The 72,089-nt window shown below is 32.2% G+C and overlaps 4 protein-coding genes and 2 long non-coding RNA genes across 9 annotated transcripts in view; 4 read left to right on the top strand and 2 right to left on the bottom strand.

Moving 5' to 3' along the window:
* Window positions 1–12,231: 12,231 nt before the first annotated feature.
* On the bottom strand, window positions 12,232–19,700 carry LOC143044540 (uncharacterized). The gene is made up of 8 exons (XM_076216598.1): window positions 19,575–19,700; window positions 18,178–18,946; window positions 16,324–16,401; window positions 15,555–15,849; window positions 15,095–15,196; window positions 14,128–14,223; window positions 13,502–13,589; window positions 12,232–12,465 (listed from the first exon to the last, which is right to left on the bottom strand). Exons 2-8 carry the CDS (start codon window positions 18,828–18,830, stop codon window positions 12,380–12,382), a joined length of 1,398 nt encoding a protein of 465 aa, XP_076072713.1. The 5' UTR covers window positions 18,831–18,946; window positions 19,575–19,700; the 3' UTR covers window positions 12,232–12,379.
* Window positions 19,701–19,801: 101 nt separating this feature from the next.
* LOC143044539 (uncharacterized) lies at window positions 19,802–22,736 on the bottom strand. The gene is made up of 3 exons (XR_012968705.1): window positions 22,636–22,736; window positions 21,422–21,505; window positions 19,802–20,102 (listed from the first exon to the last, which is right to left on the bottom strand). It is a non-coding gene; the product is annotated as an uncharacterized LOC143044539 (long non-coding RNA).
* A 984-nt stretch (window positions 22,737–23,720) lies between these two features.
* Window positions 23,721–28,881, top strand: LOC143044538 (uncharacterized). The gene is made up of 3 exons (XR_012968704.1): window positions 23,721–23,903; window positions 26,402–27,284; window positions 28,551–28,881. It is a non-coding gene; the product is annotated as an uncharacterized LOC143044538 (long non-coding RNA).
* Window positions 28,882–28,903: 22 nt separating this feature from the next.
* LOC143044537 (uncharacterized) lies at window positions 28,904–36,204 on the top strand. The gene is made up of 8 exons (XM_076216597.1): window positions 28,904–29,139; window positions 29,672–29,793; window positions 30,178–30,269; window positions 30,720–30,760; window positions 31,384–31,545; window positions 32,783–32,899; window positions 34,889–35,545; window positions 36,118–36,204. The coding sequence occupies exons 1-8, from the start codon at window positions 28,978–28,980 to the stop codon at window positions 36,187–36,189; spliced, it is 1,425 nt and encodes a 474-aa protein (XP_076072712.1). The 5' UTR covers window positions 28,904–28,977; the 3' UTR covers window positions 36,190–36,204.
* A 3,095-nt stretch (window positions 36,205–39,299) lies between these two features.
* LOC143044536 (uncharacterized) lies at window positions 39,300–64,954 on the top strand. Of its 3 annotated transcripts, none has more exons than XM_076216594.1 (7): window positions 39,300–39,441; window positions 51,634–51,719; window positions 56,289–56,336; window positions 60,039–60,095; window positions 61,536–61,589; window positions 61,997–62,072; window positions 62,429–64,954. In XM_076216594.1, exons 2-7 carry the CDS (start codon window positions 51,716–51,718, stop codon window positions 63,258–63,260), a joined length of 1,071 nt encoding a protein of 356 aa, XP_076072709.1. In that variant the 5' UTR covers window positions 39,300–39,441; window positions 51,634–51,715; the 3' UTR covers window positions 63,261–64,954. The 3 variants fall into 3 exon arrangements, with proteins under 3 accessions (XP_076072709.1, XP_076072708.1, XP_076072710.1); XM_076216595.1 differs by lacking the exon at window positions 39,300–39,441 and adding an exon at window positions 39,534–40,532; XM_076216593.1 differs by lacking the exon at window positions 51,634–51,719 and having other exon boundaries at window positions 39,318–39,441.
* A 5,175-nt stretch (window positions 64,955–70,129) lies between these two features.
* Window positions 70,130–72,089, top strand: part of LOC143044534 (microfibril-associated glycoprotein 4-like) — a 23,021-nt gene continuing 21,061 nt past the window's right edge. Inside the window, exons 1-2 of one of the 2 annotated variants that reach the window (XM_076216591.1) lie at window positions 70,130–70,625; window positions 71,832–71,906. In XM_076216591.1, the coding sequence (XP_076072706.1) occupies window positions 70,313–70,625; window positions 71,832–71,906 (388 nt within the window). In that variant the 5' untranslated portion in view covers window positions 70,130–70,312. The remainder of the gene's footprint in view (window positions 70,626–71,831; window positions 71,907–72,089) is intronic. The other variant, XM_076216592.1, reaches the window with a different exon arrangement.

Below are 72,089 nucleotides of genomic sequence, written 5' to 3'. Positions count from 1 at the left end.
AAAATGTCATTTCTCTATAGGTTACAAGAGCGCAATTATTCGTAATGCATTTTCCATAGGGTACCACTAGTGTTCCGTATTTTTTTCTCGAAGACTACACAAACTAGCGAAAAACGGGTGGCAGTTCCTGTTACTAGAAATGCCAGTGTTGCATTACAACCAAAAAAAAATATAGGGTCATGCGGCTCAAATTGCCTTAAAATGCAGTTGAAAAAAATCGTCTACTTTTTTCGCTTAATGAAAAAGGCATATTTTTAATGGCTCCGACGTGCAGAAATTGAAGATATTTTCTATACTTCGTAAAATGTGAATATGATTTTCGGCAATTTTTAAACCTAATTGGATAAGCTTTCGATTAAATGTAATTCCAATCCTGTATCAACCAATCAGAAGCCGTATCGGATTCTATTCTGAGTACCATCTTGGGGTAAAAAACTTGCCGGTTAAATGTAAACAAATAATTGCGCTCTTGTAACCTATACGGTAATGAAAAAAATTTCCGAAAAATAAGCGCCTGCGCCAAAAGTCGCGCTGGCGTCTATCTAGATGATATCACATCTTCAAAACATTATCTGATCTCTCTCTGAATTTGTAGAATTATTTTTTGCCCGCCGATCAGGCCAAAAATTGGAACTGATTTTTTCGCCAAATACGGTACTGGTCAAAGACACATGAAGATAATGTTAATTTATTGGCCTAATTTTTCGAAGGTCATCCAGCACTGATCATATTGTCAACTAAACCGTTCTGATATGGAAAAGCTACATCGAATTTTGAAGAATGGCTATATATGAAACCATTTCTTGAAAAAACACGTTTTTGAAACAGACTATAGTTTTTCAAAATGTTGAAAATATGATAATATTACTACTTTGGCAAGAGAAACTATTCTTGTACTACGATATTCAATGCCAAGATTAATTTTTCTACTTTGCAATTTAACTAAATGGTTGGTATTTGCTTAAGGACCCTTTTGGCCAATTTTCACGAAATTAGCTTTTTGCTAGAACAGCAACTGAGACACGGTCATTATGGTTAAAACCCTAAATTTACCTTCAAATTCAAGATAAATACATGCTTTTTCCGATAAAAACAGTAGATATCACAAAAACGTTGCATTCTCTTCATACTTTGTCGACATTCGAGCCCACCCTAGATTTAGATATAGAAATGAATACAAATAGGAAACAGACTATAGCACGAACTCACGTTGATGAAAAGTCCATTTGACCCTGTTTCTCACTGTTTCACATTTTTCCCGAGCAAAATGTCTATTTTTGATATTTTTCAAAGCCTTATTAAAAAAAAATGTCATTTCTCTATAGGTTACAAGAGCGCAATTATTCGTAATGCATTTTCCATAGGGTACCACTAGTGTTCCGTATTTTTTTCTCGAAGACTACACAAACTAGCGAAAAACGGGTGGCAGTTCCTGTTACTAGAAATGCCAGTGTTGCATTACAACCAAAAAAAAATATAGGGTCATGCGGCTCAAATTGCCTTAAAATGCAGTTGAAAAAAATCGTCTACTTTTTTCGCTTAATGAAAAAGGCATATTTTTAATGGCTCCGACGTGCAGAAATTGAAGATATTTTCTATACTTCGTAAAATGTGAATATGATTTTCGGCAATTTTTAAACCTAATTGGATAAGCTTTCGATTAAATGTAATTCCAATCCTGTATCAACCAATCAGAAGCCGTATCGGATTCTATTCTGAGTACCATCTTGGGGTAAAAAACTTGCCGGTTAAATGTAAACAAATAATTGCGCTCTTGTAACCTATACGGTAGTGAAAAAAATTTCCGAAAAATAAGCGCCTGCGCCAAAAGTCGCGCTGGCGTCTATCTAGATGATATCACATCTTCAAAACATTATCTGATCTCTCTCTGAATTTGTAGAATTATTTTTTGCCCGCCGATCAGGCCAAAAATTGGAACTGATTTTTTCGCCAAATACGGTACTGGTCAAAGACACATGAAGATAATGTTAATTTATTGGCCTAATTTTTCGAAGGTCATCCAGCACTGATCATATTGTCAACTAAACCGTTCTGATATGGAAAAGCTACATCGAATTTTGAAGAATGGCTATATATGAAACCATTTCTTGAAAAAACACGTTTTTGAAACAGACTATAGTTTTTCAAAATGTTGAAAATATGATAATATTACTACTTTGGCAAGAGAAACTATTCTTGTACTACGATATTCAATGCCAAGATTAATTTTTCTACTTTGCAATTTAACTAAATGGTTGGTATTTGCTTAAGGACCCTTTTGGCCAATTTTCACGAAATTAGCTTTTTGCTAGAACAGCAACTGAGACACGGTCATTATGGTTAAAACCCTAAATTTACCTTCAAATTCAAGATAAATACATGCTTTTTCCGATAAAAACAGTAGATATCACAAAAACGTTGCATTCTCTTCATACTTTGTCGACATTCGAGCCCACCCTAGATTTAGATATAGAAATGAATACAAATAGGAAACAGACTATAGCACGAACTCACGTTGATGAAAAGTCCATTTGACCCTGTTTCTCACTGTTTCACATTTTTCCCGAGCAAAATGTCTATTTTTGATATTTTTCAAAGCCTTATTAAAAAAAAATGTCATTTCTCTATAGGTTACAAGAGCGCAATTATTCGTAATGCATTTTCCATAGGGTACCACTAGTGTTCCGTATTTTTTTCTCGAAGACTACACAAACTAGCGAAAAACGGGTGGCAGTTCCTGTTACTAGAAATGCCAGTGTTGCATTACAACCAAAAAAAAATATAGGGTCATGCGGCTCAAATTGCCTTAAAATGCAGTTGAAAAAAATCGTCTACTTTTTTCGCTTAATGAAAAAGGCATATTTTTAATGGCTCCGACGTGCAGAAATTGAAGATATTTTCTATACTTCGTAAAATGTGAATATGATTTTCGGCAATTTTTAAACCTAATTGGATAAGCTTTCGATTAAATGTAATTCCAATCCTGTATCAACCAATCAGAAGCCGTATCGGATTCTATTCTGAGTACCATCTTGGGGTAAAAAACTTGCCGGTTAAATGTAAACAAATAATTGCGCTCTTGTAACCTATACGGTAGTGAAAAAAATTTCCGAAAAATAAGCGCCTGCGCCAAAAGTCGCGCTGGCGTCTATCTAGATGATATCACATCTTCAAAACATTATCTGATCTCTCTCTGAATTTGTAGAATTATTTTTTGCCCGCCGATCAGGCCAAAAATTGGAACTGATTTTTTCGCCAAATACGGTACTGGTCAAAGACACATGAAGATAATGTTAATTTATTGGCCTAATTTTTCGAAGGTCATCCAGCACTGATCATATTGTCAACTAAACCGTTCTGATATGGAAAAGCTACATCGAATTTTGAAGAATGGCTATATATGAAACCATTTCTTGAAAAAACACGTTTTTGAAACAGACTATAGTTTTTCAAAATGTTGAAAATATGATAATATTACTACTTTGGCAAGAGAAACTATTCTTGTACTACGATATTCAATGCCAAGATTAATTTTTCTACTTTGCAATTTAACTAAATGGTTGGTATTTGCTTAAGGACCCTTTTGGCCAATTTTCACGAAATTAGCTTTTTGCTAGAACAGCAACTGAGACACGGTCATTATGGTTAAAACCCTAAATTTACCTTCAAATTCAAGATAAATACATGCTTTTTCCGATAAAAACAGTAGATATCACAAAAACGTTGCATTCTCTTCATACTTTGTCGACATTCGAGCCCACCCTAGATTTAGATATAGAAATGAATACAAATAGGAAACAGACTATAGCACGAACTCACGTTGATGAAAAGTCCATTTGACCCTGTTTCTCACTGTTTCACATTTTTCCCGAGCAAAATGTCTATTTTTGATATTTTTCAAAGCCTTATTAAAAAAAAATGTCATTTCTCTATAGGTTACAAGAGCGCAATTATTCGTAATGCATTTTCCATAGGGTACCACTAGTGTTCCGTATTTTTTTCTCGAAGACTACACAAACTAGCGAAAAACGGGTGGCAGTTCCTGTTACTAGAAATGCCAGTGTTGCATTACAACCAAAAAAAAATATAGGGTCATGCGGCTCAAATTGCCTTAAAATGCAGTTGAAAAAAATCGTCTACTTTTTTCGCTTAATGAAAAAGGCATATTTTTAATGGCTCCGACGTGCAGAAATTGAAGATATTTTCTATACTTCGTAAAATGTGAATATGATTTTCGGCAATTTTTAAACCTAATTGGATAAGCTTTCGATTAAATGTAATTCCAATCCTGTATCAACCAATCAGAAGCCGTATCGGATTCTATTCTGAGTACCATCTTGGGGTAAAAAACTTGCCGGTTAAATGTAAACAAATAATTGCGCTCTTGTAACCTATACGGTAGTGAAAAAAATTTCCGAAAAATAAGCGCCTGCGCCAAAAGTCGCGCTGGCGTCTATCTAGATGATATCACATCTTCAAAACATTATCTGATCTCTCTCTGAATTTGTAGAATTATTTTTTGCCCGCCGATCAGGCCAAAAATTGGAACTGATTTTTTCGCCAAATACGGTACTGGTCAAAGACACATGAAGATAATGTTAATTTATTGGCCTAATTTTTCGAAGGTCATCCAGCACTGATCATATTGTCAACTAAACCGTTCTGATATGGAAAAGCTACATCGAATTTTGAAGAATGGCTATATATGAAACCATTTCTTGAAAAAACACGTTTTTGAAACAGACTATAGTTTTTCAAAATGTTGAAAATATGATAATATTACTACTTTGGCAAGAGAAACTATTCTTGTACTACGATATTCAATGCCAAGATTAATTTTTCTACTTTGCAATTTAACTAAATGGTTGGTATTTGCTTAAGGACCCTTTTGGCCAATTTTCACGAAATTAGCTTTTTGCTAGAACAGCAACTGAGACACGGTCATTATGGTTAAAACCCTAAATTTACCTTCAAATTCAAGATAAATACATGCTTTTTCCGATAAAAACAGTAGATATCACAAAAACGTTGCATTCTCTTCATACTTTGTCGACATTCGAGCCCACCCTAGATTTAGATATAGAAATGAATACAAATAGGAAACAGACTATAGCACGAACTCACGTTGATGAAAAGTCCATTTGACCCTGTTTCTCACTGTTTCACATTTTTCCCGAGCAAAATGTCTATTTTTGATATTTTTCAAAGCCTTATTAAAAAAAAATGTCATTTCTCTATAGGTTACAAGAGCGCAATTATTCGTAATGCATTTTCCATAGGGTACCACTAGTGTTCCGTATTTTTTTCTCGAAGACTACACAAACTAGCGAAAAACGGGTGGCAGTTCCTGTTACTAGAAATGCCAGTGTTGCATTACAACCAAAAAAAAATATAGGGTCATGCGGCTCAAATTGCCTTAAAATGCAGTTGAAAAAAATCGTCTACTTTTTTCGCTTAATGAAAAAGGCATATTTTTAATGGCTCCGACGTGCAGAAATTGAAGATATTTTCTATACTTCGTAAAATGTGAATATGATTTTCGGCAATTTTTAAACCTAATTGGATAAGCTTTCGATTAAATGTAATTCCAATCCTGTATCAACCAATCAGAAGCCGTATCGGATTCTATTCTGAGTACCATCTTGGGGTAAAAAACTTGCCGGTTAAATGTAAACAAATAATTGCGCTCTTGTAACCTATACGGTAGTGAAAAAAATTTCCGAAAAATAAGCGCCTGCGCCAAAAGTCGCGCTGGCGTCTATCTAGATGATATCACATCTTCAAAACATTATCTGATCTCTCTCTGAATTTGTAGAATTATTTTTTGCCCGCCGATCAGGCCAAAAATTGGAACTGATTTTTTCGCCAAATACGGTACTGGTCAAAGACACATGAAGATAATGTTAATTTATTGGCCTAATTTTTCGAAGGTCATCCAGCACTGATCATATTGTCAACTAAACCGTTCTGATATGGAAAAGCTACATCGAATTTTGAAGAATGGCTATATATGAAACCATTTCTTGAAAAAACACGTTTTTGAAACAGACTATAGTTTTTCAAAATGTTGAAAATATGATAATATTACTACTTTGGCAAGAGAAACTATTCTTGTACTACGATATTCAATGCCAAGATTAATTTTTCTACTTTGCAATTTAACTAAATGGTTGGTATTTGCTTAAGGACCCTTTTGGCCAATTTTCACGAAATTAGCTTTTTGCTAGAACAGCAACTGAGACACGGTCATTATGGTTAAAACCCTAAATTTACCTTCAAATTCAAGATAAATACATGCTTTTTCCGATAAAAACAGTAGATATCACAAAAACGTTGCATTCTCTTCATACTTTGTCGACATTCGAGCCCACCCTAGATTTAGATATAGAAATGAATACAAATAGGAAACAGACTATAGCACGAACTCACGTTGATGAAAAGTCCATTTGACCCTGTTTCTCACTGTTTCACATTTTTCCCGAGCAAAATGTCTATTTTTGATATTTTTCAAAGCCTTATTAAAAAAAAATGTCATTTCTCTATAGGTTACAAGAGCGCAATTATTCGTAATGCATTTTCCATAGGGTACCACTAGTGTTCCGTATTTTTTTCTCGAAGACTACACAAACTAGCGAAAAACGGGTGGCAGTTCCTGTTACTAGAAATGCCAGTGTTGCATTACAACCAAAAAAAAATATAGGGTCATGCGGCTCAAATTGCCTTAAAATGCAGTTGAAAAAAATCGTCTACTTTTTTCGCTTAATGAAAAAGGCATATTTTTAATGGCTCCGACGTGCAGAAATTGAAGATATTTTCTATACTTCGTAAAATGTGAATATGATTTTCGGCAATTTTTAAACCTAATTGGATAAGCTTTCGATTAAATGTAATTCCAATCCTGTATCAACCAATCAGAAGCCGTATCGGATTCTATTCTGAGTACCATCTTGGGGTAAAAAACTTGCCGGTTAAATGTAAACAAATAATTGCGCTCTTGTAACCTATACGGTAGTGAAAAAAATTTCCGAAAAATAAGCGCCTGCGCCAAAAGTCGCGCTGGCGTCTATCTAGATGATATCACATCTTCAAAACATTATCTGATCTCTCTCTGAATTTGTAGAATTATTTTTTGCCCGCCGATCAGGCCAAAAATTGGAACTGATTTTTTCGCCAAATACGGTACTGGTCAAAGACACATGAAGATAATGTTAATTTATTGGCCTAATTTTTCGAAGGTCATCCAGCACTGATCATATTGTCAACTAAACCGTTCTGATATGGAAAAGCTACATCGAATTTTGAAGAATGGCTATATATGAAACCATTTCTTGAAAAAACACGTTTTTGAAACAGACTATAGTTTTTCAAAATGTTGAAAATATGATAATATTACTACTTTGGCAAGAGAAACTATTCTTGTACTACGATATTCAATGCCAAGATTAATTTTTCTACTTTGCAATTTAACTAAATGGTTGGTATTTGCTTAAGGACCCTTTTGGCCAATTTTCACGAAATTAGCTTTTTGCTAGAACAGCAACTGAGACACGGTCATTATGGTTAAAACCCTAAATTTACCTTCAAATTCAAGATAAATACATGCTTTTTCCGATAAAAACAGTAGATATCACAAAAACGTTGCATTCTCTTCATACTTTGTCGACATTCGAGCCCACCCTAGATTTAGATATAGAAATGAATACAAATAGGAAACAGACTATAGCACGAACTCACGTTGATGAAAAGTCCATTTGACCCTGTTTCTCACTGTTTCACATTTTTCCCGAGCAAAATGTCTATTTTTGATATTTTTCAAAGCCTTATTAAAAAAAAATGTCATTTCTCTATAGGTTACAAGAGCGCAATTATTCGTAATGCATTTTCCATAGGGTACCACTAGTGTTCCGTATTTTTTTCTCGAAGACTACACAAACTAGCGAAAAACGGGTGGCAGTTCCTGTTACTAGAAATGCCAGTGTTGCATTACAACCAAAAAAAAATATAGGGTCATGCGGCTCAAATTGCCTTAAAATGCAGTTGAAAAAAATCGTCTACTTTTTTCGCTTAATGAAAAAGGCATATTTTTAATGGCTCCGACGTGCAGAAATTGAAGATATTTTCTATACTTCGTAAAATGTGAATATGATTTTCGGCAATTTTTAAACCTAATTGGATAAGCTTTCGATTAAATGTAATTCCAATCCTGTATCAACCAATCAGAAGCCGTATCGGATTCTATTCTGAGTACCATCTTGGGGTAAAAAACTTGCCGGTTAAATGTAAACAAATAATTGCGCTCTTGTAACCTTATATGCGACGTCATCAGGCATGGTCGCCTTTTTTCATGACGTCACAATAGGAAAATTTAGAAGAAAACAAAACATTTAGACGTCATAATCAAATTTCGACTAATCATTTGCCGCGAACAGATTTTTCACTAGTGAGGAGAAATATTTTTCTCACACCGGTCAGGAAATGTGAAAATAGCACAAAAATTAGAGAAAATTGGTTACATAATTGTTGCATTATACTAACATTGCTTTTATTTGAAAGAGTAATCTGTTAGCTATCCAAAACTACCACTTTTATAATTTTTCAAGCATTATTTAGAAAGTTACAGCATTTTAAAACTTGGGAGTTGGAGTTATACAATCTTTGTATTGTGCTACCTGAATCCCTTGTTTTGGGCTTGGCTGATAAGTGTAGTTCCATGTAAAAAAAAAGTGCTATGGATTTTACCTTTTCTATTTTTAACTTAGGACTGTTTTTTTTTTCAGATTATAAAACAGAAGTTGTGTCACCTTATTTGGTTAACAACACATACTACTTGTTATATGTATGTAATCAAGGATGTGCGGAATTTTCGACGGCAGTGGAAATTGAAGATTAGTTATTGATGAAGTGTTCAAATACTATTTTGAGTTCAGTCGTATATAAATTTACTTTATACAAGTGGCGATAGTTACATATTACATGCTATGCACTATGATTGACTGGGAAATACAAATCTGATATTTGAGGTCAGTGTAAGTCTGAAATTTAAGATACTTACATAGTGTACAACATATCCAATTTAGAAACGGTTTAACCATTTGCATGCAAATGTCTTCATCAAATACATATATTCGACTATATTAATTTGTTGTTTGTTTCTAAACAATTGAACTTAAAAAAAAATCTTTTCTAACTCATGCTTTGATTTATAGTTAAAATCCTAACATGGTTTTATGAAAAATCCTAACATCTGTCACAAGATATATATCAGGAGATGTCCACCCAGTGCATGAGACATACCGTGGACAAATGGACACGTGGGCGGGCGTGGACCGAAATGTCCACCCAATGCACACGCCCACCGTGGGCGCGTGGAAATGACAAAGTCCACGTGGGCTGTAGTGTAACAGATTATAAAATATTACTTACATATTATGTTCATTTCTTTATATATCATAAATATGAATAAGACAAAATGGTTTGAGGGTTATCAAATTACAAGCGAAGGAATGACCATCCTAAGACATGACTCAGCCAAGTCCTTATAAAGGGGACATGTGGTATGGTGCCCATTGACAAATATATCCACCGAAGTTCAAATGAAATAAATGTAAGCAATTATAGGTAATGTACGGCCTTCAACAATGAGACAAACCCATGCCGTATAGTCGAATATTATAGGTCCCGACATGAAAAATATTAAACAATTTAATTGAGAAAACGTAAAAGCCTGATTTATAGCAAAGCAATTTACGAAAAATAAATATGACAGACACAAACCAACGACAACTACTAATCTTCATGCAGGCACATACAGAATGTTGCGGGGTGAAAACAAGTTTGCTTCCCATAACCTGTGACGGTAGCATAAGATGTATGTTGGGACAATTTCATATCGTAAGATACTTTCATCATTGACATTACTCCTGATTGTCATGTTTTAAATATCAAAAGGAAGCATTTGATAGTTTATGTCTCATACATGTTCGAAGCATAGATGTATGAAGAGAAAGTTATTTTCGTCATTGTTTTCTGTCAGACTAAAATCAAATAAAACTTAAGAACTTTTTATCTTAAAGTTTTTAAGGGCCTTTTTCAAAAAATGTGGATTTTCTTGTACAATCAATATTTCTAAAAAAGTGTAAATATTTTTATCCAATTTTTAGATACACCATTTAGTTTTTGGTGTGTGTAACAAGTTCCAGCAAATTCAATATGAAATTTAGCTACAGAAATTGCTTCCAGTGGGTTTCAAAGGGTCCAAAAACCCCAAAATTGCTTGTACGAAATTGAAAAACTAGTCTTTTTTAAATGCTGGTTTTAATACACAGCGGAAATTATTATTTTTCTTTTGTTATTATAAATATATAGGTATCACTGCAGGTATGTATACACAAATACAGGGAATTATTAGATTTTATTAGCATTTTTTTTTACTTTTCATTTTGTACTTAAAAAAATGTCAACTACATAACACAAATGAAATAATGTTGCCAATAAACAACTGATTATATCCCTTGTAACTAAGGAAGTGTTCTCTACTTACTCTTCATCCTCTGATGACGTGCTTAAAGTTACAGGATGACATCATTGATTCATTTCATTATAGATTAGTTTTGGTGAGTACAAATTACTCCGTAATTTTATTCTATGTCAACTTTGTAACGGCAAAAACATTGAACTGAATCCATTTCTAAAAGGGAAAATGCATTCTTTTCCTCTTTGAAACATGTCAACCATTATACATTCATGTACTAGTTACAATACCAATGCAGATCGACATATTTAACTGACTTCATTGCAAAGTTTGAATTATTTTGAAAATTCTAACACCCATACCATTGATATATCACTAGCAGTGACATTGAAATTTCCCCAAATTGTTTTTTGATAAATTATAACAGTTTTGTCTAACAGAATTGGAATCATTTTTAGATCGGTGTATACATATTTTGGTCATTGGACCAGAATATAAAAAAACGGGTAAGTTCTCACATTAAATATATAAAAGGTATGACTGAATCCCTGCATGAACCCATCATTTGAAAACAACACAACAAACTGTTATTTGTATTTACTTGCATAAAACTGTTTATGCTTGAAAAAGTCTGGTCTCGAGACCAAAAACAGAAACACTTTGGACATTAGTCAGCGCTAAGTTGTTTATATTTAACTAATTTAAACAAAAAAAATGTTACATTCACGCAGATGATAGAGCTGTTATCCACCAGATTTTGGTCTATGGACCAACTAAACGAATGATATCAAATAAATTATTATCAATCTTATTTTTTCTGGTTCTTAGACCAAGAACAAAATTGACTGTAAAATATAATGCGTATATCGCTTTTTGGTTCTTAGACCAAGAACAAAATTGACTGTAAAATATAATGCGTATATCGCTTTTTGGTTCTTAGACCAAGAACAAAATTGAATGTAAAATATAATGCGTAAATTGCTTTTTGGTTCTTAGACCAAGAACAACGTGAAAACGTTACTCTAATCACACTTATTCATAGATTAGAAAGGTACATACAGTACATGTATATCATAATCAACCGGTAACATTTTCGTTTTCAAATATTCAATAAGAAGATGTGGTATGATTGCGAATGAGAAAACTCTCCGCAAGGGACCAAATGACATAAAAAAGCTATAGGTTTACTGTGACGTATGGCCTTCAAAAAAGAGCAAAATCCATACCGAATCTTCAACAATAAAAGGCCCTGAAATGATGCATATTTCTGGTAAACAAAAACGTGTACCATACCAGTCGAAGTATTTATTTAAAGATGAATTTCACATAAATGTTTCTTTTTTCAGATCTATTGATTACATTGAAATTGCATATTACTTTGGAACTCTTTATTTGAAATTAGATTTATTTTTCTAACGATTTTGTGAACCGGTCGTATGTATCTGTCTTTAATATTGAAATATGCGTTGTAGATACTAATTCGCTTCATCTAAGATGGTAGAACACTTAAAGTCAATGATATTTTCATATCATTTATCAATTAAACATCGCCATCCAACTTCAAATGCAATTAATAAGCACAATGAATCAAAACGTGGCTGATTATTATTGGTATTTTCCATTGCTTTCTTTTTGTTTTTCGCAAATTTCTGGTGTAAATGATAAAGAAATCCCCATCTTTGTCACAATGACTGCTGTAAATTCCTTACGCAGAGTAAAGCTATATGATACTTTCTATGACAATAATTAACAACTACGCATTATTTACAATATCTATATTATTTCTATAGGGACAACAATAATAATTCAAAAAACACATGTTCGTCAAATATTTCTCCACTTTGGCTAGCAAGTGCATCATAGTTTTCCTCCAATGATGGTCATTCTTCTTTGTTTCAGCTAATCGATCTATTCTGTAGAATTTTTTTCCGCTCTCACATACTTTAAGGGGAGATCTTTGACAAATTTATCAACATCATACTTTACTTCATAGCCTGTAAAAAAATCATTTTTTTAAAAAAGATCTGAGTCTTAATGAATAATAAATTGTGGACTATTTTACTTGAATGTTGAAACTATAATGATACTAGTAAAGAGTAACTGACTTCGATTAATAAGATGTATTTTTGTCGGTTCAAAATAGTACCCCTGGCCATATAAATTACTGATAAATACAGGAGTATGTGTGATTATATATTATATAGCATGTAATGCTTTTATCGGTACTTTTTCAGATAGATTAAGTGTCATAAATCCTGGTTTTAGAATACATGACTACATGCCAATATCTTCTGCTCTGGTCCTTGTTAAATTAAGTATTAGATTTGTGAAGTCAAATATGCTTGACCTGACCTTAACTTTGACCTAGACTTAATGTGACTTAATGTTTGACTGAATGTTTGACCCTAACTGATCAACTGATTAACCGGTTTACTGGTGCAACTACTGTTTCTTTCATAAAAAAATCAGCATATTGAGTCTTTGGAATATTATCTTCTCGACCATTATGAAGTCCTTTTTATAAAAAAAAACTCATTCGCAGTTAGCTCATTTTAAAGAAAACATTATAAAACGTAAAAAAAGTGTGACAAGCCTAAAAAATGACGTCCAATGGGAAATAGTACAAGCATGTTCAGGACGATGCAACGCCTAAAAGTAGTACTTTTGAAAAAATTCTGTATTACCGTAAATTTAATACTTGGCGTTCTCTTTGCAAATGGATTTAAAACAAAGTTCATAAACTAAAAAAGTTTATTAAATAAATATATACCGAAACGATAGTTTAGTACAAGTGCTCCTCTGTAAAAATAAACGTCGTCTTTTTTGTTGAATTGTTTCATCAGGATAGCTACCATGAATTGAAAACTTTTACTAATATGATTATTTTTCAACTTATATGTACATGTGTTGATTGAGTACAAAACATTTCCACTTTTATTTCTTTATACGACAGAATTATCTTTGTACAGTCTGATATTATATCTGATAACATTTGCCCTCCAAATTTTGTTTTCATAAAACAGTACTTACCTTTTCCTGTCTTCATTAGTATTTTTGCAGTATACCAACACTTGTCTGGATACCAAAATGCTTCAACAGACGTACCAACTTCAAACTCCTACAACATAAATGAAAAATAAGCATCTTACAACTGCACAAAACATATGATAGAGTTTATACCACACCGTGTATTTCTTTGTGTCTAGACCCGAAAGATTGACAAGGTTTAAAGACATGGCCGACTAGTCTCCACCTGTCCAGCAGTTAAACTCGTCCTAAAAGTAGGTTAAAAATATCGTACAACATGTATTGTCGTTATCTGTAAACCTTTTAGCAAATCTTCTATGAAATTACATTGCCAGATTTATCTAAATTCGGCAATACGCATCATTGGAGTATTTTGTTTTTAAATTTTCTTATGATCCCACCTGCCAACTAATATGGCCCGCATGGCTAAAATAGACTTGGAGTAAAGCACAAGTTTTGAGATTTTTTTTTCAAAATTGCTCTGGATAGAAAAAAATATTAGAGAGGCAGAAATGTCCAGAATGTTCAAATTTGCCCACTGTCTATTTACGCCAATACTGTCCAGAATTATTCTGTAATCAGAGATTTTGTTATAGTTGTTTGTACACATTTTTTATTCTTTTATTTACCTTTGAACTCATCCTTCTTTTCTTCTTGTTTAAGTTGTCACTGTGACTGCAGTCATTTTTTAGTTTTTGTTTTGGAGTCAAATCTCTACCAGATACCTGTAAATATATACAAATATGTTGTGTATATCTTTTTAAGAGATATTATGAAAAGTTTTCTAAAGACAATGGCACGTCACAGACAGTTACAGTAATATGTAGTCATTAACAGCAAACAAACTTAATATACAAATCTATATTGAACAAGAATGTATCCAAAGTACACGGATGCCCACTCGCATTACCATTTTCCATGTTGAATGGACCGTGAAATTGGGTAAAAGATCTAGTTTGGCCTGAAAAGTTTCAAGTTGATTGGACTTTAACTTCATCAAAAACTACCTTGACCAAAAACTTTAACCTGAAACTCACACTTTTAATTTGTATGTTCAGTGGGAGTGGGACGAACGGACGGACGGACGGACGGACGGACGAACGAACGAACGAACGAACGTACAGCCGGAAGGATGCACAGACCAGAAAACATACATGTAATGCCCTTCTACTATCGTAGGTGGTGCATAAAAACTTAACGTAAACTTGATATAGACTGATATAGATAATAGTTGATGAAACAAACGTGACGATACACACGTTGGAACTAAAATTTATAATAAAATATAATAAAAAGGAAAAACTGTAAAATTATCCAATGAAAATCATTCATTTGCAAAGCAATTGCATATGAATAACAGAATCAGACCAAATTAAAAAAATAAGAAATTATGAACACAGGGGTCAACATTATTTTGTAACTTACTTCTAAAGAAGAATTGCGTACGAAACTCAACACATCTTCCCGATTTTAAGTTAATTACGTTCACTCAGACCAACAAAGTGAATATCATTTGTTGAACAAACAATTAACAAAAATTAAAGGACATTTTTTTTTAATTGTAAGGTAAATACATACGTAGGTTATAAAACTTACAACAGAGTTGTCTACTTGGCTTTTGTGTTTTTCAATATGTTGACATCTACTAGATTCTTCAAATTCCTGAACTTTCTTTTCTAAACAAGCTTTTGCTTCTTCCTGTAAAAACATCATTGTTTTCAGAGTTTGCGTATTGAGAACATTTGAATAAGGAATATTTTCTTATTATGTTTAAATACAAGTACATGACATGTAAGATGTTTCTTGTATAAATTATTTTTCTTTGTTGTCTCTGGTATTTATTCTAAGCTGGTAAATATGTTTGATTAATTATGTAATGCAAGATCAAGATCATCAGACTGCATGGTCAATTGAACAACTCTTTATGCATCATTAATGTGATCTGATAACTATCGTAAGTCTGTTGCAGAATATTATTCCATATATCATCAACAAAATAATAAGCGTTTTGTCAAAAGGGCTATTACAGCCCTAAAAAACAGAGTACTCAACTTACCAATTTATTGTACATTTCTTCCAGGGTTTGGTATTTTGTTTTTTCAACTTGTAGCAGATTACTAGATTTTTCATTTTTATCAATCTGATTATCCAAGATAACTTTGAGTTCATTCTCTGATCTCCTCAGTTGCTGTAATTTAGTTTCAAGTGCACTGCATTTTTTCCTTTCTTGATTCAACAATGTCTCGAAGTCCTCTGTTTTCTTTTGTTCTTCTGTCAACTTTGATTTTAATGTTGATGAAGTAGTTGCCAATTTTTCTCTTTCGGCAGTCAGTTGTTTTATTTTACACTCACTAGATAAATATAATGAAATGCTCAATAATTTAATGGGTTAATTCAAATAAGCAAAGGCACATTTTAAATACTTGTAATGGAGGAGGAGTGAACTATTCTCTTATTACTACAGTTAAACCAGCTTTCAACAGAATATTGAGAGTCTGCAGGTATATAATATTGAAAAGTTTCATCAACAAATTAAAACCTTAAAATTTAAAAAAATATCTCTTAACAGTTATTAACAAAAGGACAGTTTTGAAATAATATCGTAAACTAAAATAAATCAAAATGGCAGTTTTGTGCCGCCAGTAGGAATTTATAATTTAGATGCACGTTCGGAAATGCACCAAATGATGTTCAAACATTAAAGTACGCAATCATATAAATCAATGATATTTGGAAATCCCGTGAAATGATAAAACTGAACAAAATATTGTCATAAATGGATGCATGAAACTTATTCTGTATGTTCGTTTAAAATGCTAACATACTTTTCATTGATCTTTCTGTCAACATCTGACGGATCTGCTTTCGTTTTCCCAATCGTTTTCTTTCGATCTGAACTTACACTACAAAATAAATCCAGTGATATTATCTAAGTCGGTAACTTCATTACTGATATACATGTACGTACAGTGTCAGCTCTTTTCTGTAATATTTCAATATACCGGGTTTTTTTTAAAATGAAAGGTGGGCTTATTACCATAAATATCGATTAGATCTTTGAAATTGCACTTTAGCCCAATTATACATTAAAAACAAAAAAAACATAAGTTTACAAAATTACAAGGCTGCAGTCTACATCAACCACCAAATACCCGACCTATCGAAAAGGTTGACGAGATGACTTTGCGATTGACATTTCATCAATACATTTTTTGGGGGGATTTCGATTAAACGAAAGATCTTTGGTAGTCTTTGTATAACTTATTCACAAGATGTATAGAATGGAAAATTAAGAGCTTGATAAAGTGCATGGAGACCGCCTATATTTTTAAGGCTATGTGTTGTCTCTAGATAATTTTAGTTTATTTGTGTCGTTTGGTTGCTGTCTCTCATTAACATTGCCTGTACATTTTTTTATACGCCCGTCAAAATTTTGACGGGACGTATTATGGTATACAAATGTCCGGTGTCCGTCCGTCCGTCCGTCCGTCTGTCCGGCGTAAACATGTCGCACCGTAACTTGAGAACGACTTATCCAAATCTCATGAAACTTAAAATAGTTGTTTCTTATGATGGTCAAATGATCTGTATACTTTTTGGTGAAAATAAGATTTAAACTTTTTGAGTTACGGCACTTTGTAACTAAAACAGGGGTGTGTTTTTTTTTTCACATGTCGCACCGTATCTCAAAAACGTTTCTTGATTATTGCTTAAAACTTTACACACTTCTTAGTTATATTAATCTTAATATCTGTATACTTTTTGGTGATGATTCAAAATTTCATTTTTGAGTTATTGAGTATTTTGTAAAAAAGGGGGAGGGGTTTATTACATGTCGTGCTGTATCTCAAAAACGATTTATGATTATTGCTTAAAACTTTACACTCTTCTTTGTTATATTAATCTAAAGATCTGTATACTTTTTGGTGATGACTCAAAATTTTATTTTTGAGTTATTGAATATTTTGTAAAAAAGGGGAGGTTTTTTTTTTTACATGTCGCACCGTATCTCAAAAACAATTTATGATTATTGCTTGAAACTGTACACACTTCTTTGTTATACTAATTTAAAGATCTGTATACTTTTTGGTTTGATTCAAAATTTTATTTTAGTGATATTTGTAAAAAAAAAAACAGGGTGGGGGGGGGGGGGGGGGGGGTCGGTTTCACATGTCCCGCCGTGTCTCAAAAACAATAAATGGTTATTGCTTTAAACTTCCTCATAAACTATTTATGATTATTGCATAAAACTTCCACACAAGACGTCGGGCGTATCATGCGCTCATGGCGCAGCTGTTTATTTATTCTTGTCTTGGTGTTTATTAGGTTTTTTTTTGTGTTTTGTTTTCGTGAACAATTTTATAGGTGATAAATTTTTAAAAATTGGTGTGTACATTCCTTTTTTCATAACTCATTTTTAATATCATAATATTACAAATGAGATTCCTCAAGGTTAATGAAATGCTCCAATTATTCCTTAAACTGTGAATTAAATTACGAAAACCACGGTTCTTTTTTTTTAATAATATTCCCGATATAACGTAAATGTATGCTGAATGCCTTTTTTATGAAGCATATTTTACAAACCAAGTTACAAATATAAAATCAACATTTAAGAAAATCATGTAGTGCAGTGAATTTTTTTTCCAGTACACACGACATGATTTGCATTTATTTACCTTTCTACTTCTCTCTTAAATACTCTCCAGTCTTTTGTCTGTAAAGTTTCTTTCAAAATATGTATTTGGTTATCACTAGAAAGCATTGAAAAATCTCTCAACTGTGTAATCTTTAAGGATCCTCTTGGAGTATTTCTAATTTCATTCATTTCGAAAGCGGAACAGAATTCTAAAAATTTTCTCCATACGGAATCCTTTGATTTTGCAATTTTTAAAACAATCTTGTACTTGTTATGAAATTCTTCCGCCTTTCTGTCCATCCCTAGAATGGTACATATAATATCTTTCCATTGCTTTACTTCACTACTTTGCATGCAGCTAATATCTGTATCTCCTACTATTTTTGTTGCTTCTTTTCGAAACATCTTTACTAAATCAACAAAACTTGTCGGTTTTCCTAATGTATTAGATGCATTGTGTTCATACCCTAATTGTAGCGCCAACTCGTCTGGTAATTTGTTGTATAACCGACATGTTACCATGCTAATAGGCTTCGTTTGGCTTGCGAATAAACATTGTAGCGCATGTCTTGTATGATTACCACCTAAAGTTTCAACTGCTACTTTGCCAGGTTCTTGAAGAAACTTTGACAAATTACCTTTATCAGTAGTAACATCGCTGACAATGTTGCCAATGAGAATTGTATGACACATTTGCTGATTTTCATAAAATTGTTTTAGACAGTGAGCATGTTTCGTGTCCAGATTTCGAAAACAGCGATCATCGGCAGGTATAACTAAGTTCTGAATATGTACCTTTAATGCGTCTCCTAAAAGAAAACAAATGCTATCACTTTAGAATGGAAAATCAACAATTCAAATAACCCGAATAATCCAGTCGTTATATTACGATCACTTTGATCACTTCAGGAGGACAATGACCGTAAGGGGGCGCTGTAATTTTTCGAGTTCAAAATATATAAAAAAAAAATATGTTGTTCACTTAATGAGCAAGTGTTTGAACATTTGATGTAAAAGTAATATTTCTGAAGTTGATATGGTTATAGTTTCCAGTACCCGTATATGCAATAAAAAAAATAACATCCTCGGAGAACTTGCCTCTGGAAGTGATCCTTGTAATCGTGTGTTCGATCCCCAAGTTTGTTCAAAACTAAGACTTGCACATTATTTTTCTAAAATGGTCATTAAACACAAACAGCAACTAGAGATAAAACATGTTTGGCGATGTCAAAATAACAGACAAGTATAAAAAAGAAGATGTGGTATGATAACCAATGAGACAACCCTCCACAAGAGACCGAATGACACAAATTAACAAATATAATAGGTCACCATACGGCCTTCAACATATAGTCAGTATAAAAGTTAATATTAAAAGTTTCTATACTTCATACCATGAGTAGCGCCTATTAAGAGAATGAAGATGGTATATCATACCTATTAAATAATCGTCCAAAATTGACTGCTCCACTGTAACTGGTGTGCTATCGGAAGCGTCTTCTGTATTTATGTGCGATTCAGTGCAAGAACCCACGCTACGTCCTAGAATATCTTCAACTGTCAATGCATCTGTTACAAAAGAAAAATATACATAAAATTTTCGCATCGTAATTATGGTTTTTATTCAAATAGTAAATAATTTTCATTAACATTTTTAACTTGTTCTTGGTCTCTTCCAGTTTTATTGTAAAAGCATATATATTAAGTGCAATAGATTTTATATTACTTGCATACATATCTTATTTACTATTGATTTTTGTTTGCCGAATTCACATGACTAGTATTACGAAGCAGCAGATCAATTGTTTGCAAGAAGGAGGATTAAAAAAATACCTTCAGAACTGTCCATTGGTGACAATAATTTCTTTTGGACTGGTGATTTTTGCGTCGAGGATTTTCTTTGCACATTATCCAATGTGTTTACGTTGTCGTCAGTGCTGGTTAAATCCTCCCCTCCTGGTACATCTATTCACAGAAAAAAGGCATTATCTTGAATTAGATGTTTCGTATTTGTCACAACAAAAGAATGGAACTTTGCAAACACAATTATTATAATGTTAATTTTAATGTATGTTTTGTAAAAAAAAAATCTTCAACAGATACCAAATTTCTTGTATCATTTTTGTCCGGATACTCGAACAAAATCAGAACGTCCGCGTCATGTTTTATGCTTTAGAACTAAGTTCAACGAATAAAATTGACCACATGACTCATATTATGATTCAGTGAATAGTAAAAAAAAAACAAACTCTTAATTATAACAGAAACAAAAACAATCTCTGTTGCAAGAAGTCGGTGTGGCAGGAAAACTGGAAATTCTGGTACGATAAGGCCTGTTTTTGGCCCCCCTATTTTCTCATTTTTCAAATTCTGTTTTAGAAAGCTACGTCTTATGTTAGAATATTCCCTGAGGTTTGAATGTTTGTTTGGATGAACTTCAAAACCACTAATACTAGCAACTGGGTAAGGTGAGTGGGTAAACTTCCTTTTATAATTCAAATATTGTAATTATCATTCACTTAAAATTGCAGGTCTTCCGTACAACGAATTTTTAGTTTTTAGGTGCCTGCGCCAACGTGGCACAGGATTTTTTTTAATTCCAATGTCATGTCATAACAGTTTTTGCTGTCTAAATCGCCATTATTTTCTCCGGCGCGTGTTAGATTTTTTATAGAAACAATGCCAAAGAATCATTTGGCGTTTTTGATACCTTTTTAACCCAGTAATCTCAACCATTTTCTAAAATTAATGGTTTTGAAGCTCATCCAAACAAACGTCAACGTGATAACAAGCTTTCCAAAACAGTTTTTGAAAAATAAGAAAATAGGGGGAGGGGCCAAAAAACGGGCCTTATCGTACAAATGTACCTCGTCTTTTTAATGATTGCACTTTTGTCCGTATAGCCGGCCTGTCCATTATTGTTGAAGATTGTACGGATACAGCCCCCCCCCTTTTTTGAACATTGTACATGTATTATGGGGGTTTGTGCAGAAAAGCGAAGATGCAATTTAAAAAAAAATATTCGTAAATGTAATACGGCGATAATAGAACCTCTAGAATCGTTACTTGTCATCTCACATACGCATACTAGTATACTATAACTTCTTTTATTTATAAAATATGAATTAATATTATAGGGTTATTGCAAAAATATGAATTAATATTATTGGTTATGGTAAGAGTTTTTCAATCCGAATTTTATCATATTTATGGATTACTTTAGTAACTTGATTTCACGAAAGCGTGTGTAAATATCAAATATGTATTAAAAGAATCACATCTACCTGAAATATTCATATTAACTTGGTTCTCCGGCTGATCAATGTTATCTGTTGAAGATGTCTGTAGCTGATAATTGTCTACGTTTGCTGTAAAAAATTATATAGTTAAAACTTGTTTGCTACAGTTATATTCTTCAGTAAAAAAAACGACAAGTCCAATTGGACAAATAAACACAGAAAAGCACTCACACGCACCCCACTAGTACATTGTTGTAGGCAAAGACAGCCAATAACCCACCCCCTTTTACCTTTTTTTCTTTTCCCCCTCCTATCACGAAATAAAACACATACAAAGACTTGACAAATATACGAATAAAAGCTCATTGATATTATCATGCCAAGACATTGCCTCCGTTGAAATTTTACAAACATCCCATAGAGCAAATAACACGGATGATTAATATTGACCATTTGGTATATAAGCGTCACGTACATGCAGTTCATAAATTAATTTGTTGAATACAATCAAATATTTAACTACAAGTACCAGCGGGTGCCGTAGGAGGTCCAGCGGAGTTTGGAGCGAGGATTACTAGTCATGGAAATACGGTATTATCAATGTTTGTTCATGGTAGTCATTTTTTTTAAAACAATATCAGCCTCTTGACATCGCCAAAAATTCAATGTTTAAAATATATACGACAGCAACTAAGGCCTTAGTTTGATTAAGGATGTTCGCTTCTCTTTTTGACAATAACTAGCTTTTTGATCAACTGGTATAAATTGATAGTATATTAATAACTGAACCTAGGCTAAAAAGCAGGAAAAAATAATAGGTCCGCGACTTTGTTTTTAAGATATAATCAATTGAAAATTTTGCGGGAAATGATTCTCTCTTAGAATGCTCACACATTTAAAATTGGTACCTTTTTTCTTTCAAACACTATGAAAAAATAACAAGAATTGTATAAGATTTTCATGAATGACTAGTTTAACTATATGTAATAAAAATATGAATAAAAAAGTAAGGGTTGGTAATGTATTTTTTTTTATTGGTACTACATGGATAAAACTAGAGGATTCCGAATATCGGACAAAATGTCAAAATCAAGAGTAGCAGTTGGCAATCCTCGGAGTCACCGCTACTCTCCTTCTATCTTTAGATGGAGGTACGGAATCGGCCGAGTTGTGACGAATGCAAGAGAAGCAAATACTCATACACATACTATGTACTCATGATACAAGAACAACACACACATTTTAAATACATTTCTCACCTTTCAAGGAGTTCCATATTTTCATAAAACCTGAACGAGTCTTGACAGCTGGCCCAAAACCAAGACCTTCGCATAAGTTTTTCAAACTATACATTTTTGCTTTTCCAGATTCATATGAAACCTTAAATTATAAGAAAACATCATGTTTTTGTGAACGTTGACAAACATTGAACATGAAGCCAACAGTCGTATTTCTGTATTGACGAAAACTAATATACATGTATTGATTGATAATGTGTTAAGTCTAAAATAAAAACAAATGTGAATTGTATGACCGTTCCACAATAAAATGAACAGTTGTTACTTCACAAGAGTAAATGTAATAAAGAATATGCAGCTTATTGATGGATTAACATTAATAAAAGTAAACTTCATTCTGAAAACGAGAGTTGAGATATTTATGTAGAGAGATGTACAAGATCAATCAATGATTTTGTTTAAAACACTGACATGATGTCAAGGAATTCAAAATCTAAATGTACTTGCCCTAACATTTGAAGATGTAATTCAGCAATGTTCAATACAGAAGAAGAAAACAGTTTTACTATTTCAGTTTATATTTTTAGAGTTTCCTATGTTTACAACTCCAAAACAATGTGTTAAGAAACAATAGTATACATGTAGTACACTAATTGTGTTAGTGACGTCCTTAATATAAGTTAAATGCAACTTTTAATAGAAAGTTATCTACTCTATACTTAAAAGTATCTCTTTACTTTTATGTATTATTTTGATTTGAATATTTTTATTTGCTTTCAATACAAGTTTGTTGAGCTTGTAGTTTTTTTTCCGATGGCTTTTCTTATCCACAATTGACCAAATAAAATTGTAAATTACTAAAATGTTTATATAGTCACCTTGATAATTCCAAATTCTCTTGTTGTTCCAACATTGTCGATGTCCTCAAAATATCTACCATTTTCCTCTACACAAAGTCTTCCGTTTTCAATCATGATTTTCCATCTCTCTGAACCCGACATTATTGCGTAATATGACCGTTTGATCTCGATTTAGAAAAAAAAAAATAGTGGACTGCTACAATGTCACACCACTGGTTATATTTAATCGCATTGCGAAGCCACGCCTGCTAGACACGTGCGCATTTTTTACATGTATATTTTTAAACCATGTGTTTCTTACTTTCCAATTAGAACATAATGGACTGCTGTATTTTTTTATCGGCTCTGTGTTTAAGCGTGTTGTTATCTGTTCAAACTTTGAATGGTATCAAGACGAATATAAGAGAGAACTGCAACCCAGTTTCAGAGGTAAGTCAATTTGAAATATTCATATCTTTAAAAAAATTTTAAAAAAAATGATTAATTCAAAAATATAGAGGTTCACATATATTATAATTAAAATGTTTTAAATATTCATGATCAAAGACTTCAAGATACATTTGGGTAGTTATTGGCGGTTTTTTTTTAAAAACCGAATGTATACTCTACAGAAAAAAGAGGGATGTAAGGCGTTCGCTTATATATACTTGGTTCGGTCACATTCTAAAATTGCCTGTCCCTATTCGTGAACCTGTAATTCAGTGGTAACGTTGTCGTTTGTTGCTGTTTTACATATTATTTTGTTCGATCCTTATTTTGTACATACATTACGCCGTTAGTGTTCTCGTTTGAACTTATTAACATTTGTCTTGTTGAAGGCCGTATGGTGACATATAGTGGTTAATGTCTGTGTAATTTGGTCTCTTGCGGAGAAATGCCTTTTTTGTAATTATACCGCATCTTCTTTTATTATGATTTATTGTTGTGATTATATCTTTCACTCCTTTTTAATGAATTTAACATATTCAATGCAGACAGATCATACAGTATATATCACTTTTCTTTGGGTATGCTTTAATATTTAGATAAGGGAAAATTAGTGGACCTTATTAACCTAATAAATCAAATAAAGGTTAATCTGGTATTCTTGAGGATAAACATCGATTTGCTAGTTACACGTGGGTAGCAAGACTAAAATGTTTCCTTTGTTTTTTTATATATACAAAAAAAATTTCATGGGAACTGTACATGTTTGTACCTTCCTATCCTATTTTCGACGTTCCATATACAATTTCCTACGGCCTGTGACGGTGAAATTTCCTAGCACTGTATATTTTTAAATACGCTGAGCTTGTTTTCAGTCACAGGACTGATATCAAATGATAAATTTCAAAAGTATGGGGTCAGGAGCGGACATCTAATAAAAAACCACTTAGACAAGTTTATCAAGTTACGAATTTTCACAAAACAGACTTTAATATAATCCTGTTAATAGTAACGTATTAATCCTCCTAAATGTTATAATTGGAGAGCTAATCGCATTACATGTAAGTGTTTTCTTGCTTTGAGGATGTGATCGCGGGTGAGATTTTTCGTTATAGATCGGAATACTTAGTATACATACATTACTTTTACGGCAATTTTCACCACGGGGCGCAGATTCTGTAACATTTTATCTGGACATTGCATAACTTAAAAGCTACGATCCACACATTCAGTGGGATTACGTCTTAAGCAGTGGTGATTGTTTCTTTGCTATTTGTTTTAGCTATACTGTAACAACTGTTTAATAAGCCTATATAATATTGTATGAATAAAGCAAGACGACAACTCTAAATAAATAAAAAAAAAAAAAATAGGTAATTTATTCAGACCTACAGTTACTTTTTTTTTTCTATATTCCAGCACATGCGATAAGATTTTTTTTAATGCGCTCGTATTGCTTACCCCCATTTCCGTATTTTCCATGTAGTGTTTTAAATTAGTTGGTAGTTGTTTGTTTTTTAATTTCTTTTTTGCTATGGTATACAGTCGGTACTTATTTCCAACTTATGACCTATCGTCATCTGAATAATGGATATTATTATATAAAGTGATTTCACTCTCCGTATGTACATGTGTAAATAGTATTTTATTTCATATTGTTTAGTGTATTATATCTAAGCATGTTATAGTCTCTGATAATGGCTCTCAATTTATTTAGTGTTAGTTCAAGTAACAATGTATTTATTTACATGTACTTGTTGAGGGATGAGACTTAAATAAGACATTCAATTGAATTGTGTATGTTAAATTAAGAAGAAAACGTCACAATTAACTTTTCAACCAATCATTTGCCGAGAACAGATTTTTCAATAGTGAGGAGAATTTTTTTTTTCTCACACCGGTCAGGAAATGTGAAAATAGCACCAAAATTAGAGAACGACCATTAAACTTCAAAGGGGAGGGGATTATGATTTGTTTTCCTAAAAAATATATGCTGATCCCAAATTTGATTGATTTTTTTTGTGTGAGGCCGTTGACAACAAAAATTAATTTAAATCCATCTGATTTCCCTCATAGCTTATATTCATTATTGAATTTTGAAGAAGATAAATTTTGATTGATACATTGTAGCGCAGAGGACCCCCCCCCCCCCCCTTTTTTTTTTTGCCCTACACTCATTTACGTAAAGTAAAACGTAAAGAATTCAAAACTATCAATAGTAAAACAGTCATGCAATACAGTTTCAAAACGTTTACACTATATGTATGCAGTATATATATATTAATTTTATCACTTAGTCTTTTCAATATTCATACGTTACAAGGCTTCATCAGCTTTCTGATTTTAACCGTATGAATATATATACGAGTAAAAAGAGATCGTGGGTATACATGAAAACAGAAACACAACACAAACTGCCGGAGTTCAGCGAATAAAATACGGCTACAAATATCCATTGTCACTTTTAGTTTATGCTCATAATAATCGATTGTTTATTTCAGAGACGAATATTGACATTCTCCATTCAGGTGCCGCAAATTATCCTACCTGTTGATTCATTTTTGAACGATGTGACTGTTTTCGCTGATGCATCGAGCGCTACTGATGAATATACATTTGTAAATTCAAGTAATCTTGGTGGTTCTCATTTTTTAGAATCAGCGGAAAACTCAGTAGTGTGTTTAAATTATACCGAAAAACACGGGGTAAATTTAGGAGATTCATTGTCGGAGCTACATAATTTAGGGGATTCGTATAATCTTGGAGATTCTGATTTACATAATCTTGGACAGTCTGATTCATATTGTTTTGGAGACTTAAGCAACACTGCTGAATCCAGCCTGTCGTTGATTCTAGAAACAAAAACATTAGAGTCATTTGAAGAGTATGCAGTAAATTATGACACAACATTAAAATCGCCAAACAAAGCTTTAATGACCAGTACACCAAGAAAAATACCAGTGATTAGTGGGGTGGCAGACATATCAGATGATAATTATGACTTTGGACTGTTTGATTATTCCGTAAATAGAACTTTAATCGAGTTAGAACCAACGTTCGGAATTTCCAGCAGTGAACATGAAAGTTCTTGTTATATGGGTTCAGAAATTAGCACAAAACTGAGATGTAATATTTGCCCTTCGTCGCCTTATGAATTCAACGAAGATGATACGGAAACACTTCATCTAGCATCAACCGAAATACTGTCACTATCTTCTGGTTTTGAAGGAACTTCATATCTTGCTAGTTCTCGCTCAGAAAGCAGTATAAATGAAAATGTTTCAGTGTATTCAGATGCATCAATTGGTATGGCAGAAATGTATCATGATGTTAGAGCTACATTTCCCCAAGAAGAAACAAAACCTTTGCTTGAATCGCAATCACGTAAGTGTTTTTTTTTTTGTTTGTTATCATAATAGATATAGAAAGATGTGGTATGAGTGCCAATGAGACAACTCTCTATCCATAAGTTAGAAAGTAATATAGAATGACATTCAAAACAGTGTGGCTGTGGCCATTGATTGACACATTAAATTCATCCATTGACTGGGACAATTTACGTGAACGTTTGTCTGTAACGACCACTGTTCACGACGTACCTACGATAGACATTTAAACTGTGGGGTCACCAAAGGTTTCTTAACGCCTTTACTTATAAAATAATTCGAAAAATTAATCAGGAATAACCTTTATGTTTTGATTTATATAATTGGTATAAATCAAAACATCGTGTTATTTCTGATTAATTTTTCGAATTACTTTATTAAGGTGTTGAGAACCTTTGGTGAAGAACCTTTGGTGACCCAATAGTTTAAGTGTCTTTAAAAAGTACATAGTGAGCAGTGGTTGTTACATACAAACGTTCACCTAAATTGTCCCAGCCAATGGATGAATTTAATGTGTCAATCAATAGCCACAGCCACACTGTTTTGAATTTCATTCTAAAGAGAAATATGACTTGCCTTTGCTCGACAAACGATAATACACTTGTTTCAGTACATTAAATGGTTGTGAATTTCCTTAATAAAATTTGGTGTTTACTAGCATAATTAGAAACGTTTCAACTACCTTAGGCAAAGTTGGCGTTTGAAGGATTTGAAGGATTTTGGCTATTATTTTTAAGTGATTTTTTTTTATTAAATAGCTATTCAACTGTGTCGTTTTTATGCATCGAAGCTTTGTGAGTTCTTGGTGGAGGTTAATCTAGAAAAATGCATCGGACGCATTTAATTTATTGCGTATTGTTTTCGTGTTTTAAAAGAAGAGCAATGATTTGTACTATCCTATTAAAATCTGTCATGATTTGAGAATAATGTTTCAATGAGTGCTCATTATGGCTAACGTTAATTGATGGTCTTAAAGGTTCATAAGATATTTTGTGAAGGTCAATTGTTCTTTATCAGTATTCATATGTTACATATTGTTTGTTAATCTTTTCTTTAGTCAGTTGATTAAATCACATGTGGTTGAAACACTTACGGTTAATTGCATGTTCAAATACATAAGATTGATTGATTACGTTTGATGATCAAATAGCTTTAAGTAAAGCGGGAAAAATAACAAAGAGAGCTTAAAATAGATAAAAACAAATAAATAAATAAAATTAGTGTTTTAGTTTATTAACAAAACTATCATATCACATTTTTGTAGATCCAGAGAGAAGTCGTCTCCTTGCTCGTCATACAAAAGTAGCAAGTATTCAGAAGGATTTAAAGTCATGTAGGCGCTGTTGTAGTAAAGTTTGTACGAAGAAATTCTCTCTTGTGGAGGTTAAAAACATGCGATTGGAATTCTGGTCAAAGACAATAAATGGTCGCAACCAGTGGTTATTAAAAAAAAGTTCTCTGAAACTAATATGGAGTATACACCATACTTCCGTATACAGAACGGACATGTAGTTTGTCCAAAGGCATTGATGAGAATGCTTGGAATTCACAAAAATTTCTATTACTCTAATAGAAAAAAGTTCATAGGAGGAGCACGTTTTTCTGTATCAGAGAGACACTACTGTGCCAGCATAAAATCACTCCAAGCTATAAACTGGCTGGAAGAATACGCTACATATTACGTTGACAGGATGCCCGACTGTAATACACTCTTACTACCTTATCGGACACGACAGTGCATGATTTATATAAGATATAAAGAAGATATGAAGGAAAGATCAGAAGAATTTTTAATGCCATCAGCCTTCTACGGAATGTGGAAAAAATATTTACCCAATCTTAAAGTCAAAAAGGTATAAATTAAAACAAACAAGTAAGGCACAAATCTTTAATCAAGTTAAAACTTATATTAAAAAAAATAAGGTCTGAAACGTGTATGTTCCTTTGCGTGAAAAAAATGGTACCAATAATTGTTATTCCATTATATGGGGTACATTACGAAACAAAGGTGATGCTGTCAACCAGGACATATTTTGGACAGTTTAATATTAACCAATTTCACTATAATTGTATATGCAGAGGCGGATTTAGGCGGCCCCCTTTTCTTGGAAAATTTGGTTGATTATATAGGGAATCATTGAAGCATGACCAGAGCTGGCCCCCTCTTAGGCAGTCAGTCGACCCCCACTTATGAAATTTCTGGATCCGCCACTGACTTGATTATTCGCAAAACGTTAACTGTGGATTTAACTTATAAATTCAGACTTCTTACGTATATGTAGATGTGAAAGTGCAACTAAAATAGTTACAAATTAGTCATTGGTATGTAGCGCAACCATTTGCCAGTATATGCTATGTGTATTGTAATTGTATTTACACTTTCAGACCAATTCCTTTTCGAAATGCACAGTATGTACAAGTTTGGAAAGACAGATAGAGACCACGCATGATCCAGTGATGAGAGAAAAATTGCGAGCTGAACGAAGAGAACACAATAGCAGACAGATGTATGTATAAAATATGCAATTAATAAATATGACATCAAAGTCAAGTTATAATATATACTACACATAGAAGAAATAAATTTACTATAGCTACAGCCAATAATATTTATCGACCGTGTCCTGTTGTTTATGTTTGTGTGTTACATTGACAATGTCTGTATATTAATGGTAAGCTGCAGGTCACGATAAGAAGTTTTTTGTCGAGTGAGCGCAGCAAACGAATTCAAAAAGCTCCATATCGTATCTAGCAGCTGATATTTAACAATATGAATAAAATTAAAATCTGACAATCAATTTATCGGGTTGTATTTGTGGACTTTGCTTGCTACTAGAAGCAAGCTGAACAGCAAACTCATATTTTAACATGTTTAATTTCTATTTTTGCAGGTTAGAAAGAAAGTACTATTACACAAAGAAAAACGCTGCAAAGACATCCCCATCACAATATTTAAGCTTAATTATAGATGGAATGGATCAGTGTAAGTTATGATCTACGGCTAAATATTTGGACTTTTTAGAGAAAAATGAGTCGACCGTAAGATTAATGGTCGGTCATTTTTGTAAAAGTCAGTTAAAATTGCGTCAGTTTTGTATAAGTCGATATACTATTGACTCAGTTTGCCAATTTCTCATTGCCTTTGAGCATCTGATAACTTTAAAGGCATAACCAATAAGATCTGGAATGAACAGAAAAAACATTGAAGTTAAAATCTTTTCTATTTTGTTCAAACTAATGAAACGAATTCGATAAGGAATTATTTTTTCCGCTTTTTTTTTTGTATTCCAAATGGGAATTTAACTGTGATGTTATTCTATTAAATCAAATTTGGATGACTGAAATGACAATTTAAACAGTTTATCAGATTGCCTATTTTTTTCATAATTTTACCTATTTATAACATGAACTTTAAATTTTGTTTTCATTGTAGCAAAAACGAATCTTCCTCATTTTGTTGGTCGAATGGCAAAGGTAAGTTAGGTATTTTGTATTACAGAAAATTCCCTCTTCGGAAATGTACGAACATCATAGTTTTCTTCCGATTATAGAGTTTGATGTGGAACTTTGGAATTATTCAGACATTATTTTGTATCTTTTACCATGCAAACGTTTTCTTTTAAAGAGCACCAGAGGTTAAGCAACCAACAATAAATCAATCTATCCATTTAGAGCGATTTTTTATGTACAATTAATTTGTCATACTAAGCTTTTATCTCATTGCAAGTTTTTAGACGGCAGTTTGAGAGGAATTATTCGCGAATTTACGACCACGCCACAACTGTAAATTAAATGACAGATCCATACAGTCATACGCGACATTGTACCTCCATTTTTTTAAATTAGAATTTATGTACCAAGCTACAAAAATGTAGGAATATGGCAATAATTCGAATTAACTTGTTCCGTACACAGCGTTTGATTTTGTCAGTTTTTTACAGACTTCCTCTTTTTAGTATGCCTTGTAAATCATTTTTTATTATATTTCTTTAGTATAGTAAAAAAAATTAATTTAAAACGAATCTATATCTGTATATATCTTTTACTTTGGTCCTTACATATATATGTAGTTGTCTTATTGACACGTTTTATTGCAGGCTGTGAATAAAGTTGATCAACTAACGACACATGTCACCGGAGTTTTAGCTCATGGACAAAATAAATTTTTCACCTTTCTCGACTGGAACCAATATGCGCACGACTCTAACCTGACCATGAATATCCTTATGCTAATTCTTCACCAGATTTCAAAACTTATGGTAAGTAAAACACTTCACAATTTAAACGTATGATCAGGCAATACATGTGTGACCTCGGGTGGGGTGAGGGTGGTGATGAGCACTCCCTATACTATATACAAAGTGATAGAGCGTGCCACTTGAATTGGTCACATTTCCAGCTTGAAAATATATGAATATATTTGAAAACAATCGGAAATAAGGTCAAAAGAGTTCCAATTACTTGTTATATGACACGCCCTGTATTTTTTCACATCAAAAAGTCTCGCCGTAGGTAAACATGACATAAGGAATAGCTGATTCTCAGATTTGAACTCCTATGAACACATCACACAAAATCATACCAATAAAAAGTTGCATTTATCCTAGGCATTATATGAAAAGTAATACATTTTTTGAATCGAAAGTATTATGTAAAGAATGAGATAACAGAATCCAAGCGGCACACCATATCAATTAAGTATTGAATTGGTTTCGAGTTTTACTGTTATCCACATTTCTACATATCTTTTTAATTTGTTAAAAATAATTAATCTATACACCCAAAACAAATAAGTTCGTCTGATTAGCCATATAATTTGAATGACAGAGTTTTGTGCTTTTTGAATGGTTAATTGTTATATATTTAACATAACAAGAATGTGTCCAAAGTACACGAACGAACGAACGGACGGACGGACGGACGGGCTTACGGATGCACAGACCAGAAAACACTATGCCCCTCTACTATTGTAGGTGGGGCATAACAATTGCCATTTTAACTTGTTGCCTTTGAAATCGAGTTAATGTGCCCCCAAAAAGTTTTATGTAAATCCGTAATTTTTCCATAAATTGAATTCTTTTTTATTATAGATGATTATCATTAATAATCTCGCTGCATTTTCATTGACGGTCTGAATTGTCTTTTTCGTAGACACTCGTTTAATAATTTAAAAAGTAGAACATCTCTTTGTCTGAATAGGCTGATCCGAGTTGACTTTGTAGATGGTTTGAGTTGATCTATGGACAATCCCAGTTATCCTGCACCGTTTCACATCCACGAACTTATCTAACGAGCCCTTAAGGATCACACACATTCACAAACCCTTACGATTTGGTCATTTTGCGACAGTTTTGACAGTTTTAATGAATTGTTCGGGAGTCATTTACGGATTATTACGAGTGATTATAAGAAGTTTATTATAAAACGATGTGTCTATAAGGTAAAACTGTGGTAAGATACTATACTGAAGTAATTTTATGATTATTGTTCTTGTAGGGTAACAAGTTACCGCCTATTTTGTACTTGCAAGCAGATAATTGTTGGCGGGAAAATAAAAATCGATATGTATTGGGTTTTTGTGAACTCCTTGTTCACCAACGCATTTTCAATGAGGTAAGTTGCAATTTACAAATCATTGCGATTCTTGTTACTTTATTGAAAGGAACAGTTACCCGGTGGTTGTGTGGGTATATATATGAGCGTGTGCACCCTTAAAGGTGAAAATAGTTTTACGCAAAAAAAATATATATATTCCTCTTACCTCCGCTCGGCAAATTTGTTGAGGACTTCCTCTTCACTTCAAGAAATAAGTATTAGCTATTGCTAGATTTAAACGGTGTGGTTATTTCAAGATTTAAAACGGTTTGGTTTAAGGGTTAAAACTGTGGGAAGTGTTAAACATAATGTATAGGCAGATCCAACCGGGGGAGGGGGTGGGTATTGGATAATTATAAGGTCCTGTGATCCCTCAAATCCTTGAAAATATAGTACATTAAAATTCATCAGCACTGAATTCTTATGTGTTATTATTACTCGAGAAATAAATACAATGATTTGCTTTATTCGAAATTGTATGGTCTTGAGGGGCGGCAGGACATTTTTCGGGGTGTTTATAAGCTCGGGATTTCGGGATTTCGGGATTTACGCTTTGGGGACCCGGGAATTCTCTTTCCGAAGTTTGGGATGTCGGGATTTTTTTTTTTAAATTCGGGACCTCGGGATTTCATGTTTTTAAGCCCGGGATTTTGGGATCAGAACCGTCTTCCCCCTTCTTTTTCACGAGGAGGGACTATAAATGTAGGACTGGACTTGAAAAACGTAGCCTCTTGTTATACTATATTAATGGTTTGTATATATTTCTTCTCTAACATATAATCTGTGACATCTTAATAAGGATTAATTATCTTGTGTCAACAATAATTCCACAGATAAAGATGCTAACCACATGGGGTCATTCACATCAAGTAGATAAAAAGAACAGTGCACAGTATATACATATACATTGTATCTTACCAGACTATGAAAATATATGATCAATTGACACATTAGTTATTGCCTATCCATATAATTACCTCTGAAATTGCACACATGTATGTATCATTGATTATAGTTTATACATGCTAATGGTACGTCTGTCTGTAAAACATTCATTTACAAGACCCCCTTTTGGGGATTTTTTGTGTGACTTTTGGTTGATCATGTAAGTTATGATGCCTGTAATATAAGGTTTTAGCATGGAAGTAAAATACTTCTACGATTTTAGTTAGAAATGTTTTTCCCAGTGAAACTTATATTGAATAGAAGTTATATCTTAATGAATTAGGTGGAACTTTTTTCTAACCAGAGAGCTAACACACACATCTTGAAAATAGGCTAGTTGACTCACAGTTTGTATAAGTACATGTACATCTGTTTAGAAAACGTATTATAGTATACCGCTGAACGTTAGTCCGTCCGTCCGTTGTCAACATGTCGGATAATAACAATCTGCATCAAACATTATTTATATAGATCTGTCTACGTGAGTCTCTTTCTTTTTTTATGAATTTTAGATTTTACGTGTTCAATTAAGTTATAGGAATTTTATCCATTTAAAAGGGGTATTTTCCAGTGTTTTCGGATAATAACTGTCAAATGCTTTGAACATTTTTCATGATACTTTGGTGAAGTTTATTGAAGTATGCTATCGATTTTATATATTATGGCAATTACCGTTCCTAGTTGTGGGGTTTTAGTCATAAAGGGATGGGGATTAGTCAGTTTTCGGACAACAACTCAAAAAGATTTCATGAAACTTTTGAAGGCTGGTTTATATCTATCAATATAACATCCCTTGAATTTTTTTTTATATAGATTTATAACATGACATTTAGGAGTACTGGAACTTAATTCTTTAAAAATACTACGGGCGTATCACGTGCTCTTTATTCATATACATTTTGAAGTTTACTGCCTTTCAATACGATGGGTATTGTAAACTCTTAAAATACAAGCAATTTGGCATTTTACACACTTATAATGTTAGTTCTTTCTAGCATTACAGGTTAGCGTATTTAAATCACCAATTATTTTACTGTTACAAATAGCAAATTTTCTTTTCAGGTGCATTTATCATTTTTACCAGTAGGACATACACACGAAGATGTGGATGCTGCTTTTAGCCGAATAGCTGAAACTCTTCGTAGGAATGATGCTGAAACAATGCCTCGTCTGAAGGAGATGCTTCCGAACGTTAAGGATATAGAGGCTATTTATGACATTCGTTCATGGATAACATCAAGCCTTAACGACATTCGTAAGCATACTAAACCTTTGCATTATAAGTTTATCCGGGATTTAGCAACACATAATGTGAAAATGCAGTACAAAGCTTTCCAAGACAGCGAATGGAAAACTGAACATGGCATTATTCAACTAATTTCCGGGAAACCTAATTTACCAAAGGGAATACCAAAAGTTATCAATCCTCAATTCGAGAAGATAGATATAAATAAGATCAAATCTAGAATACCACAGTGGCAATGTCTATTCACTGATCAAATAGAACATACAGAGCAAAAGTGGTGGGGAGGATTTCTTGGACATCTAGAAAAAATTAGAGACAGTCTGCCATACAGAAGGACAAAAGTTCTATCAAAGGCAAAATGGATTCTCCCTTTGTTACCCAAACAGCAATTGAAAAGACAAAGACCATCCGTTGATCAAGACATTCCAGCAGAACTAAGGAGATTATTGGAAAATGAGCGAGAGGAATGTTTTGTAAGTCGGTCTAGTTCTTATCTATATAAGTTTTCACATTTCTCATTTTATATATTAATCAATTTAATCTCTAGTTTCATTGTATTGGAATAAAAAAGTAAAACAAATAGACCATCGCAATATAAATAATGCTTTAAGTCGATGTGAAAAGTTTGTCCGTATATTATGCTTTCCAGAGTTCATTTAACTAAAAGATAAGACATAGTTTATCAATATAGGACGCAAAAATACTATACGTCACGAAATAAAAACCAAAGGAACAGCGCTCTACGTTTTTCATTTGAAAGTGACAGTGAACCTTCAACATGGAGCAAAGTATAAAAAAACAGTCATATCGCTCCAACTTTAGACCGACCCACTACACATTTTAATACTTGTTTCTGTGGAAATCATTGCAATGTTTAAAAGTCGATCACGCTACTAAATGTGACCTTTTTTTTTCGCTATCGTCTTCTGTTATATGTTAAGTCAAAGATCAATTATTTAAAAATCTGCATTCGATGTTATTTTCAAAATGTAGAAACGTGATTTGTTCAAACAAACTACAATGTATATGAACTCGTACATTTCAGGTGCAAGTACAGCCAAAACAACAAAAAAAGACATCAAAAGGAAATAGAAAAGAATCAGAAGGTATTATGTAATTTGTATTTTGTTCTATCATTTGAGAAATTTTAAGTATATTGGAGGGTAAGTATGCCCAAAAAGTATCGTTTACGATCGCGACAATTGACAATAAAATTGAGAATGGAAATGGGAAATGTGTCAAAGAGACAACAACCCGACCAAATAAAAAACAACAGCAGAGGGTCACCAACAGGTCTTCAATGTAGCGAGAAATTCCCGCACCCGGAGGCGTCCTTCAGCTGGCCCCTAAACAAATATATACTAGTCCAGTGATAATGAACGCCATACTAATTTCCAAATTGTACACAAGAAAATAAAATTAAAAATATACAAGACTAACAAAGGCCAGAGGCTCCTGACTTGGGACAGGCGCAAAAATGCGGCGGGGTTAAACATGTTTGTGAGATCTCAACCCTCCCGCTATACCTCTAACCAATGTAGAAAAGTAAACGCATAACAATACGCACATTAAAATTCAGTTCAAGAGAAGTCAGAGTCTGATGTCAGAAGATGTAACCAAAGAAAATAAACAAAATGACAATAATACATAAATAACAACAGACTACTAGCAGTTAACTGACATGCCAGCTCCAGACTACAATTAAACTGACTGAAAGATTATGAAATCATCATATGAACATCAGGCACAATCCTTCCCGTTAGTGATTTAGTATCATACCATCATAACATATATGAGAAGAACATAACCCGTGTCATGCCAACAACTGTTTTTAGAATAAATGTGTTTAGTTCCGATGCAAAGACCTTATTAATGACTCAATATTAACGCCAAAATATGCAATCTTTAATGACTTGACAACAGTATCGTAATTATATCCCTTCTTAATAAGTCTATTCAAAGGTTTTGTAAGTTTCTGAGGTGAATACTGACACCTTTGTGCTTTATAAAGAATATTTCCATAAAAAATTGGATGTGAAATACCTGAACGTATTAGAAGTCTGCATGTTGAGCTATATTTACGAATGATGTCTTTATACCGATGATAAAATTTAGTAAATGTTTAGACTAGTTTGTGATATCGAAAACCCTGGTGTAATAATTTTTCAGTAATACATAAATTTCTCTCGTTAAAATCTAAAACATTGTTACATACACGAGCGAATCGTACAAGTTGAGATATATAAACACCGTAAGATGGTGACAAGGGAACGTCACCATCTAAAAACGGATAATTAACTATAGGAAATGAAAAATCATCGAATATTTCCGTGAATAGTCACGAAGGTATCGCCATTTTCAACCTCATATTGATATCTTCCTTTAAAGCTGAAGAAAAAAAGATGAATATGCATTAAGCAAATTTAGGTAAATATATCGTTTCTTCTATTTCAGATAAAACATGCCAAGCAAAGAAAAGGAAGAAGAATGTTAAAGAAATTTCCAGAAAAATTTACTCTTCATATATTTATTTTTTTAAAACTTAAAGTTATTACCAAAAACATAGATTATACTTAGCGATATATTTTCTTTTAGAATCATTGTTCATGTATCTTTTGATAGATGAATATTTGCATTTAGTGTTGATATTTTACCTCAAAATATTCCTAAGTCTTTGGGAAAGAATTGTTACATCACATATCTATCCTTCTATTTCAAACCAACTTATATATTATTCAGACAGTTGTCAGTTGTAATTACAAGTTTCGAACACATTTTAAATATTTCATTAATAAAAATTGTTTTATTCTCCAAAATATCTTAGTAGTAACTTATTGATAACATGTGAGAGACCCAAAGCGCTTAGAATGACATTGACAGTGAATCCTAGATGTGTTTTGTGTTTTTTATTATCTGGCCTTTATTCGTTGATATTGATCTTTTGTTTTTAATAGTAAATACTAAAAATTCTACCGAATCATTTTCTTCTTCTTTTCTTTTTTTTGGTTTAAAGACCAGTTTATGAGTATCAAACAACCTATAGATTGGTTTAATTGTTTGGTTGTTTTTTCTATATGAATAAGAAAATACATGAATATTTGGTCTTTAGACCATAATAATACAATATCGTTTGACAACATTCTTTTTGGTTGAAAGACCACAATCTTTATTCAAAACATTTGTGGATTAAACATTTGGTATTTATTAAGTTTGTATTGATGGTTTTTTTTACAACAATAAAAAGTCACTTCTTCAGTTTTGGTCTAACGACCAGATAGCAAATTTTATGCTATGTGTACATGTTAAAAATGGTCTTTGGACTAGTATATTGAAGGAAACATTTCATAATGAATTTACAAGATATTGTAAAATTTGTAAAAATTCTATAGCCAATATGAAAAATCTAATACTCAAGTTAGTAATAAAGTATTAAAAAAGCATTTAATGTATTAAATTAATCTTAAAATAGTTTACAAAGATAAAAAGGAAAACAATGGATTTTCCCTTTTAGAAATGGAATCAGTTATTGATAAATTTTGGCATAAATATTTTTTTTTTACATAAATCATTCAAAGTCTATAATACTGACTCTAATTCAATAAAAACTATTTATCTGGTAGTATTAGGGTCAAGAAAAACATCCAAAAACCACAAATAGGTCAACTACATAACGGTCAACTACATAACGCAGTGAATCGTTATGTAGTTGACAAAAAGCGTTATGTAGTTGACAATGCTGAATTAAATTCACTTTAAAATATGTTTCTAAAAAGTGTTATTTTAACCATGTTAACTGTTTTGAAAAAAGTGTGATGATTTTTATGGAAATATATATCAAGCAAAATGTAAATATTATTAAAAAAAATTAGGGACCGAAACTAAATCCGTTATGTAGTTGACATATGTCCCATACTTGTTTCTATGTTATTTTTTAAAATATTTTTGTAGTAGCATTTAAGATTGCATATTTTTATTTCAGGTTGTATTGTTGTTAAACTATTCAATTTCATATATTAAAGTTGAAAATTGAATATTTTTTTGTATTGTTATTTCACAACTGAAATATCCACATTTTTTGAAAATGACCCTTAAACGGATAACATAGATAATGCGTAGACGTACAGTTGTACGTGTAATTTCTTACAAATACGTCAGTGAAATCAATTGTGTTGACGTAATGTCATGTGTCGCTCGAGTCATCAAAATCAAAACGGAAATGAATTTGATGAAAGTACTTGTTTTCCACTTCTATATTATCTAACTTTCCTTTTTAACTTCATTTAAAGAAGAATGGATAAAATGAAGACAGCCATTATTTTATTGTATATAGCATTTATGGATTTATTTTCTGGAACTTTCTATGTTACAGGTACAGAACATTTTGCTTATATATGTTATATACATAACTATAAAAAAACATACAATTGAAAGATAATTAATAAAAACATATCGCTAACATAATGAAATGTAGCTTTGAATCTTTTACGCATTTGAATTCAATTTGTAACTTCACCGGATACATCCACAGAATTATAAATATGTCTACCACTGGAAAACACGGAAAACATAAATGTATTCCTTAGATAGATGCATGCATATACAATTGTTGTAAGCAATGATACTTCGTGCAAATGTTGCGAAGAACGTTGTACTCTCTAAGTCAAAACTTTGAAATAGTCCTATTGAAAATAAAAGACTTTATTTCCAGTTGGAGAATTATCTCAGTAGCAATCATACCACATCTTCTTATTTTTATATTTTATCTTCACACTTTACATAATCTCTGAGAGCTGAATTTTCGTATTAGGAATGACATACATGTTTCCACGTAAATGAAATCTCCCGTTAAAAGCCTGTGTGGTGCATTGACGCGTTATTATGAGTGCCATCGCTTCATTTGGACAGGACATTATAGAACGATGTCTGTATAAAATATCCAGTAAATAGTAGACACGTTTTACACGTGATGATCCAAAAACACAAAATTGTAATACTAAAAAAATTAACAAAGCTAAATGTTTTTCAAGAGATATTTCATTTTATTGAAAAAGTAACAGACTGATTTTATTTATCAGAACTTTAACATGGTTCTCTAGCACATAACCTAGACCACTGGGCTTTTGTTGGCTACATACCAAACATAGTTTTTGTCAATCGAATAAAACCTTTCCTTGTCGCCTTCATCTAGAGTTTTTGCTAGTCGATCTAATTGTGTACTGATATTAATAAGTGAACAAGATACAAGTCATACTTATGTATGTGCGTTTTAAAATAACACTGTCCTTGTGAAGTATTTCTAACAAGTATGACCACATACTTAACGTATGTGTATTCAATTGATATACGACGGAAAACTAACTACACCTGATCCTTCCTGGTTGTTTATAATGGGGAAAATATTGAAGTTTGTAATTTTGTTATGTTGCTGTGATTTATATTTTGTTAATATGCAGACAAAAGGTATGAACTATTTGATAGATCATACGCATTTGACAACTGCGGTTTACTTTAAACGGTTATCCATTAACTTTGGATAAAAATACAGGGACAGGGGTGTGGAAATGCTATGCCCGACTCGCCCGACTCGTACATTTGAACAACCGGACAAGTAATTATTTTTGTCTTGGTTGCCCGTGGACAAGTAAAAAAATATACAAAATCCAACAAAAACATAAAATTAATTTCAAAACGTATAAAGATGTTTAATTTATGTAAAAGAAACCAATGTTCAGCATGTGAAAACATCAATGTTCAAAACAATAAATATTACAGGACCAATATTACTTGATACCGAAAATAGGTCGATAACCAAAATAAATAAAAATAAGTATGCGAACCCGAGTCGCGTAACATTGCATTGGCTTTGTCCATTGACCCGGGATCGTCGATTAGGTTTTATCCATCATTTACTGAAAGTGTCATTTCCTTAAATTTTGTATCGAGATTCAGATTGACAAATTCTTAATAAAAAGCTGGGCAGGCAAGACAAAAAGAGTCATGAGTCGTGTAGAAAACCTTAAATGCAAATGGAGGACACCGAGTATTTAAAAAAAAACGGAAGCGAGAATTTCAGACATCGTGGATATCAGATTGCCCCTAGCTGGCTATCTATGGAAATTCGGAAAATAAAGTTTTTGTCTTATTTATAGATGAAAGGTCAACATTATTTGTTGTCAAAGTGGTGAATAGAAGGGACGCTTTAAAGTCCATCAAGACAATAATAAATAATTAAGAAAAGAACAAGTGTATCAGTTGAGAAAAACACCACAAAATCAATAGTTTATCTGTCATTTAGTTCACATTTCTTCAATCACTGTCCTCAAATTAAGTATATGTACCTACTGGCTACAATTTTTATTCAAAAACTGCTGCAAAATTGTCCCTCACATGTCATTTCATTGGTTGGTTTGCTGTTAGGTTTCTGTCCCATTGGTGTTCACCCATTTCCTACTTTCCTATTTTTTTACACATATTTAAACAAATGGATTTCATTTGTTTGTGATGCACAACAGTGCTAAGTAATATCATATGTTAGCTAACAAGAAATACTTCAATATTTATTGGGAACATCAGGGCAAGTAAAAAAATTTCTGGACAAGTAAAATATTTAGTTTTACTTGCCCAGGGACAAGTGCTCACAACAAATATTTCCGCACCCCTGAGGGAGGTTATATGATTTGCGGAGTGCCAATTGTTCAAATAAAAAATATAATATTTTTTTTTTTTAGACATTTTGTAGTCATGTCAGGTTCATATGAACAAGTTTGACATCGTTTAAATTCAGTTGTTTAAGAAATAATTGATGCAAGCTATACTTTATTGTAGTTTTTACATGGGTAGGCATTATATTCGTGATTATTTTAGCCCGAGCGATAGTGCGGGCTAAAATAACACGAATATAATGCCTACCCATGTTTAAACTACAATAATGTATAGCTTCCATCAATTATTTCGATTCTAAATAGGACAATTTAGGTAATATCATATATTTTATGCGATTCGTTTAGTACAATCAGTTTCATTGGTAGATGGCAAATATTTTTAAGGGTTAGAACCCATATTCTATCTTTCATTTTATGCATTTTTTTGCCAAAATATTTACCAAAACGGAAAATACATTTTTTTTTAAATGCTTCGCAAGGTAAACTCTATCTGCAACAGTAAAATCTACGTATTACGAAGGCCAATTTTAAAATACAATAAAGTTCATTTTCTACTTCTCCTAGTGTTATTTCCGTTAAAATTTTTTATAACACATGGCTACACGTGCTATCCGTGACAATGTGAAAATATTGCATTAAAAAAAATGATGTTACTTTTTGTTTCATGGTTGCATCTTAAAAATATAATTATAAAAATGCTTGTTTTTGTGAATGAATGAATGATTTTATTCTCATAAACTAGTACATAGCTACAGAGATAATAACAGTTCATATATAATACATATCTTTGTTTCGCATGTGTGAAAATAAATAACATTATAATATTATTACAGTTCCTCTAACCAGGAGGACAGACTTTCAATGATATATATCGTATAAATCTACACAATTTTTCTAGTTCTACAACATTTTCAGATGAGAATACATTTTTAAATTTAATAATGTTTGCATTTTTGTTACAATAGTGTGGTAAATATTTTTCTCTTTCTATGTTAAAACAATTGCATGACATAATGTAGTGAAATTCATCGCCAATATCTTTAGAGCTACAGAGATTACAAGACCTTTCCGATCTCGGAATAGTTTGCCACCTTCCTGTCTCCACTGGCAAACGATGATTTCCGCATCTAAATTTACACAAAGTATATAAAATATTAAAAGCCAAAGTCGACAAATACTTTTCAAATTTAAATTCAGTCTTGAAAATTCTATAACATAAACCTTTTGAAGATTGGTGTAAATCTGCACACCACTCTTGTCGAAATTGGTCTTTAAGCTTTTGCTCAATACTTAATTTTATCCATTTTTTGTTAAAATAATCTTGGCAATGCCATACATTTGACATGCCACATTCATCAAAAATTTTCTTAATACATAAAATCCATTTATTTCCAATACCATAATTGTTATAATTAATGTATAGTAATTTATATAGTATACAGGATAATTTATTTTCATTTGTATTATCAAGAAGGCGACACCAAAAATTGATCATTCGTAATTTTGCATATAAAGAAATGGGGTATCTCCCAAGTTCTCCATAAATCATAAAATTTGGAGTCGAGTTTTTAAGTTTTAAAATGTGCTTACAGAATTTCAAATGAACTCGCTCAAGTATATCAAAATTTTCGTATCCCCAAATTTCAGCCCCGTATAGAAGAATGGGTACAACAGCTTTATCAAACATTTCTAGTTGGCATTCAATCGATAAGTGATTCAATCTGCTCTTCTTGATAACACTATACATAGCCTTAGTTGCTTGGTCTCGTAAATATTTTCTAGTTTCGAAAAAAGATGAATTTCTAGAAAAAATAACACCAAGGTATTTATAATGTTTGACTATCTCTATTTCTTCTTTTTCAATACAAAATTTCAAATTATTGGATATTCTTCCTCTTGTAAAAACCATCACTTTGGTTTTGCTAACATTGATTCTTAATTTCCAATTATTACAATACTGTGAAAAATTATTTAAAAGTAACTGTAAATCTGAACTTGATTCAGCAAGTAAAATAGTATCATCAGCATATAATAATACAAACAGTTTTAGGTATATATTAAGTTCATTTTCCATATCTAATGTTAAAGATTGTACACCAGTTATGTTAACATTTTCTAAATACTGCTGTAAATCGTTCAAATATAGAGAAAATAACAGAGGAGAAAGATTTTCCCCTTGTCTAACACCAATTTCACTAGCAAACATGTCAGATAAATTATTATTATGTACAATACGTGATTTAACATCATCATACATATTTTTAACAACTCTAAGAAACTTTCCTTTTACATTATTCAAAAGGAGTTTATATAATAAAGAATTTCGGTGTACAAAATCAAACGCCTTTTCAAAATCTACAAAAGCGCAAAAAAGCTTTTTCTTTTTAACACTGAGAAGTTCAAAAAGTGCATATAAAGAAAAAATATGATCTGTTGTAGAGTACCCATGTCGGAAGCCGGCTTGATTTTCATTTAATATATTCAATTCATCAACGAAAACCCCCAACCTGTCGTTAAGAATAGATGTAAATATTTTCCCCAAGCACGACAATAAAGTTATCGGTCTATAATTTTTTGGATCTAATTTACACCCCTTGTTCTTAAATATTGGTATCACATTACCAATAAGCCAGGCTTCCGGCAATATACCCGTATCAAAAATAAGATTAAACAATTGTGTGTATATATCAATCATACTGTCTAGAGATGAAGCAATGTATTCATTAATGATTTGATCTGCCCCAGGCGATTTATTATTCTTCGCCTTTTTAACAGCTTTTAAAATTTCTTCTCGTGTAATTACACAATTAAGTGTGTCATCGTCACAAGATGAGCTCACATCGTTTTCAATAATAAATTCATCTTCAAACTTGTTCTTATTCAAATCTTTAAAAAAATCAAATAATGTTCCAATAGATATATTGCTTTTTTCCCTTTGACGTCCCTTATTAAATAATTTCCAAAATTCTTTTGGATTTTTATTTTTTAATTTTTTCATGTTGTCACTCATATCTGCATTTAATTTCTTAATATTTCCATCCATCACTTTCTTATAATATATCTCACTCTGTCGTAATCTTTCTTTAAAAATATTTGACCCATACTTTTTATAAAGTCTTTGTGATTTTCTTAATTCTTTCTTTGCTTTGTTACAATCTTTATCATACCATTGTTTATTGTTTTGTTTCTTAGAATTACTCAACATAGTTTTAGCATACACATTTGTACCAAAAGTAAGTTTTGCAGAATCAATCAATATATCAGAAACTTCATGTACCAAATTATTCATATAATTTTTTGAGATATTTTCTTTATCATTATAAGTATTCAGCTTGCTTATAACACAGTCAATCAACTTTATCGGTATCAATATTTTTTCTATATTCATTTATTTTTTCCATTTTCCATTTTCCATTTTCCAATCATATTTTGCTGTACAGAATGGTTTTCACTTTCATTATTTTTAATCAATGATTGACAATCTATATGTAATGATAAGGGTGAGTGCACATCAGAAAAAAGTTTGGAAAACTCACCAATTTCAAAATTACTTACAAATTGTAAAAAATGTGAGGTACATACAATATAATCAATAACACTATTGTTTCTACTTGTAGGTTTTGCATTAACATCTTGACCTACTCTTCCATTTAGTATAAAAACTTTGTTAGATTTACAAAAGTCTAACAATTTTCTACCAAAGCCATTAACTACATTATCTGGAGAGTTTCTTTCTCTAGGTATTTTCAAATAATCTAGTATATGTACATCAGTATAATCAAATTGATCAGTAAAATGTTGAACAATAAACTCATCGTCAGAATTTTCATCATAAAAATCGGACAAATTAGCAGTGCGACTATTGAAGTCACCAAGTAGTACAATATATTTACTATTTTGAGAAAATCTTTGCAATTCAACATCAATCTCGTTAAAAGCTTCTTCTGATGTGTAATTTGTATTAACAGGTGGTATGTAAACAATGCCAAATACAATATTTTCATCAAGATCAAAAACTTTTTTGTCAACAGAAAACCAATACACAAATTTGCATTCGGTATCAAAAGTTTTAATACATTTATCCAAGCATTTCCGGTAGCCTAGAGCAATACCACCAGACCTATGGCTTGTAATTTTATGTCTATTTTTAAAACTAAAAATAAATTCGTCACAGTTTATAACATCACAATCATCTAATTTAGTTTCTGTAAAACAGACAATATCATAGGTGTTCAGCAGTGATTTAAATTCAGGGTATAGTAATCGATTTTTTATACCACAAACATTTAAGGATAATAGTTTAATACAATTGCTAGAGGGTTTATCTACAGAAAAACTATTACAATTTGATTGAAAGTCACAAGTGTCAAATAATTCGTCTGATATAACGGTTTCGTGTTCTATTCCTCCACGGTTATCCTAATGCGGTGAACTGCGCCTTTGTCGTCGTCCGGGGTCGTTTAACTTTTTTGGTCGGGCTCCTTGTTTGTTGTACTGTCGTCGAGGTACATCATCATCTCTCTTCTCTTCATCTTTCTTGGATGGGCAATATTCAACTCCGTCGATGAATAGGCGGTCCCGTTTGAAAAAAGCCTTTTTCCGTTGTCTACGGGCTTCTTGAAAGTGTGGCCAAAGTTCTTTGCGCTTATCGTTAACTTCTTTAGGAAATTGCTCACTGATACCGAAGTGAGTGTCCCTCAATTCCCTTGCTGCTTGTCTTACGAATTCTCTTTCTTTAAAATTTCGGAATCTGCAAACTATTGGCTTTGTCATGAATTTCACTGATCCATCGGGGTACCGTTCGACATATTTCTTACCAAAACGGTGGTCGCGGTCGTATTCAGCTATTCGACATAATTTTAATTGTTCAGTCATAAATTTCTCGAGAACTTTTTCAGTGGTCTCTGACTCTTCAAACTTATCATGCATCGGTATTCCGGTAAAAATTAAATTTTCTCGCATTGATCTCGTCTGTAAGTCAATGTGTCTTGTATACAGTTCATCGAGATCTTTTTGTAAGCGAAATATAGCACCGTTCGCAGAATCAGCATCTTCTCGAATTCCCGCACATACACCTTTGACATCCGACACATCCTTTTTTGCATCTTCAAATTTTTCATTTATGAAATTCATACCCTGCTCAACATCATCAACTCTTTTGGACACTTTTTCTACAGTTTTAAATAAATTTTGGACTGCTCTGTCAAATGTAGAAATCTTGTAATTCATAGGGTTGTAAAAGCGTTAATCATGCGCACATGTTTCATAAGAAGCGCATCAGCGCATTAAACAAAATATGCTTCGGCCAACGCTGGTACACACCAAAAGCATTTATTTATAAAAAAAAAAGTAGCATTCAATTCTTATTTAATTTTTCTTTGAAAGTATGCTATTGAGTGGTAAATCTTGGAGATAGTTGATGAATATGTAAAGTATGCATGTATAATTTAAGCATAAAAGTCAAAATTTTAATGATTAGCGTAAATTATTGAGAAAACCGGGATTTATGCTGTGTTTGTACTGTGTCATGATTTTTCTACCAAGTACGTTATTTCGAGTACATGTTTTTTTCTTTATATTTAATTTAGAATAATAACATCACATGTATGTTTCATTATATTCCGTAATTTTGATTGGCTAAGAACAATCGGGAGGCACTGCATCATCATATTTAATTCTGTATAAAATACAACAGATATGCCTGCGCGTGTTATCCGCAAGTATGAAATAAAAATCTGGAATGCGTTACGGAAACTAGAAGAAACTATTAAATCAAGCGTCCGACTAACTACCTATGGAACAGCAACGCCGCCTCTCGTGAAAAGTCGTGAATGATTCCTATTAGAATCCGTATCGATTTTTTAAACCGGCATTTCGGGTAATCGAGACCAGAGCAATGAAATTATATGTCATATGATTGCATCGGAAATAGAAACATGTAATAACTATGTGACTCTTCTCTTTTGGGTTTTTTTTTCGTTGTTCTTTCAATCTATGTTTGAGTTGCAACTTTACCAGAAACAATTATTTTATTGTATGATCTCTTTCTGGTCCTGTAAAAGATTCAGGAGTCTCCCCACTTTGAAGTTGTACACTTGTATTCATTATAACCACTAAACATCAAACCACACTCACCATTATCGAAAGTACAACTACTGTTAACCATTCCTGTTAAAGATATCTTTTTTTTTAGGTTAACAGCTATATTATATACCTCTAGTTAATACAAGTAGAATGAATGTGTTATGCAGTCTATGTCGGTTGGGCTAGCTGTATCAGTCATCCGTGATAATATCGATATCAATCTATGTCGGTAGGGCTAGCTGTATCAGTCATCCGTGATAATATCGATATCAATCTATGTCGGTTGGGCTAGCTGTATCAGTCATCCGTGATAATAACGAATTCAATCTATGTTGGTTGGGCTAGCTGTATCAGTCATCCGTGATAATATCGATATCAATCTATGTTGGTTGGGCTAGCTGTATCAGTCATCCGTGATAATATCGATATCAATCTATGTCGGTTGGGCCAGCTGTATCAGTCATCCGTGATAATATCGATATCAATCTATGTCGGTTGGGCCAGCTGTATCAGTCATCCGTGTAAATATCGATATCAATCTATGTCGGTTGGGCCAGCTGTATCAGTCATCCATGATAATATCGATATCAATCTATGTCGGTTGGGCCAGCTGTATCAGTCATCCGTGATAATATCGATATCAATCTATGTCGGTTGGGCCAGCTGCATCAGTCATTCGTGATAATATCGATATCAATCTATGTCGGTTGGGCCAGCTGTATCAGTCATCCGTGATAATATCGATATCAATCTATGTCGGTTGGGCTAGCTGTATCAGTCATCCGTGATAATAACGAATTCAATCTATGTTGGTTGGGCTAGCTGTATCAGTCAGCCGTATAATATCGATATCAATCTATGTCGGTTGGGCTAGCTGTATCAGTCATCCGTGATAATATCGATATCAATCTATGTCGGTTGGGCCAGCTGTATCAGTCATCCGTGATAATATCGATATCAATCTATGTCGGTTGGGCCAGCTGTATCAGTCATCCATGATAATATCGATATCAATCTATGTCGGTTGGGCCAGCTGTATCAGTCATCCGTGATAATATCGATATCAATCTATGTCGGTTGGGCCAGCTGTATCAGTCATCCGTGATAATATCGATATCAATCTATGTCGGTTGGGCCAGCTGTATCAGTCATCCGTGATAATATCGATATCAATCTAGGTCGGTTGGGCCAGCTGTATCAGTCATCCGTGATAATAACGAATTCAATCTATGTCGGTTGGGCCAGCTGTATCAGTCATCCGTGATAATATCGATATCAATCTATGTCGGTTGGGCCAGCTGTATCAGTCGTCCGTGATAATATCGATATCAATCTATGTCGGTTGGGCTAGCTGTATCAGTCATCCGTGATAATATCGATATCAGTCTTTTATTTTATCATATGTTTAGTAGTAAATACAGTAGTTTTGCATATTTGATAAATAGCCTGCTGTTTAATCCATATCGCGCAATTTTGATGCGCACCCTTTATCGCATACACACCCCAACTTTTTTTTTTTTTACATAAATGATAAAGTCAGTTTTTTTTTTTGTTTTTTTTTTTTTGCTTAAGAAAAATTTTCCGCAAAATAGGTCAATTTTTTTTAATGACGTCATTGTTTGGTATGTGATGTCACGAACGTCAAGTTTTCATATTGTATGTGACGTCACGAACTTTAAGTTTTCATATTTTTTGGCACACTAAATGCAACTATAAAAAATACAAAAACACACAAATAAATACAATAATAAACAAAATATTTTTAAAACAACAGCACGCAAATTGTAAGGTAACCCAAGTGCTTCGGATAAATAATTGAGCAGTTCTTTTAAGGCCTTTGCCAGTGAAACAAAAGTCGAACGGAAGGTAACCCAGTGCTATGGATCAGAAAAAAGTTCATATAATATATACTCTTCTGTTGAAATATATGATAAAGCGTATAATACATGGCAAAATCCGTATCACATGCCGTATCACCCTCGACCAATATCATCCCTCGGGCATAAAGGCCCTTGGGCCGATATCGATGTCTCGGGATGATACGACATATAATACGGATTTTGCCATGTATTATGCTCTATTTAGCAAACGCATAATATGTATGACGTCATGTGATCGATATCAGTTAAAGTTGTAAAGGCTTTATCAAATTCAAAAATGAGCACATGCGCAGAAAATCTCAAACTAAGGTCAACTATAAATTTGATGCATACATATGCAAATGCGCGCGAAGTATAATGATTGTCTTTTAAGTGTCATAAAAAATAATATCAGATTATTACATGGCATTTTTCATATCGCATGAATTATCAGCCCTAGGTTCAATATCAGCCCAAGAGCCGCATGGCTCGAGGGCTGATATTGACCGAGGGCTGATAATACATGCGATATGAAAAATGACATGTTATGATCTTTTTATCATATGCTTCAACAGTAGATAAAAATAACAGATTCATATATTGATCCTTTCACGTGGTTCCCGAGGTTTAAAGAGTTAAAAAGTTCACGACCGTCGGGCCAAAAATTTGATACATTCAATATAAAAATCTTTCTATCATATGCCTCAACAGAGAGAGAAAAAAAAAACATTTTAATATGGACGAATCGACAAAAAAATAATTCAACAATATACATAATGATCATTGTTTGGAAAAGTCAACTTTTTAAAGAAACTTTCTAAATGATGTTTCAGAAAAACTTAAAAAATGCATTTATTAAATAATTGTTTGTTTTTTGTTTTTTTTTTAAATTTTTTTATTATTTTAAACAATATACTTTCCAGTATCCAAATAATTGTTTTGTACACTACTTTGTAATGTTTTTCACTGAAAACGTAGCATTGAGGTGTATTTTCCGGAATTAGCCGAGTATTACCGGAATGCCATGTGATAACGTTACGGAAAGGCATGTGATAACAATCGAAGCATGTGATAAACTTTTCATATCAGCCCGCTAAGCACCAATTCGAAAAATATGGAATTTACGCCAATTTAATGCTATTATCATACGGTAAAATTTATATGTTATTTAGTCTAAGTATATGATAAAAGTAAATATCGTCAAGCGCCAGTTTAGTTATTGTTAGCATATTCTAATATAGTACTGGTAACATCAAGAATATTTTTAGATATCGGCAAAGTTGACATGTATTTGAACAATTTATCATTAAGAGTAACAATTGCTATCGAATACAAATTTTATGGTCACACATATACACTTGTTTTCAATAATATTTTTGCTGGTTGTTATTTTTTCAGACTTATCATTATTTTTTCAGACTTTTCCCCCTTTTTGACTTCATTGTTTTGTAAAATCTTCCAATCTCCCAATTCTCTTATACTAAATGAATTAAGGCTCAATATTCACCTATGCATTAATATGAAATAGATACGTGTCCATAGTCATTGAATATGCAGGAATAATTGAATAATCGTGGAAATAGTGCATGATGTTTCTTTACTACAACGCATTTTAATGGCATCCGTCTGTTTTTCTGTCTGATTACACTTCTAAAATTGTGAACATGATGTTGTGTGTTGCTCTACATTTAAATCAACTATTGTAATTGTCGTGTTCCAGGCACAGCTGATTATACTTGAGTTGCTCATAAAGGTATTTTCTGGAAGGCCTGCAAAAATAATATAACGATATTAATCAATTTTATTTGGTTTTTTTTCTCAAATGTAACGAATTAGTTTGTTTTACAGCGCTTATCCGCTTGTGATGTTTAATTTATTTTTATTTCATGAGGTATATGCAACTGTCGTTATTTCATGCACGTTGTTTGTTTATTGTTCTTATTATTGTTTTTCTAGTGTATAATGTATTATATAAAAATAAGGAGATGCAGTATGATTTGCCAATTAATGAGGCAACTATCACCAGATACCAAATGGCATGGGTAGGTAATCATAATTTTTATTATGTACAAAAAAGATGATTTCTTCATTGTATAATATAAAAATAAGAAGATGAGGTATGATTGGCAATGTGACAACTATCCATCAGAGACCAAATAACGCAGAGGTTAACAGATATAGGTCCCCGTACAGCCTTCAACAATGAGCAAAACCCATACCTCACAGTAACTGTTTGAATGGGCAACCGTGTTCGAATGCATATTTTACTAAAAAAAGGCTGTTATTAGCTAAATGCATATTTGGAGACACTTCATCATTTTAGCAAATTGTTAGATTAAAATCTTAATTAGTAAGCAATTATAGTACACATTTTTCAATAATATAAGAGCAAATTTTTTTGTACCTGGTACTTGTATAACCTCGTAAATTCGTGGTTAACATAACAGTCTCTTTGGTCTGTAATTGACACTGAGGCTGCTTTAAACGCAAGACCGTACACTATTATACTATATGTATATATACAAATGTATGCACACACGTTTACAGCTTGAAAGCTAAGTGAAGACTGCCCAAGCAACAGTTCACAAAACAATTGAGGTGGTACCCAACACTTTCACTAAAATTTATTTGGCTCGTTTAATTTTCTTTAAATTTTTTCAAAGTATTTACTTTGACCCTTTGATAAAAATATAAAAATTTCAAAAATTTTGAAACAACCGTTTTGTCAGAAAAATTACACTGGTTATATAGCAGTTTGACAAACACCAATTTTGATCAATGAGAAGCTTAATATTCCTTTTACAACACAACGTATTTAAAACGTTTAGCTGACTTTACAGAGTTATCTACCTGTAGTGTTAGGTACCACCTTAAACATTCATTCAAAGTTAATAATCTTATAACATTACAAAGTGTTCTGATAAAATATATCTATTATTGTCCAATCTTATACAATAATAATCAGATTATTGTTCTTCAGCTATTAAAACTTAGTAAAATAGCGATAACTGCTTCTTTTGTAGTTGAGTGTAAGATACATGTATTATCTTTCGCACTTTTAACTGACATCGGAATAAGTTGTAAATTATTGAAATCTATAATCTATTTAGGTATTTGAAATAAAGAAACATTATATTTAAGAATAAATAAACATTATATTTAAGAATAAATAAACATTTAAAACAGGAAATATTAAATTTAAAACGACACTCAATAATGTTCTTATACAACACTTTTTGAATTATTTGAAAAGTTCCTAACGTCACTTTTCTTCTGGTTATATTCTCCACTTCTCCCTCGAATTGCTCATCTCGGGCATAAACTGTACTATATCATTCTGCTATGGGTAGTTCTTTATATACTAGTCAAGAAAAGAAACGATACCCGACTTTTTTTCAAATTTAAAGATGAGTTTTCCGTTTACAGGACCAATATTGAAGGTAGTAATATTTAATGACCATGGAAATATAAATCCGTTTAAAATTAATTTTTTTATTGCTTTCATGACGTCATTTGGCGAAATTCAATTTTTTTTGACAAAATGTATATAAAACGACAATTTTAAAAACAGAAGTTCCAACAAATGATGCCAACCTCTAATTTAAAGGTTAAGACAATGTTTGCCATCAATTCTTTTTTAAAAATCGTAGTTTCTTTGTTTATTTGTAAAGCAAAGTTCGGCCCCACAATAAATCGTCAATATGTATACATTATCCATTGATTTACCATACACAGTATGTTTAAACTGCAATTAAAAAAACGGTAACAATCTTAAAACAAATCCGAAAGGTTCCAATCGGCGTTTTGCATTTGCGCCGATCTGCATTTCATTTGCGCCGATTTTTTCTTTCATTTGCGCCGATATTTGTTTTCATTTGCGCCGATTTTATTGCAGGTAAATTACAGGTGAATAGATATAAGAAGATGTGAGTGTCAATGAGAGAATTCTCCATCCAAGTCATGTTATTTTTCATTTATCATTATAGACCTCTTCCATTTGCCACTTGTACACATGTAATGAATTGTCAATCACAAAATGTATATAACTGTTGTCCCCTGCTCAACACTGGGAGGTGGAAGAAGGCCAGAACAATATGAATCAAAATTAACTTAAACATGGATGAAAAACAATTATAACCAGATTTTACCAATGGTATAGCACAGTCCATGTACAAGTTTTAACTTACCTGTAAATCTAATTAGGAGCAAAGATAAAATCGGCGCAAATGAAAAAATGAAATCGGCGCAAATGAAAGAATGAAAATTTTCAAAATCGGCGCAAATGTCATAGTACGCCCGTTCCAATTTACAGTGTGTTGTTCTCATATTTAAAGCATTGATTTGAGACGAAAACATTTTTTTTCTTTTTTTGCATTTTTTGAGATTTCAAAAAACACTTTTTTTTTACCAAAATTTAAAAAAAACAATATTTCAACCCATTAGTAACAACATGAACATAACATGATTAGCATATTGGATATTTTTAAACAAATTTGAAAATTCATTTCGTACTTAGAAAATTATGTGTCGATTTTTTATCCAACTTTCCGCAAAAATAATTTGCATTCTATGATCGTTTACACGGAATTTTGTTACTTTCCGACATGTTTTTGATTTTGATTTTCATATGTGCATACATTGCAAATGAAAGCTTTATAAAAAAGGGTATCTCATTTTGTTTTATATTTAATACTTTTTGATAAATTCTATTCCAAAGTCGTGTATCGTTTCTTTTGTTGACTAGTATATATTAGCTGATAGCGTGAAACATACTGCAAACAGCACGAACATAGCAAATGCACATTTGAACCATTTTAAATTATTAATAAAGCAGGGGGACGGGAAAATAAACTATAATACGAATATGTATTCGCGTAAACAAATCAAATTAACATGACTGTGTTCTATATATAATATTCCATTTTGTAATACGAAACGTGGACAGCTTTCCTTAACTCAGCTAGATTATTCTATATGTTCGGGTAATCATGGCTGCAAAAAAGGGAGGGGTGAGTAATATTAACAACGCACTTATTTCGGGAAATACTGTACTACATGTCTACAATTTAAACCGATTATAACGATAATCAGTGGCTTTTATATGTACCTTGTTTATCAGGTTTTTACCAAAAGTACTTATATCTTTTATATGTAAAATACAGAGTATTCACTTCAGTACCAACATATAAATAAGATCACAAGATATATAAGTGACGAGACTACTCTCATTTCTAGCCAAATTTTATTTGAATGATTTTGATTGTTAAACCACTGAGATTCTGTACTTTTGTTTACATTTATTTCAACCGACTGTTACTCATTTTATAACGACAACTAGCATAATTGGGACGAGAATAAACTAAGGATAAGTTTAAATAACCTGTGCTTTATCTGATGTATATAACAAATCAACAGCTGATTGTTGTTTATACGTATTGTCTAGTAGCAAATATATCAAAATATTAAAACGAATCTAAGAAAAGTTATTCATTTGAAAAGTTATTCTGAAGTTTTCTTAAAGGTTTATTGAAATGAAAAAAAAAAAAATATAACGCTCTCACTAAGTTGATCAGAATTGGTGAGATTATATATTGTGAAAAAGCCTGGACTTACTATATTTACAATGTTTCTAATGCACTTTTCTTTCATTTTTGCTTTGACCCTGAACATGAAAGTGTTTAATTAAATGATTTTGTATGTGGTGGGAGGATTCCCATGTATTTTTAGAACTACTAAATCCTCGCCATTTTATAAAGTGCTGTTTAATATTGCCTTATTTTCTACACTGAAGTTTTAGTTCGACTTCATACATATCTCATTATCGACTCCTAGGAGTCGATCTTAAGAATTGAACGATGGACACTTAGGGCGTGAATTTTTCTTGCTACCTGATTGGAAGATATTACGAGACGTGAATAATCAAAATTTATTGATTGGTTAGAACAATCGAAACCTAGTAAATGTCCTTCAATCCCGTAGAGTATCGGATTTGTCGTCTCTTTTTTAGCAATTAGATTTTACACAGGTAACTTTTATCTATAAATAGACGAATCTTCTGGAGTAAACAACAACGTTAAACGATACTACGTCATAACGTGTGACCTCACGTGTGTGGTAAAATTTGTTGGTTGATGCACGTGGCTATTCTAGTAAATGAATTAATCTACAAAGCGAGAGCACTTTCCATTTTCATCAGCTAAGAGTCGAATATAGCACTTTTTGAAAGGCTATCGCTTGTACATCTTATACATGCGTCTATACAGTATGATGTAGAAGGTGCATGCGGAAAAATTATTTGCACCACCGTCGATACCACAACTAAAAAAATCAATGGGGTTTTAGGAAAGTATAATGAAGAAGATCATGCAAGAACCCTGATGTCAAGAATTGTCAACATACCTTCAATACTTATTAGTAAAGAAGGCAAGATATGTAAGCGGGTGCATCCTAGTTTCTATATATTTGTTGGTTGTTATGTGGGGGTTTACTCTATTGAATTAATTATATTGGCGAGACATGCGGGCGTGTGCACTCTAGTTTTTATATATTTGCTTATAGTTATGTAGAGATTTATTTATTTATAAGTGAACTAATTATATTGTGTTTTTCAGCTGCCGGAATGTCTACAGTTATTGCCACAACGAACGATTCAAGTGAAGGTATACATTTTAACTTCTGAAATTATTGGTGTCTAAAAATTTACAAGTTAACAGCCTTTTTTGTTACTGATTATGTGCTGCTTATATATAAACATTGTAGCACTTCACAGTGACCAGATTGAGTCCCAGCTTTTCATCAATTTCAACAGCATCCTCTAAAAGTTCTATGTATAGTAATATAAACACTTATACTTTATGAATGTTTCTTTCATTCTGAGAAATTTTGCTTTCCAATCGTTTGAAATGCCTGCTCGGCATCTCTTTTACATCTTTTTTGGTCTTAATTCATCTGTGTGCATCTTTGCTGTCAAGTTTATTATTCTTTTTCATCAACGTAGGACCGAACGCTTAGGACAAAAAGTAACACAAATTATCTTCTATTCTTCAAATAACAACTTAATTGTTTGAGGTGTATGAAACAGTTGATTTTGACCTCCTGTATGATCCCTGCATTTTGTTTAGATATTATAGCGTCTTTTCCATTACTAGAGGAAGAGCAGTTCATGCGTAACCTTCAATAGAAGATTGCATTTACCATTTAACTTTATTTTCTGTAGATGTTATATCATCGATGATGTCCTCTCGCTAAATGAAAGCCTATTTCAAATGGAACTATTCCATCAAATAAAAGAGGATACCACATACATGTATATAGTTTAGTCTGTTTCACATGTTAGCTTATATCTTTTGATTGACCTCAAGGACCGGGTAAGATCAAAACTTTACGACAAACCAGATCGATGAAAACAGATATCCAGTTGTATACTTTCCTTATATACATATATGTGGCAAAATTGAAGCAGACCATGCACTTTGAGTATATACATATATGCAAGTCTTAATTGAAAAAAACGTTCAATTCTATGCATGATTGCGTTGGATGAAAATAATTGTATACGTGCGCATGGAAAACTATTTTTTTGGTAGAGGTGTTTAAATACAGCACAAACAACAATTTCCAAAAGACCAAAAAAGTTCAAAAGTATATTTTAACAAAACGTATTTGACTAGCAGATCGAACAATGGATGTTCTTAAACACTGCTGACTGCCAAATAAACGGATCACAAGATGAAACAAAATGGATCTTTATATTAATTAAATACCATGCACACAGAAAACATTAAACTTGCGGAAAATATGAGGTGCAAAAACTGGTACACCATATCCGGATTTTTGACAATTAATGTCTCATCGATGATGTTAGGAATCGAAATGGTATTTGAAAGGCCATATAATTTACCTCAATTTTGAATAGTACCTTGAATTTGAAGAGTCGAAATAGGATGAACAGATTATATAAACTCAAAGGCAAATATAATACAAGCTCAAACGCAAAAAATACAAACAAATCTAAATTGAAAACAACATATCATATGGTGGTTGTTTTTCTATCATTTTTTTCCCATAAAGATAAAGTACATGTATTGCTGTTTACATAGAAGCTGCTGATCCAAATATTCAAAATGGTTAAGTGAAGTCAATAGTTAATTTTTTAAAACACTGTTGTGATTTGGTTGACCAGTAGGGACTATCTGTATCATCAATTTCCACAGAATACCGACATGTTCAAATTGTTCAAGCCACAACCCAGTCCTCAATATCTCGATTTATATATCACTTAATGCATATTATCATCGATTGTTTACTTGCAATGAACATCATGCCGAGTGCCATTTAATTACAGTTTAGGAACATGTCAGATCATAGATATAGGAAGATGTGGTGTGAGTGCCAATGAGACAACTCTCCATCAAATAACAATTTAAAAAAACGTAAACATCCCTGCTTTCTTTAAGTACGTGTTGCTTAGTCTATTATTAACGGTATGGGCTTTGCTAATTGTTGAAGGCTGTACGGTGACACATAATTGTTAATTTCTGTGCATTTGATCTCCTGTGGATACATTTTGTAGTTGTCTCATTGGCAATCATACCACATCTTCTTATTTTGATATGTAACGTTTTGTAAACTGTAAACTGCTGTTTCGATAATTCTTTGTTCATTGTTTCCTTAAAAGTTTTATGTCAGATGCTTGGTATTTTTCTTATATTTGTGATATTTTTATTATACCCTTGAAAGCTTTTTCCTTTCATCGAATGTGCACATTACATTTTTTTATGAACTCTTATCAAGTGAGGTATAAATTTTATTGAACTCATGCTTACAGAAAAAACTTTCATTATAGCACATTTATTCTATTCACCCATATTTCAACAAGTTAACAAATATAATCAAATGTCTTTCGTGAGCTGTATCTTATTTTTTATTTTTTATTCTGCATGAATCCTATACGAACTACTATAAAAAAAAAAAAAAAAGGGAGATGTGGTATGATTGTCAATGAGACGGAAGTTTTACACTCCTACCTAGGAGTCTACTCCCGTATTCGGAAGAAGAAGAAGAAGAAGAGACAACTATCCACAAAAGACCAAAATGACACAGACATTAACAACTATAGGTCACCGTACAGCCTTCAACACTACTAGTTAATCCATGGCATTCAGTTCAATAATTACTATATATTAGATACGATTCTGAAAAAAATTAGTCTGAGTCTTCTGTAGAAAGTAAAACATGATAAGACTAAAAAAAATGTTATTTGAATCCATCAATTGCAATGTTTATTAAAGTTTCGATTGTTCCATACATTTTAGCAGTTTGTATTTCCCAAAATAAACAGACTTCATATTTCAACGGAAACTATTTCAGTCTCAACATCTATACTATTAAACGAGAAGACCTCATTTTTGGTGTCGCTTCTCTTCTTTCCACAATACATTAATCAACACGACTCTGTGTCCTATATGTACAGTGCATAGTCGCATTTGTCATCCATTCATATGATTATTCAGATTGAGTTATTTTGGGAGAAAAACGAGAAAAAAGGCATCCGGATATTGTCCCGTCATTGGACGAAATTTTAAGTCAGATTATACTTCCGGTTTGCGTTTTTCTGTATACTTTGAACAAACAAATAGTACGAATAAAGTGTATCTTAATTCTGTTCAGAGTTTATGTCTGTATACTATGTCAATTGACCACCATGGATCGATTACTAAACTAAGAATTGAAAGTAAATACACTTTATTTATATAGTAATATACAGATAAGCGCTAAAATTATTCATGTGAACTTTTGATACCTTTTCTGAAATTTTACAAAATTCATTGATTACAAAAAAAAAGATGTGGTATGATTGCCATGTTGAGACAACTCTCCACAAGAGACCAACATGACACAGAAATTAACGACTATAGGTCACCGTACGGCCTTCAACAACGAGCAAAGCCCATACCGCATACTCAGCTTTAAAAGGCCCCGAAATGACGATGTAAAAAAATTCAAACGAGAAAACTAGCGGCCTTATTTATGTACATAAAAGGAACGAAAAACAAATATGTAACACACAAACAAACGACAATTAACCACTGAACTACAGGCTCCTTACTTAAATGTTCATAACATACTAAATGTATGTTCATATTGAAATTGATAGAAAACCAAAAATTGGGAATTTTGGAAAAGAAGGAGGAGGTATAAAACTTCTAACAACACTTTACATACTTTTAACTCCGCTCTGAATGCCCGCGATTTCGCGGGTGTGTTCTAGTAAAGTTTGATAATAACTTCGGTTCAACATTCATTCCTTTGTAATCATGCATAGATACTATTAAAAAATATTCATCATGTATTTGTTTTAGCTGCGGAAAACACAACAGTTGAGTCAGTTACTACATCAAGAGACGTACCAAGAGCAAGTAGGTCTTAATTCTCAATACAACAAGAATAAGAATAAACTATTCTCTCTTCAGTAAAAGACGCATCTATTATTTTTGTTCCCTGTATTTCGTCTGACTAAATAGAGTTGACATCAAATTGTTCCATAACTTTTTTTATAATTCTGTGGTTAAGGTATTGTTGCTGCATGACGAAACACGACATTGTTATGGGAAACATTAATTCTAGATAACAGACAATTTCAGCATAACTACACTTACACTTGCCTTTAGTTATTGCATATTTATCTTTCATTTATTCCAATCACCAAAATATGCGAGTTTCATAATTTAAAAATCGGTTGAACATTTTCCATTAATTGGTTTGAAAAACAAATTGTTTGAATAATGGTACTTTTAAATCACGTCGTCTGTAATTGTACATGTTTGAAGGATAAAGATTTTTCTATAGTAACAGTTAATAAAACAATAATTATTGTTGCTTTCACTCAAAAATATTTGGCGTATCTCTGTGCTAAAATGATATGTTAATAACAATGATAGAGATGGCAAATAACGTGACACAGACACGTGACGATTTATTATAAAATTGCAATTTTGTCCTATTTAAACTATGAACCTTGCAAAATCATATTCATGGTTCAAGTTCACAAATGCATTGTTTTCTTTTTTAAATTATATTTAGGTATGAAAATATGAAATTCATACATATATATTTTCATATTAAGAAGATAAACATTTAGCAGGTGAGAAATATAATTTATAGAATGCACTTTAAAACTCACGCTGAGAAAAATTATTCCCGTAGAATCTTTTGTAAAATGCATGCCAGTTCCCTGTCCCGGCGAGGTAAATTATTTATTTCCTTTATCTTGTCCCATGATGCAACTGAAAGACACTATAAATTACTTGTCGCCTTTTGTGATGTTTATAACACATATCGATTCAGCATTATTCTTCCATTGACTTATACTTCACCAATATCATTTAGTTAAAAAATCACTATGGAATCGATTCAAATCGTTAGTTAAAAACCAAACAAAAACATTGTTTTGCTTCCTGAAAAATAACATGAGATAGGAGGACACTCGAAAATATTTTAATATACTGTTTTTAAGCTTTTTGTTTTGTACTTCAATGAAATAATGTTTAGTTTATTAATTAGGCTGAATAAAGAAAGTAATTGTCATTAGAATAAAAAGCTAACGTTAAAGCTTACATAAACAATTAACGGAGTTATACAAGGTGCTATTAACCGGTTGTCCTCTTTCATATTCCACCATTATTCAACAAATGTGAGAGGTTCGTGAGATTTCAAATATTTAAACATGGAAGTTAAAACTCTATAGCCATTTCACCTTTACGGCGGAGATTATTATGATAATCAAATGTTATGTTCGAGACAATGATAGCAATATTTTTATGGCCGATATATTAATATATTGATTAATTTCTTTACAGTAAGTGATACCAGTGTAACAAATAATACCAGTGGTACAAATATTTTAGCAACAGGTAAAGACTATTTTACGCTTATTATGTCTTACTTTTGAACATCAGATTATCTGATATAAGATAGAACTGGAAGGTACAGAGGGGACATTCATAACTGATACGTTGACGGAAAACTGGCAACACGATTGCAAAACAAACAGAGACGAAAAGAATACCATTTACCCCACAGTTTAAATTGGCATGCATTTACCAGACATTAAAAAACAAAGCTTAATTGACCAAATGTATCCACACAAAAAAACCAACATTAAACATTAATAAATTATCTAGTGCTTAGAAAGCATAACAATACAGAATTTGTCCTTCGCTGGTAACAACAATATTTGAAATAAAATTATTCCCTTTTGCCGCCAACCGATAACTGTAATGGCTATGTCATATTTTTTTTTTTTTTTTACATTTTGCAGGTTTGGTTGTAGGCTTGGTTATTTGTGGTTTATTACTAGCTTGTGCTATTATTGTGATTGTTGTTCTCATTAGAAGGTATGTTTATAAAAAAATTTACTTTGAGTGTTTTCAATATTCCTTCTTGAAATGTTCCACGTACTGTTCTTTATATTTGGTAGCTTATAATTCCTAAATCCTTTTCAAATTGATATTTGATTCTAATTAATAAAAAAAAAACGTAAATATACGTGAAGTTTTCTTGTGGAAATAATGTTTGCATATTTCTATTACACTACAAAAAAATGACCTTTAAAATGAAAGCAATTAGAACTAAAGCAATATACTCTTTATGCATGGTTTTTTAGGTTAATAAATTATACAGATGACTTTTTTTTACATAGTGCATTTGAGTCATAATACAAAAATACTTCTATACGTAATGTTTATTAAAGGCGTACATTCAAGAGCAGACCAAGAGAAAAAATAAGAAACACTCTAGGAGGAAGTCAAGATATAGCTGTACCACTAATTACCGCTAATCATTCCAGACTTATGCAAGATGATGGCAAAAATAGTCATACTGCATTTGCAGTGCGTCGGAACACAACACTATCACACAATCAAGCTCTAAATAACGATTACTATTCGACGGTGGATCAGACAGCTGAACAAAGATTTAATGAGACTAAACACGACGAAACTAGAACAACAGACAGTTATATGGCATTAGATCCATCCGTCACAGGTTTCAATCGAAATTTGTCTAACACTCCTTCAGTTTATGAGTTTGCAAAGCCTGTTGGGGATTCAGAGAACAACATTGGCGATGAGGATCGATATGGTTTCACTGCGGAAGGAGTCTACGATCATTCGGGAAGTAATCGTCACGAGGAATCAGAGAACAACATTGGCGATGAGGATCGATATGGTTTCACTGCTGAAGGAGTATACGATCATTCGGGAAGTAATCGTCACGAGGAATCAGAGAATAACATTTATAACAATTCCGTTGATACCATTTATGACTCCGGAAGTCATAAAATAAATGACGAAACGAGAGAAGATGGCGATGAGGATCAATATGTTTTATCTGATGAAAGAGTCTACGATCATTCGAGAATAATTAGTCACAATGAATCAGAGGATAATAATTGTAACAATGCCGTTGATACTATTTATGACTCCGGAAGTCATACAATAAATGACGAAACGAGAGAAGATACATATGATCATTTTTTCGGACAAAAAACAGAAGATCAATATGATATCTCAACAAGGACATGAACCCATACAATAGACATGTAATATATGTATATAGATATTCTGTACTCGGATATTCAGATATTCTAACACAACAGGTGATACCTTGTAAATAAATATTTGGTAGTAGTTTAAAAAAAAGTCCAACACTTTTCAGTGTTCAATGTCCACAGATGTGTTCACATGCGGATTTTACATTGCAATATGTAAGGTACGATCAATGTATTTTTGACAATCATATTAATGTATCAATAAAGATCTTTTCGTGGAAAAGGGTAACAAAACCATATGCAGTAATAAACTAGGAAACGAGAAAATGCCAATTATCTCCATTATTCGTAGCTACCACATTATGTGTTTCGTGGAATTTCAAAACAAATTTAATGTTTTATAAGGTTTTTAAAAACTATTTCTGTTTAATAGAGTTTTATAAATAAATGACTTCGAATTATACTGATCTCAGCCATGTTCTGATAACTTTTATTTAAGAATTGAATGCCTCTTTTTGTAACTTCATTGGGGTGTAAAATCGTTGACCGAAGTACATTTTGACTGTTACTATATATGGCACAAAGAATATAATGGTCTTTTAGTTAGTAATGTATCATTGACGTATAATCTATGTCTCTTTTTTTATTGGTCACCGCTACAGTACTGATAAGACGTAATGAAGAAAAAAAAACAATCAATAATCGTGTTCTTTGTAAATATACTTGTTAGATTTAAAACCTGAGACCCCATGCAAAGTATTTCACTACTCTTCCAATTAAGCTTATAGAGTATCAAATGAATGTAATTTTGTTTGAACAATTGCATGCAAATAAAGTAAACATGGCATGTAACGCTGAAAGACATTGAAGGTAAAAGTACCAAATACAAATTCTGTTTTGGAAAGCTACTTATTATGTTAAAATATTCCCTAAGGTTTGAAGTTTGTTTGGATAAGGTATGATAAGGCCCGTTTTTTGGCCCCTTTATTTTCTCATTTTTCAAATTTTGTTTTGGAAAGCTACTTATCACGTTAAAATATTCCCTAAGGTTTGAAGTTTGTTTGGATGAACTTCAAAACCACTAATTTTAGCAACTGGGTGAGGTGAGGTGGGTTAACTTGATGTTATAATTCAAATATTGTAATTATTTTTCTATTTGCAGGTGTTCCGTACAATGAATTTTTAGTTTTTAAGTGCCTGAGCCAACGTGACCCAGGATTTTTTTTTTATTTCAATGTCATGAGAACTGTTTTTGCTGTCTAAATTGCCATAATTTTCTCCGGGTCACGTAGGCGCACACTATTAGATTTTAGGATACAATGGCCAAAAATCGTAATTTTTCCTTCTTTTGGCGTTTTTGGTGCCCTTTTCACCCCTTAATCTCACCCACTTTCTGAAATTAATGGTTTTGAAGTTCATCCAAACAAACTTCAAACCTAAGGCAATATTTTAACGTGATAAGTAGCTTTCCAAAACAAAATTTGAAAAATGAGAAAATAAGGGGGCCAAAAAAACGGGCCTTATCATACCTTGTCCTTCAATACATTTAACATGCCCATAGCAATGAATGAAATACTAGGTTGTATCAAAACCCTTTAAAACAATCAATTCAGATTACAAAACGAGGTTTTGAAATCTACAGCCAATATGTTTATTAATGTATATGTAATTGTTAACATCAAACTATAGAAATGGAAGAACCTAGACAAATAAACTTTAAATGATGTTTGTGCGAATCGTTTCTGTTTCAGAGAGTTAAAAACATTCCTGGTTTTTAATGTTCATATTTCAATCCTGAAGAGGGTAAAATGAAAAAAAAATATCTGTAAATGGTCACGCCTGTCTTGTCAATAAAGGCAACAGTAGTATACCGCTGTTCAAACTCATAAATCCATGGACAAAAAACAAAATCGGGGTAACAAACTAAAACCGAGGGAAACGCATTAAATATAAGAGGGGAACAACGACACAACACTACAATGAAACACACACAGAAACGGACCAAGCATCAGACAAAATCCCACGAGAATAACAAATATAACATCAAAACCAAATACATGAATTTGGGATAGACAAGTACCGTGACACGTCTTATCGCAATGTGAAATTACACTCAAAATTTAAGAGAAAACAAACGACGCAACGTTATAATTAATGTAATACACACAGAAACGAACTGTAATATAACAATGGCCATATTTCTGACTTGGTACAGGACATTTTTAAAGGAAAAAATGGTGGGTTGAACCTGGTTTTGTGGCATGCCAAACCTCCCTCTTTTATAGCCATGTGAAATATAACATTAAAGTGACAACTCAACACCACAGGACTACAATATAAATAAATTGGAGAACACATTTGACAAAGAAACACACGAACAATAGCCAACAAAAGGCAACAAGTTCAAACTTTTAATACGCCAGAAGTCCACACAAGATCTACTAGTGACACCCAGATACAAAAGTTTGAATGCCGAAACAAGCACAAAGATGAACAGCATCGAGGACCAAAAGATCAAAAAAGTTGTGCCAAAAACGGCCAGGGTTTTCTGTTAGTTACCAGATCATCCCTATTATTTAGAATAATTTATACTTTTGCAAACAGTAAATTTATAAAATTATTATACAAAAGATGTACATGATAAAACTGAAGTATTAACTAATTACAGGAAATAACTGAAATACATTACAATAACTTCTAAACCTTAAAGATTTGTTCATTAATTTTTAATAACGCTAAGAATGTAGCATGTAACACATGATACCTTCATAAGAACTTATTTGTACTAGTAGGTTCATTCAACCTATGCAAAATTCTGAAATTTAGGTATAAAATGTTATGCAAATATAATGGCATAGGTTGAATAATATATAAACAGATAAAGTGTTACAAAAAATATGTGGAGCTTATCAATTTACAATCACTTTAAAAGAAAACTTGGCGCTCAACAGAAGATCAATATGATATCTCAACAAGGACATGAACCCATACAATAGACATGTAATATATGTATATAGATATTCTGTACTCAGATATTCATATATTCTAACACAACAGGTGATACCTTGTAAATAAATATTTGGTAGTAGTTTCAAAAAGAAGTCCAACACTTTTCAGTGTTCAATGTCCACAGATGTGTTCACATGCGGATTTTACATTGCAATATGTAAGGTACGATCAATGTATTTTTGACAATCATATTAATGTATCAATAAAGATCAGCAAGAAAAGATCCACAAATAGTTTGTCTATTTTTCAATTCATTTGGAGGAATACATTTCTTCGCCGAGAAATCTTGTCTTTATACGATATCTTGATAATTATGACATTTTTGTCACATTTTGGTCAGCAACTTCTTTTCATACATTAATGACATATGGTTAAGTTTACTCAATGAACAACGGTTCACAGTACGTTTTGTTTTCTTTTTATAATGGTGTTATCTTTATGCATTTTCTAGATGCCTCATACCAATTTAAAAAAAAAGATTTAGGTTGATAGAAAATGATATATTATCTCCACAAGATAAACCTCCGGTCAATAATATGCAAAATATGTACCACATAACAGGTCAAATGTCACAGCATGACATAAGATCATGTGAACGAGAAAATCAACGGGCTGATATATGCACAAAACAGGACTAAAAAGGATACTACTGCAAAAGATGCAGTTATGTCTGCCAGATATATTAACGTACATCTAGTCATTGACCAGAAGAGTCGGTTGAGAAAAATAAATGTACGACAAAAAATGAAGTTGTCTTGATGTCTATATTCTTAATTCATTGAAGTCAAGTTTCCCATTTCTTTAATCTTTTGTCTTTCAATTTTCTAATCCCTTTTATTCAAACATTATACAAGTCACATTGTCCTATGGTCTTTTTTTCAATACATATCCAATTGATATATATATTAATTTGATAATCTAGAGTTGTGTGACAACATTCTCAGTAATCAATTCCTCGGTTATATTGAGTTTATAATGATGTCCAGGATAGTGCCTAAAAGAGGGACGAAAGATACCAAAAGAGACAGTCAGACTCATAAATCTAAAACAAACTGACAACACCATGGCTAAAAATGAAAAAGCCAACCAATAAACAACACACATGACACAACATAGAAAACTAAAGAATAAACAACACGAACCCCCCAAAAAACTAGGGGTGATCTCAGGTGCTCCGGAAGGGTAAGCAGATCCTGATCCACATGTGGCACCCGTCGTGTTGCTTATGTGATAACAAATCCGGTAAATAGTCTAATTCGGTAGGTCACATTCATGAAAGGGAAGGACGCACGAAAGTGCCACTGGACGTACCGTCGAAACGGGAGCGATTGTAAATATGCAAAGTACATTTAAAGGGTAAATCTAACTTAAAATTGCATGTAAAGTGACTCGTATCGTCTTCATTTTTGTGACATGAGACATTTCTTGTAGTGACTTTATTTCTCTGTAGCCAACTACTAAAATTGAATTATTGACCAATAGCAATAACAGCAAAAAATGCATTCGATAAACCAGACTTTGCTTAAGAAATTAAATCCTTTGAGATCTGGGTATCTCTCTTTAAATGGATCTAGACGATTATTACATTCAACTTTATCTTCTGATTTTGGATTATTTAGATGTTTATAGTTTTTGGTATCTGGGTCAAAATTCTGAACAGATCAGACACAAATCTGGTACATTATTGTATATTCCAAAAAATTGCTTCGAACACGTTTTATCTTTCCAAAATTATAATTGGTAGTAAGTTTTATTTATCATTTTTTACCTTAGTATAACACATCTGTTATTTAGGCATTATCTTTGGCACTGCATATACGATTGGCAATGGAAGAAAAAAGGTTTTTTTGTGTTTTTTTATGTAAGCATTGAGATATGAGTAAAACATGCTTTTTTGGCACAACACGATTAACTAAAGTACAAAAATGAAAATCAAGGAGCTAAGTATTATCATATAAACACCTATATCACAGAAAGTTTGATGTTTGCCAATTAGAACGTCAACATGTGAAATTATTGTAAAATCCGAGGTTAGAATCGTTTACATTAACACAGAATGCAGCTTCGGTTTCCTTTATTTTATTTTGTATACTTTACCGAGCACGTTTTCAGAAAAGCCGTTCTCTCTCAAACCAGTATTGATTTTGCATATAAATAGCTACCTTGTTTTCAGTACAGTACAGATCATTTACATTTGGTTTAAGTGCATTGAGTGATAGAAAGTTCACCCATCAATTTGTATGTATATGATATTGAATGCAACACATCTTACAAATATAATTAAATCTTGTGTTTGCTGTAGATGAAAATCACGTATCAGAATTTTTCAACAGAATTTGTTCATTATCAAATTCTAAGAATATAAATGATATGGTTTCTGGTTGTATATTTCAAAAAATGATTATTATATATCTTAAATGAGTTCCATTTTATCATAAGTGACCCAAAGAAATTGTTTATATATTATTTTTTATTTGTAGTTTTAATAACATCTTTTTCTGTGTATGAAATACATATCTTTGATACTTTTACTGTGCTTAATATTGGTAGGAATGAAATTTTTATTCCATAAACACAATAAACATGATCACATCTCAACGTCTCTACTACAGATCTTGTTGGCAAAGGATGGAAACAAAGTTTTGATTTATCATTTTTGACCTTAGCATTGAAACATCTGTTATCAAAATATTTTTTTAACATTGCATTTTATGTTGGTAACGGAAGGTAAAGAAGAATTTGTTATATATATAAGCATTGATACATGAGTTATGAAAGTTTTTTCCTAGCATAAAATAATTTACTTAAGTACAAAATCATAGTGATTAATATTGTTTTATAAATTTCTATATCACAGAAATTATGATGTTTGCCAAAATGCATGTAAAAATTATCAAAAAATTCGAGATGAGAATCGTTTACATAAACACACAATTCAGCTTCGGTTTCCATTATGATAAGTAAATGCTTTACCCAACAGCAAAATGTTTACCAAACAAAAACAATCAAAATATAGCTGAACGACTGACAGATATTTGGTAATTGCTTTGTACCTGCTAATCTGTAGCCTTACTTGTATAATCATCCTTCACCCAACAAATCATTTCTGTTAGTATTAATTAAGTGAACGAAGTAACTAGGATGATTCGTATCGCCAAAAATATGTGTTTACAGCTTCTCAGTTTTAAATATTGACTAGCAGTGTCGTTCATTTAAGTTGTAAATCAGCAACATACGAATATATAGCAATGTTAATCGATTAAGAGATGAATCTAGAAAACACTTGATCAACGTGAATACCTCATGCTTTGTCATTAGAATATTCGATGTAAATATTTTTAGATCTCATGGCTTGATTGTTTTCATTCTAGACTTTCAATGTAAAGTTTTTAAACATACAAACAAATAGCAAATTAGGTCCAGGTCTACTATTCTTTTTAGCTCACCTAGCCAAAAGAGATAACTTGGCAAACGTCTGTCGTCGTCCGTCGTAATCTTCGTCTTCGTTTACTTTCACAAAAATCTTCGTCTATGAAATTACTGGACAAGTCAAACTTGGCTTAAATCATCCTGAGGGAATCTTGTATATAGATATAAGAAAATGAGGTATGAGTTCTGATGAGACAACTCTCCATCTAAGTCACATTTTTTAAAAGTAAACCATTATATGTTAAAGAACAGTCTTCAACACCGAACAGCAAGCTATAAAGGGTCCCAAAAAAATACTAGTGCAAAACCCAGAAATTAATGGTATCTTATTTAACAAATATGAAGATAAAAGTAAAAAAAAATTACATGTATTCAAATTCAAAAAGTTCAGACACATGGTACAGGAATAAAATACTAAATGCTAAAAAAATCCATTCTACCGAGCTTTCGAAGTCTTACCTAACGAAAGGTCACAAATTAAGGCGTAAAGAAACCTGCATCTACTAAAAAATAAGACGTAATGATCTCCGAGAATGATGATATCGCTACAAAAGATATCAGTTGTTTTATCTATAACAATACACATAAGGTACGCAACTGACTTACATAGGGTTAATCAGAGCAACTGAAAGCATATAAATAGATGGAATGTTAAGGATTCAGTCAGTTACAACATACAGCATATGCAAGAACAACTTAAAAATGTTGATTTTCGGATTTGTATTGTTTTATTTGACCTCAGTGACCACATTAGAAACTGATAGTGATGTAAAAATTCGTTTATTCGATAATCAAAATGCACCATCAACGGATATAGTCAAGTTTTTAATTCATACTTTCGAAAGAAAGATAAAAGAAATTGAGAAGAATTTGAAACATATTCAAAATATTGAAAGAAAATTGACTGTTCATTTCACTGATTACTTGAATGGAATAGCGGATAAACTGGTTAAATACAACGGTAAGAAATCTACATTTATTGACAAGTAAAAAGGCTTTATGGCATTGTCAATATGTTTTTAACTATTGATTTTGAATACAACTTTAGGTTCTTTTTGGTATCTTACACTACAATATTTTGTATCGTCTTTCGACATTTCATTTCTCTGAAACCCGCTTTGAACATTTCAATTCAAAAAGACACAAACAGTAATTTTCTATAAAAGAATAGAAATGATATCAATGTGACATCATTAGACCAATAAATATAAACAAAAGACTGGCACATGAACAAAGCATGTGTTTTAAGGACAGTAATCTGAATAAATTCTTAATGCCGTATAAAAATAATTTGGTAAGTTTTCCAACAAGACATGTACAATTAACAAAGGAAATAGATGTTCGCAATTATCGGTCACCGTCCGGCCTTCAACAATGAACGTCACACATACCATATAGCAAGCTATAAAATACTCTAAAATGACAAATTGAAACACCGTTCAAACCAGATTAATCAACAACATGCGTTTTGTGTTGTGTAATAAAATAAATTATCAAATAGAATATAAATAAAAAAAAAAGCAGCTGAATGATAGGACACTTGCTTTTGACAAGCACATGCAGAATGTCGAAAAAATGAATAACCAAATGATGTACCGACTTTTGAACATAGGGGAGATGAGACATGAACCCCTGTTGTTCCAAAAAATAATCGATCGGAAGATAAATAAAGGCAACAGTAGTATACCGCTGTTCAAAACTCATAAATCCATGGACTAAAAACAAAATCGGGGTCACAAACTAAAACCGAGGGAAACGCATTAAATATTCTTTTGAAATTACTATGCATATGCAATTTTTTAAAACTATTTGTTATGAAATCATTGACGGTTGTAATGTTACCATTAAATATGGTGAAATATTAATGCTCATACTTCAGAATAATTTTGTTTGCTACTTTCACAAGATATCTTATATGGAACAGGATATGTTTACCCCTTCCAGAGCTCTTGCATTTTTTTTGTTCTCAGAAGGATACCTCTTTCATACATTCATTTCTTTATTTATTTCCTCTATTAACAGATTCAATGAACAACATACATGTTTACAGATTAAATTACAAAAGTTTTAAAAAAAAAAACCAGACAACACAATACAATATTACAATATGTACAGTAACTATAATATATTACAAAAATATTATTTATAAAAAACATTCTATGTGTAGCTCAACAGGATAACATGATTCAGTCGGTGGATGAAATACCAGATGATAGAACTCCAAAAGATGATTTTAATGAAGGTATTCTTGTTTCGTGTCATTTTGATATAAAGATTATTTAACCACCACAATTCACGTTTTTTTCATGGCGTTTGATGATTTCAGATGAATTTCTAGCACAAAATTAAGTTGAAAGAAAATTATTCTCACTTACAATAATCCATGGACTGGCACACTACCATATCATCCCTATCGTAACTCTTC

The sequence above is a fragment of the Mytilus galloprovincialis genome, chromosome 9, assembly GCF_965363235.1.
Source record: "Mytilus galloprovincialis chromosome 9, xbMytGall1.hap1.1, whole genome shotgun sequence".
Taxonomy (NCBI): Eukaryota; Metazoa; Mollusca; class Bivalvia; order Mytilida; family Mytilidae; genus Mytilus; species Mytilus galloprovincialis.
The sequence above is the reverse complement of the archived record's forward strand: the minus strand, read 5'-3'. Positions and strand labels throughout refer to the sequence as shown.

Excerpts from the sequence above, each read along its gene's own strand:
- LOC143044540 (XM_076216598.1), bottom strand. The coding sequence starts at position 18,830 with ATGTGTCATACAATTCTCATTGGCAACATTGTCAGCGATGTTACTACT. Across the intron at positions 16,402-18,177 it reads TTTAAGAGAGAAGTAGAAAG|TGTAAGTTCAGATCGAAAGA; the intron begins GTAAATAAATGC and ends TTTATTTTGTAG. Across the intron at positions 14,224-15,094 it reads GCCAAGTAGACAACTCTGTT|GTATCTGGTAGAGATTTGAC; the intron begins GTAAGTTTTATA and ends ATATATTTACAG.
- LOC143044536 (XM_076216593.1), top strand. The coding sequence starts at position 39,363 with ATGGATAAAATGAAGACAGCCATTATTTTATTGTATATAGCATTTATG. Across the intron at positions 60,096-61,535 it reads AAGAGACGTACCAAGAGCAA|TAAGTGATACCAGTGTAACA; the intron begins GTAGGTCTTAAT and ends ATTTCTTTACAG. Across the intron at positions 61,590-61,996 it reads TACAAATATTTTAGCAACAG|GTTTGGTTGTAGGCTTGGTT; the intron begins GTAAAGACTATT and ends TACATTTTGCAG.
- LOC143044537 (XM_076216597.1), top strand. The coding sequence starts at position 28,978 with ATGCCCGACTGTAATACACTCTTACTACCTTATCGGACACGACAGTGC. Across the intron at positions 30,761-31,383 it reads TTGTTGGTCGAATGGCAAAG|GCTGTGAATAAAGTTGATCA; the intron begins GTAAGTTAGGTA and ends GTTTTATTGCAG. Across the intron at positions 31,546-32,782 it reads ACCAGATTTCAAAACTTATG|GGTAACAAGTTACCGCCTAT; the intron begins GTAAGTAAAACA and ends TTGTTCTTGTAG.